The sequence below is a fragment of the Seriola dumerili genome, unplaced genomic scaffold (assembly GCF_002260705.1).
Source record: "Seriola dumerili isolate Sdu_G_001 unplaced genomic scaffold, Sdu_1.0 BDQW01000002.1, whole genome shotgun sequence".
In the NCBI taxonomy this organism is placed as follows: Eukaryota; Metazoa; Chordata; class Actinopteri; order Carangiformes; family Carangidae; genus Seriola; species Seriola dumerili.
Window position 1 is genome coordinate 11,510,350 of NW_019174257.1, and position 72,089 is coordinate 11,582,438.

The following is a 72,089-nucleotide window of genomic DNA, read 5'->3' on the forward strand; positions in this document are numbered from 1 at the left end:
CTTTCATTGTCAGTTACGCCTGTGTGAACAGATGATATAACATGCCCAGGTATGCATCAAACAATGTGTACCATATAGAAAATAAACACCACGGATATTCAATGAATTGACGAGAATATGACTCACGTATTCAAACCGTAACCACAGCGCAACAGAGACATCCTATGACTCTGTGTGTCCCTGTGTGAGCTGAGACATGTACTGGTCACTGTTGTGTGGTTCTTGATGTCAAGTTTAAAACGGTTGTCTTGTCATTAGACTTCTATCAGCTCTCACTCCACTTCTGGATTCAAACAAATAAGAACTGACCCAATTTTCCTAATTTGACCTGTTTTCACTTTTTTTTTTCTTTTGAAGAGAGCACACAAAGAGAAACATTTGACCTTTAACCTGGTGGCAGCATGTGGTCACTGACATCATACAAGAGCTTACAACAAAGCTAAGTACCGTACCTCCTTCAAACAACATGGCTGCCATACAGAGGAACACACCAACACACACACTTCATCAACAGGTGGATAGAAACACAAATGGCAATAACAACGTAACAGCAAAAACATGATTCAGATGATTTCGATGGTGACAGACGAGCAATGATTCAAGAAACGGCCAAGAAACAAAAAAAAAAAAAAAAAACAAGAAAAAAAAGTGATTTTTGATATGTGACTTGTGCAAACGCTCTGCTTTTCTTTTTACCTCTGTTGAAGCTGAATCATATTTATCTGATAAATCTATCTCTGTGAAGATAGAGACATTCTGCTGTCAGGGTCAACATGCATTAGCCATGATTTGGAAAAGCATCTCAGCATTAAAGTCATGTTTGTCTTCCTGAAATCAAAGTTGTACCATTATCTGATCAAATACCTCAAATTCTTACCGATTCTTAATTAGGTCGATTTTTGCAGCTTTGGATTCTTTCGTTACCTCAAAATCTTCCCTGACATCATGGTCTTTGATGCTGAGATGCCTTTGCTAACCAGGCTGAATGAGAGAAGGCATTCAAGGGGAACATGTACAAAGTAACAACAGGCTCAAACAGCTTCCGTCTGCAGTACCTTCAATAATCTACCAATAATATAACCTCTTGAAAAATGTATGGCTTTTTAAGCAGACCCATCTGGCCTCCTTTAGAGCGACGCACCAGGAAGACAGGGGCCTGAAGAGTCACAACGAGAAAGCAGCACGAACAATAATAAGTCTTCTTAACAACAATATAAGCTTCTGTACAATCAGGCACAAAAATAAACACTTTTTCTGTTAAACTCCGGTCTGCATCCTTTGGTCTTTGGTACCACAGTAGAGATGAAGCTCCGTGTTCAGTATTGAGGGATTAGCATACGTATGAAGGAGACAAGATGGCAGAACTGCTGGATCAACAAGGGCTCTGGATGCTACAGGATTAAGGGTGGTGACACTTTTTCCTCTTTTCAATCTGAATGACAAAATGAATGTGAATTCCTAATGTAGTCTGACTCTGCTGAGCTTTTGTCCGGGTGCTACATGGATGATCCTGGTTCGTGGTGTCGTAGTCAGCCCGACCAAACCAGCTGGGTTAAGTTGAAGTCCTCAGGCTGCAATGCTTTCAAGCAGGGGTGAAGCCTGACATTAGCTAACGTTTGTAGCAACAAGTCCGGACGATCAGGAATCTCCATTCTGTGTCTCTGAATATGTAAGACTTAAAAGGTGGTTTTAATGCCAGTTGCAAGAAAAAAAAAATTTGGCAACTGTATTGAAAATGAAAAATAAATAGTTGCATGTTCATGAAACTGGTCTGATCTCCAAGGCAGCACCTGTGAGCTGATTAATTAAATGTAAGACTCGAAATGTTTTCTTAACTGTTTTTAAAGGTAGTGGATTTAAATATGTCGCCCCGTTGGAAGCAGGAATCTGATAATTGTTGCTGCTGACTTAGGTCCACAGATGTCCGCTTCATGCCATGCTGACTCGCTCCACACTTCATGTTTCATTTCCTTGCATCTTGCACCTTTCTGTCAAGAGTTGATTCACACTGGGGCGCAAACTGGTGGAGGATAAAGCAGCCTGCTGCAATGAGCCGAGTCCTTTGGTTTCAAAGCTCCCGTTTTGAGTCCGCTTTGCATCCAGCTGCATCGAGTTTAAACTCAAGTAGGTTTATAAAATGGTGGCAGGAGTGTGGGGGTGTGATTATGACTCATAGCGGAGTGGTAGCCCCCTCCCCCCCTCCCCAGCTCCCCAGCTCCCCAGCTCTGTGTGTTACAGTCAGTGGCCCCCGGGAGTCAGCAGTGGGTGGCCTCGATGGGTGACAGCGTCAGGATGCTGCGATCGTTGGAGTAGAAGTTGTCCACGTCACTCCAAGACCTGAAAACAGGCAGCAGTGACCGAGGGTTAGGAGACTGACGCAGTGAGCATGTGAGTGTGTGTGTGTGTGTGTGTGAAGGCTCGGCTGTCACTAGCTAACGCACTGTTGTCCAAAGGTTTGAGATAACAATCTACACAACCAGGCTGGAAGAAGCAGAGAAGAGTGAGGGACAGAAGAGTGAGAGTTAGTAATGGGTGTGATGGTGTTAGTGATGAATATCAAGTCTCTCCTCATTGCATCACACCAATCCAGGTCTATCAGGGCAGAGAATAAAATCTTAAGACTGGAAACTTATTTTTTCAATTTCGGTCTTTCCTGTCATTGCTTTGAAAAAGACAGAGCTCGGTGGGAAAAAACAGTGATGTCACATATTTACATGCACCAGTTTGGTCCTATTTGAATTAAAATGTAATGGTAGTTGTGGGCTTGAATACACTCTTATAGTCCTGAGTTTTTGAGTGCTATAATACTATAGAAAAGAAAATTATCTTTTTTTTTGCTTCCTGGAGGTGAATTAGAGGCAAATTTAACATCTAAAACACCTACAGATGACAGTGGATATCTGACATCTGTGTTTAATAAATCAGGTACTGGATATTGATCAACCAATCTGGTTCTGTATTAAATTAAAAGAACAAAGAAAGTATGTCAGTGCACTATAAAAAATAAGGCCACTAATTATTGCGTGTAAAATGTATGATCTTGAATTTTGCAGTTTTAGGACCTGTTGATACCCCTGATCCAGATCAAACAAAAACCAGGCTGGGTTTCTGGTTTGTTCTTAGAGATGGGAGGAGATGAGGGGAGACTTGAGCTATTCAACCCATGAATAGAAGTCAACACAATCACCATAAAGAGAAATAAATGAAAGATAAACAAGCATCAACAACATTCTTGCCTCATATCCACTCTCAAGATAACCAGGATTAGACTTTCTGCAGGTAAAATATCAATCCTGAAGTTCAGCTATTTAAATATCTTCACAAGAAAAATAGGTATCATACTCTATCAGCTCATTCCACAACACTAAATATATCTATATAGTATAAAATCTATGATATACTTTATATTTCTATTTAAACACAACAGAGGCCTTGTAAAAAAAAAAACACACTGTTAGCTTAGCAAGCTGGATCTCCTTTGGAAATGTCTGACAAAGACACATCTAGTTCACAATCTCAACCTTTCGTAAAACGCTCAAAACATTTTCAAGCTAGGTGGCTAGAGCATAATAAATACAACATGGCTTCATCATGAAAGTCACAGCTTGCCACTGTTAAAGGTCACAATAACCAACTCTCCACGGCACTGACTCACATCAAAGTTTGAACCAGAGTCAATGATCAGAGCTTCTCCCTCAAAGCACCAGCAGGGAGGAGCAGAGAGACTGTAGTTCAACATCCGCTGAGTTCAAACAGCACTTCCATTCTGGCTGCTACCCCTGATCTTCACAAGACTGCACGAGTAAAGCCTGATGTACATGCAGCTTCAACACAATCAGCTGTTTCTGGCTGAAAATATGACGAGAACACGAACGTCAGACTTGGAGATTTTCTCATTTCTGCAACTTTCCATCCACATGTGTAGATATTTTTTTTTGATTTTTCTAAATGTCAGTTGCTCTACTCTTAATAATTCTCATGACCTTTACTTTCACACTGCTCTCTGAGATGAAGACAACCGTTTTAAGACCTGGTAAACAGGAAAACCCAGGGACTTTAAACAGGCTGATGACTCAAATGGTGGTTTGACTGGAGGCACTCTCACGTACTACATCACTAGCTCGGCTGTCTACCAGGGCTGAGGTCAAACTGAAACATCTCAGTGCTAAAACCATCTTTGCTCCCCGGGTTACGATAGAACAAAGAGGACGTTAGCACCAAAACACTTTTGGGATAAGCCAGTGGGAACATGAACCTAAGAAGAGAACAAAACAGGCAGATTTCTGACAAGACGGAGCTCACAGGGGACATCAAGAGCACAGGAATAATTAATCTGGAAGGTCGAACAACATTATGCAGATTTCAGACACAGAGGGACAAGGACACAGAAAGACAGAGAGGACAGAAAAAGAGAAAAGTGCAGTAGGAGGAGTGTGGGGGGCACTAATACATACAGGTTTACATTGTGTACAAAATACCAAAGGCAACAGCAGCCCCCATGCAACAAGACAGAGTCTGGGCATTCCTGTAGTGGACGAGGCAGGTGGAGAAGATAAACTCCACCTGCCAGGAGCACCCCAGGTTGTAAAACAAGCATGCCCTAAAAGTTGGCCTCTTCTCAGAAGCACATATAAGGCTTCAGGATCCAGTAGAAAAAGACAAATAGATACAGGAAGTAGGATAAGAAACTCTCTGAGACTACACTTCCCAGCAGCCTCTGTGATTCAGGGTGTGGTCCCCATGCTCTAGGAGAAGAGGAGCAGGAGCAAGGGATGTCAAGCAGGACAGTGGCTGAATCTCCATCCAAGGGTATTTTTATTTTATTTTTTATTTTTTTTTAATTCTAATGTATTAAGTTAGAGAGGATGAACAGCTGTTTGTTGCAACTTTTATTAAAATGTTGAAGGTACAATAAACAGGTTTTGAAGCAGGCCTGAAGAATTAACTTTGTTTATCAAATAATCATGAAGGATGGTCCCGTCCAGCTCACAAGCGGCTTTGTGTGTTTAGATTTTCTATGGGTGTGTGCCTGCTAATTGGTGAATCTACAGACAAGTGAACTTTAACATAAAGTTAAGATTTTTGCTGTCTTTTTTTTTGGAAATGCCAATGCAAACGCCTCCTTAATCTGCATCTTCTTGATCCCAACATTAAAAAGGTCTGTGTAAAATTTCCTTGACATTTGGATGGAGACTCAGCTGCCAGGATGTGACAAGTACACACAGGTATCTATCTTGTTTTTTATGAAAAACATCTTTGACTCCTGACATCCATGTCTGTTCCTGCTTTGTCGCCCCAAGACATCATTCAGCTGTGGCCAGCATTCAATGCCAAGTCATCAGGCCAAGTCAAGCAGCCAGCTACAGTTGGGCTTCCAATAAATATCAGATAAATACATGAAGTATTATATAAGTTGTAAATATGCTTGCTATATGTCCCTTCCAGTCAGTAAGCATATAGGACCAGGTGGTCATATCCCCTTACCCCTATGGCAGTATCCTAGCATTAAGGCCAAATGTGGGCTGAGTCTCACTAATCACTCAATAGCTCTCTGTGGTTTTCTGCTTCATTTCATTAAATCCAGAAGATGAAGACGAGGGAGAGGGGGGATGGACAAAGGTTTGTGGTTAACAGAAGGTGGGCAAGGAGGTGAGGAGGGGTGAGGAGAGGATAGACAAGGAAAGGAGTGTAGGGTTAAAACTTAAACCTGCAGATTTTGCCCAAATCCTATTAGTAGAAAACATTCTTTTATATTTACAGTATAAAGCGCACCTAAGCAAAGCATTTTCCTTATGTTCATTGTTTATGTTTATCCTTCGAGGAGCACTGTTTGGCTGCTCTGTTTGCTCAGCTTGAAGAATTTAATTGGCTGCTTCATGCCAAGGTCAGAAAACAAATCAATCATTCCCACAGGAAGAAGTTCATCTAAGCTGAATCATGCATTTAGTGGTAATTTGACCCTGAAGTGATGGGAACAGTTTCCTTTCTTTCAATGAAATGACCCTGACAACAATTGAAATTGATTATTTTGTGCTGCATATATATAAATATCAAATTGTAGGGCTGAATTTATGCTCTCGACTTCACGAACTAGAGTTTAAATCATCAGATGATACGGCCTAGTAATAAAATTACAGCCAGTCAGAATTTTATGTCTCTAGAATAAGATTACTCATAAGACTGCTGCATCCCTCAGACCTGACTGACTGTGATTACACAGCCGTCTACTCTACCACAGAGAGTTTGCAAGTTGCTGTCCAGTGGGGCTGAAGAGAGTGGGGGAGGAGCAGTGCATCCCTTATTCTACCTGCATGCTGTTATTACCTTTGCAAACACATACACACAAAGTCATGAATGAAAAAACATGCGTGTCCACACCACCTGACTGTGCAACGTCTACTGCAAAAGACTCGCACACAAAGAACCAGAATGCTACATCTTCATTACTGATCTGATCAATACTGAGAGTCCCAAGCTGTTTTGGGGAATATTGATTGCTCAGCAGAAAGGGCTGATCAGGTCAATTAATCAATGACCCCACATTGTCACTGGGATTCAGGTAAAGAGACACAATAACACTGAAACTGCAGACTGAGCAGACCAGGAAACTGTGAACTCAGCTTACTCATCTTTAAAGCTGCACTAGGCAAAATATTTTATGACCAAAAAAATATCTAGTTGTTGATGTTTTATCATACTTTATCACGAAGTTGAGCTACAGCGGAGAGGAAATTTTTATCTGCACTTACTAAGAGCTCACTTTGTGCAGTAAATGGACATCGTGTTTCATTTATTTTTACCTCTCACTGCCATTTAAGAGCTACCGAAATGCAAAATTGCCGAGTGCAGCTTGAAAGCTAAGTTGCAACAACCTCCCACTTATGAAGCACTTCCACATCTCTTCAATCATCGGTTCATACTGGAGATGTGCACCCCCACATTTGGTGTTTGGATCATATATGATTCAACTAGTTAGTCAATGTCTGGTTTCATCTCAAGTGAAGAAGCCCTCCAATGAACAAGAGGAACTACCACAACATACAGAAGTCAACCTAAAGCTAGTAAGTCAACTTAGTAATTGACATATAGACATTGGTGTCATCTGTTAAAGTGCATTACAGATTACACAGTTTTCCTTGAAAACTGGATAATCAGGCTATTGGACACCAACCTTTAAGGTAGTACTGAACAGAAACAGAGGAGCCAGACAGGACAGACAGAACAACAGATCATAGCACAGATGATTAGGACAAAGACACATGGGCTAATAGACAGACCCACCCTAATGTAGGGGCTACGCAGACAAGACAGGATACATACTGCAGTGTAATACTGAGACCTGCTGGGTGCCTGTATATCGCAGCAGATCTCCATTCTACGGGCCTTAGTACCTTTACTGGGACCCAAATTCTTTCTGGCTAGGCTGCCAAACATCCACATCAGCATGCTATGTAGAAAGCATGGTCATCACAATCTATTCAGTCATAGGTCTCTATGGTTTTGGTTACAAGGTGTACTAATATACTGATAGTACACTACTGTGGTTATGAGGTTAAGCGCATCTTTCGGTCGGGTTAATCAAAGCGTCCAGACTCTCCCAACACAGACTTTGACGGAAATAAGAAACTCATAGTGCAGTCCATGATGGCTTGATCCACACATCTTCAGCCTCTAACTCGTCTTTCAGCTGCTTTCCCAAAGTCCTGCTAAGCCACACCCTTAAACCAGTCTCTATCACCGTCTGAAACCCGCTTCCCCCACGGCCTATTATGAATCGGAATAAGAAAGACTTACAGTAGAGTTGTAGCCACATTATGGGCTATAGCAGTCAGGACTGCAGCCCAAATTTTTGAAACCGAGATGCGGGGACGTTTCATCAGGTTTCATAATCATTGTTTGTTGTCGTTGTCGTCCTCCCCACCTGTTGCTGCAGCTGGACGTGTGGCAATGGTTGGCACTGGCCTGGCACTGCCCGGTCATTTGCTCCAGGAAGCGGGCCAGGCGGGAACAGCCGCTCTGCCCATGTTGGTAGCAGCACAGGGACTCCACACAGCTGAGGGTCTGCGCCTGGGGGGCTGATAGAGACTGGAGGAAGGTGAAGAGGGTGGAAGGGCAGAAAAAGAGCAAGAAAGGGTGATGTGAAAAGTTGGGAGAGTGGCATAGTTTGGGAACGTAGAAAGAGGACAGAGAAGAGGACAAATTGACAAAAAGCAAAGTAGAAGTGAGTGGACAAAGAGAAGAAAAAAGAAGAAATTAATACCAAGACAACATAGCTTGACTGTCACACTGACAGGATGATAAGGGCGACTGGAGGATGACATATTGCATGCTGTCACAAGAACAATGGTGTACAGGGAAAATATTTCAAACATGCTACACAAGGGGCTGAAATGTTGCAAATAAATACATAAATCATAAAACCAGTAAACAAAATAAATAACAAAAAAATCTTCCTGTAATGCCAAAGGAAAGTTGGAGTTTTTTTATTTAAGACATCTCAGTGACAGAGAGCTGCTGACAAGAATATACAATTCCCACTGCACTCATATATTGCTATAAACCTTTGGCTTGAGCACTTATTTCTCCGCCATGGGTCAGGACGAACCTGCACAGTATTATAATGTCAGTGCTCTTTCAAAGCAAGATGACCTGTCTCTCTGTTGCAATTCCTCTACACCTCTGACTGCATCTATGATGGATCACTCAGAGTCCATTCCACATCCCATAGCATAAACTAACAGTGATCCAAAGCCAGTCCATCAGATTCATAGGCAGTAATACAAGCCAAGCTCTTTTTCCTTTACTTCCTTGTCCTGAAAATGATACTGTATTAGGTTGTATGTTGTGCTTAATAATCTACTCTTTGCACAAACTGTATAACTCTATGTCATTATAATGAATAAACTTTGTAATATTCTCAAAGGTCTGGGACATCCAGCCTACTGGACTCCCCAGAGTGATCATATGAATATGTATTAAAGAAAAAGTCACTGCTGTCATCATCGATCCAGATCTTTTCATATATGTGAAAACCAATACGAAATATTGTCTGTACTTATGCAAAAGTTAAAAAGAATTATTATTAATTATTATTGCTTCAATAATAAGATCGGTATTGTTAGTCAAAGCTGAATGAAGTCGCTGCCTAGAAACCTGTGGGATCAGGTGGCTCTGTTGATCTGAGTCAGCAGAGAGCGAGAGTGTGAGAGGGAAAGGAGAAAGTGCAGAAAGAGCAGAAAGACAAAGAGGAAAGAGAGAGAGAGTGAGAGTGAGGTTACACTTGTAGTTTGCATCCTGTACCCTGCATTTCTGCAGCATAACAGGACAGCATAATTATAGATTAACCTCAGAGTTAATATAGTGACCCACCTGTTTTTTTTAAGTCCATAAATCAGCCCCAAAATGTTACATACTTTGCAATTCTCCCTATATTTCTGTGCCACTGACAGCAAAGTTTGGACTTGAGTTTTAGAAGGTCCAGACAATGTGCTTTTGTAAGAAATGATTTCTAAACATTCATATTTTATAGTTTGATGATTGATCTAGCCCCTGGTCCTGTTTTGTGACTGAATGTGTGTCCCATGTATCTCACACATGGTTTTGGCTTGTGATGTTGCCGTTTCTCTGCAGCAGAAATTGGAGAAACTGTTGGCATCAAACCAAACTTCTGCTTCTTGGCCAGCAACAGGAAAACACAGACAGGACAAAACTGAATATGGATTATGCTGGCAGTGTCATGTGTCCCTGGATAATAAATGCATGGTGTTGCTCTCCCTCTATCAGAACATATTGTCTTATTCTATTTGGAAAAAAAAAAGGGCAAACAAATTTATCCTTGTTACTGCAACACATGAATCACCTCTTAAACTGTGCCATAACAAAGAGAAAATATGAGGTTGTACAGTGTGATTATTCCACACGCATTCAGTCCAAACCACAGAGAAAAAAAGCAGCAACAACAGACAAGACACAGCTGCAGCCACAGATGGTAATGTATCCTAGACTACTGTTTATTTGTTGGTGAAGTGTCCTTGGTGTTTTTATTTCGGTATGACCACATGGGTGATAAACACTGTTGCTTTTTCATTAACTCTTGAGATGACTGATTTGCCTTGGTCTAACCAACAAACCATTTTATCAACCACTGAAGCAGCAATAAGTCACCACAGAGGCAGTGGTAGGAAGAGTTCAGATAGTCGTGTTAGAATAAAAGTTGTTCATCAGTCGTGTTTATGACAGAGATGAACAAGAGAGAAGTATCGACTTAACCACTGCAGTTTCTGAGGAAGTCTTTGGTGCCATCACTTTGTTCAGTTGTATAGAAGTGTCAACAACATGATGCCCAGAGCAAAACCAGGCCAAACCATGTGATTAACAGTTCTCTAGCAAACCAAGGTTTTCTGAGAAATGATGACATCACCCCCTGGCTGACATACTATGGTAGCTACAGAGTTCAGCTACAATTTGTGTTAATTGTCATTAAATTTTAAAACATGATGTGAGTTCACACAACTAAGAGTGCAGAGTATCCTTGGCAATATCACTTCAGTGACAGCATAACAAAATGTAATACTCTTGGGTTTACAGTATGATATATGGCACTGACAAAGCACACTCTGTACATAGAGAAACTAAAACGCTGAATCTTAACTCATAGAGAAACTTACAAAAGAAGTTACAAATCTTACTTAAAATTATACTTGAAATGCGAAAAGGATTTTATGAGATATCAAATACTTACAAGCTAACAATGCAACATCATTCAGCCATCAATATGGAGTAACATTACTAAATATGGTGGGAATAGATGGCTGAACAAAAACACAGTGAAGACAATGAGATCAGCATGCCAACAGCATTCTCTCTCTCTCTCTCTCTCTCTCTCTCTCTCTCTCTCTCTCTCTCTCTCCCTCTCTCTCTCTCTAAGCTCTGAACCCAGATCTGACCAATAACAGTTAAGGCTGAATTTAGATAGGGAATGGGTGGGGGCGATCATGGTTGCGTAGGAAGGATGGGGTCAATCATTTCTAGGGAGAGAAGGACGAGGTCATTCATGCAAGGGTAGGGGTGAATGGAGCTGATCATGATGGCGTGGGAAACGGTTGTGAAACTCACACAGGAAGTGCGACCGACAGAGAGACATAGACGAGAAGTATTTTTATGTATGAAATAAAAGGTAGGGGTAGTTGTGACATACAGCCATGGGAGAATGACCAAGGTGCAGGTTGTTTTAACCAAGCATAAGGGTTGGTTGACTGCAGCTGTTAGGGGGTGCAAAGGGTTGGTTGGTCCTCAGGCGAGGCCATAATGCCGGGACAGCGACAGTACAAGGGGGACGATGGGAGTGAAGTACATGTATGTTACTACCTAGGGGAGCAGGGGTCTTGGCCGGGGGTAGCAGGGGGAGGATAAGCAGCTAGCAGGTGCCAATTGTCCTCCCCTGGGCTCCGCTGGGCTTTAACAGGGTCATATTCTGGGCCGACTGAACCCTCACCCTCTTCCATCTGAAGGACACAAGATGCTTACAGTGAGCCCTGCTGGCCAGTCAAAGAGCTCAACCATCAGTCAGCCCGGTAGACTGTTGGTAAGTCAGACATCGATGAAGCAACATAGCCAGTAAAGCCAGCCTGTTAATTAACCACCACACTGCAAAAAATATCCACTTTAGTCTCATATTCAACCTTTAAACCTTTGTTGAAACAAGTCAACAATTTGGATTAAGGGATCAGATAATTCCTTGTTCTTACTTGTTTTAGGAATATTCTAAAAGCTATTGCATATGCTAAAACTGATTTTACTTGATTTTCCTTATTTTAAGTTAATTTTCATTTGATAGAGAAGACTTGAAATTGTCTCTACTGGCATTATCTTATATTTTCTTGGTGAAACATGATTTTAAGACTCAACACAAGACTAAACAACCAAAATTAAAGGTGGATATGTTTTTTCAGTGCTGCTTATTTACCAACCAGCAGATTAGTCAGTTAGTAAGGAAGTGGTCAGTTTGTCAATGTCAGTCCAGGCTGCACTGTAGGGAGGCAGTTAATTGAGGAAATTTCTGACCCTAACTCTACAGTGAGCTCCACTCTAATGCCGTTCACAAGTGACCTCACCTACAATCTTCATCGTAGCAACAGAGCTGAAAGCAAGCAGCTGATTCCTGCTTTTTGTAACGAGACACCAATGTGCAGCCGGGTTCTTATTCCCCTGCTGCAGATCTGAACCTCATTTTAATTGGGACTATGACATAATCATAAATCACTGCTTGAGAACAGGGTCTTTTAGAAAATTTGAGTGGTTTGATGAGGTCACTGGGGGAGGGCTGTAATTTCTCACAAAAGCAGACAATTGAACTTTGGCAAGAATGCCGATAAGCTCAGAGATAGCTGTAAAACTGAGCAACAAATGAGCAGAAAGAAGCTGCAGGCATACCAAATGTCTCAAGGGAAAAAGATCCTTCTAGCGCAGATAAGAGCAAATCTATTAGCATCCACACTAATAAACCTGCTGCTGAATCTATCAGAGCTACTGGGTAGGCAAACAACAGGAAAGCCAGAAGAGCCCCTTGGGTTCTTTTGTGATTAACTCCGTCTAATGTAATTATTAAAAAAAAAAGATTGACAGATACTGGAATTCCTGAATAAAGGAGCTGGAGCTGAATAAATTGCATTATACAGCACATTAACATGAACGCAACCTGGTAAGAGAGTCTTGTGTATTTCTACTGATTCAACAAACAAATTACTAGCGCTGGTGATTTAGGATCTCTTTTGCATACTGTGCTTTGTGCCTTCTTTTAACATAAGGCACAGGACCTTTATCATCTACAAGTCTACAGTTTGTTTCTGCTCATAGAATTTGTGGGATGGGACCTGCGTCTGTATCATTAGTAGCTTGAAATATACACTGAGTTTCCAGTTTATTAGGTACACCTTGTTAAAACCAAGTAAAATAACAGCCCTGCAATAAATCCAACCTTCACAAATGTTATAATGTTAAGTTTTTGTTGAAACTGTTTCAGAAACTTTTTGATTCAACTTTACAATCATTTTGAGGCTGGTTTTGATACAATAAGGAGTTTCTATAATTTTCAGTGAAAAACACCAACACATAAACAACAGCCAACATGACCATAAAGTTGCATCAGGTTGAAGGTAAGATATACTAGCTATATTAGACTGCATTGGTTTTTGCTAGGTGTGTAAACTGGCAACTAAGTGTAATATACTATAATAATAATAAACCATTACAAACAATAAACATGGCCTTATTTCTATAAATGGTGGTAACATTTCCCAGCGACTGCTTCAGAACCATACAAACGAGTTTGATATATAGCTGTGAGGATAAAGATATGCATGCAGCAACATTCACTATTAAATTAACCTACATTACAAGAATGCTAACCCTGTGTATTGCACAAGGTTTATTCACATGATCTTGGACAGTTCAATATAATAAGCAAAATTACAAATGTTAAAAACATATAATTTGCTTATATTCACTTGTCAAGACAGAGGCTGTCCAAGACCAAGGATTTGTTTCTGGCTTTTGGTCTTTTCCCTTCAGCATAGAGAGCTCACACTATTGTTTGCATTTCCCTTACGGGTTATTTATAGTGATATCTGCCATAACAGCTCAAGATCTTCAAGTCATCAGTCTAAAATAGCTGTGATAATAACACAGCTGTCTGTCATGCTTCTAACGGGACAGCATCATGCTGCTGTGCAAGGCAGCCCAGACCGGTCCAAGAGTCTGTCATGCAGCTGTAGTGGGTTATCAGTCTTGTTCTGTGGGTCTGCTGAAACCATGCAGGTGGACAGCTCTGAGCTGAGCAGTGTGTTCTCAAGTGGTGAAACCAGTCTGACAGTGTACGTCAAGAGGATGGACCATGCTATAGCTAAAAGAGGTGGTTTGATGGGCTGCACCATGCGACTGATTGATACGTTACTTTAACACTAGCTTGGTATGCCAGTCCGTGGTTGTACGACAAGACCACTGGCTGATGGTCAGGAGGCGGGTCTGACCACGTACTCCGATTTGGGACTAATGCAGATGCAGGACTCAAGACACCAAATAGGGTCCCTGCATGACAACATTGCTATCACAGCATAATGAGTGAGAGGGGAACAGTCAAAATTAAGTCAATGAGGATTCCCAGGCGTTCTGACATTCATTCACTCACTCGTTCATTCATTCGTTTGTTCATGCAATGGGCTGGAGTAATGACAGTACCATGCTGTAGCAGGCAGGAGTGGTGGAGGTATGAGGACACTATGTCAGCCTTTCAATAAATGCAACACATGCAGCAGCTGAAATGCTTTATCTCACATTCTTTGGCATTGTCTCCAACCCCAAAAGGCCCATATATACGTTTAACCCCCAATCACAGAGAATGCTGATTGGCTTGTCCGGGGCATGCAGTCACAGACATGAAACAAAAGGCCGTGATCCAACACTAGCAGCACATATCATGGCAGTAAGTGCACTGCCAGTGTTAGAAACAGGCCTAAGCAGAACTAAATCAAGTCCAGACCTGGGAGAAAGAACATCTTAGTGTTGTATGAATGATCATAAACAGGAGTGCTTATTCCATAAAGCAATATTTCTAGTTTTTAGGCGTTGTCCATGTTATGCTGTAACTAAGACTTCAGCCCTAAATTTTGACAAGCATCTTAACCTCTACATCAATTTTCTATTTTTAAGAATACTATCTGTATACAATCTGACAAAGGCAAGTAAATGTTTGACCAAACACAGTTAGTGTCACATCTGAAATTAGCAGAGGAAGCATATGGGAAAGAATACCAATTAAGCGTTGATGGATATTACATATGGTTGTGTTTGGTTTTAGTACTGTTAATGTGACAATTGTAGAATCTATCATATATCATTGCTGTATGTGTAAACATACAGTGCCAAAAAACAAAAAAAAAACAAAAAAAAAAACACATCACTGCAGAGTAAAAATTAAAACCGAAAGATTTTATAAACTTTAAAGCCTTAGTTTAACATAACGACTTGGATTCCTGTTTCGTGAATAGGTGAAAAATCATACTATATGTTTTCTTACATGTTATAAACACAATTAATTGATTAATTGACAATTGTTAGTTGCAGGTCAAAAATACATATTTTCAAACTAATGGAAGAGAAACTGAATTTAGAGATGGCATCATCAGTGCAGGGCAAAGGACAGGCCAGTATTGATGGCTGACGATTCACAAAAATATACCATTTCCTGCCAAAATCTGATAATATAGACAAATTGCTCTTGAAGAAAGCACTCCTGGGATACTTGTTTCATTTGAATTGATTTTTAGATGAATTTTAAGCCCAGGGCTGAATCAGTCTCATCTCCTCTACCTAATTTTGCCCAGCTGGCTCTTGGCTCTGGACAGAGGCTGCAGAGCGATGAAGTCATCACCTATTGCCACACGGTTGGAATACATCTACACCAGGAGCGTACACAGAGAGGACAGGAGGAAGAACACACACAGACACAAAGAGGTTAGAAATAAAGCTCTCACACACACATGCAATCAAACACACCATTCATACTGAACCCACTCTCAGAATCACACACACACACAGACACACACAGACACACACAGACACACACAGACACACAGAAAGACAAAACTGGACAAAGGTTAGAGCAGAAATAACAAACACCACATAGGAATAGAAAAGACGGCAATTTTTTTTCTGAGAAACAAGAGGAGAGAAGCTAAAACATAAACAGTCTCCAGCTGGACAAATCAGTACAATAACAGTGTGGGTGTGCGGAAAGGTGAGCATGCACACTGTGTGTTTCGTCTATGTGCGCATGTGGCTGTGAATACTGGATCAGAGGGGAGTCATGCGGTGTGTGTGTGTGAACAACTTAACACCATGCTGTTTGTGAAAAGAAGTGAGTTACTCATGACCACAGATGCTGAGAAAATAATGAACTATTTAAACAATGTGGCACACGGGACATTTTCTCTCCCTGTCCAGAATCTGAGTTAGGTTGACATTTTAGTTTATTTTCTCCCTCCAGGCTCTTGTCATTGCACAGGAAATATAATTTCCATTTTTGTAATACAAGTAAGAATAAGTATTAAATCTAACACAGCACACAGAAGACAGTTTAACTACTGCAATGTGTTTTTGCCTTCCCTGTGTCATTTCATCACTTTTAATGAGTTTTACTTTTGAGCCTCGGTTTGCAGCAGGCCTGTAACCCAAACCCATAGAAATGGCTACTTACACTAGCTAGTGTCCAGCTGGTCCTATTAATTTGAATGTAAAAAGTGAACATAAGCTTAAGGTTTCTAAAGATGCTGCAGACAAGCTTTCTGATTCCACTGCAACATTTGCCCCATGATTAATTTCTTTATGACCTTTTGTAGAAAATTTGTTCTCCATACCTGTTATTATACTGTTTGACTTCTTTCTCTAATCCTGTCTTTCTTTGCCTTTCAGCTTTCTTTAAATCATGATTTCACCTTGACAAAAAGGTTGCGATCTTGGCTAGAATCCCTGATACAACTTTGGAGAAAAAAGAGTAGCTACAGTAGAGTGAATAACCAGAAAAATGCAGGATAGTACAGAAAACTAAAACAGTGATCTGAGAACTGCTGTGACCACGAGTGACTACAATGCGCCTTGGAGTCAGGCCAGCATGGTGCAGGGCGTATGAAAAGCATGGAAACCTCTTGCAAGTAGACAGGTTAATGCTGGACAAATCTCTTGCAGCCAATTTGAATTTCAACCTGTACTTTTTTTTAACCAAAGAAAGAATAATCCACTTTAGAAGAATGGCTGGACTTCATTACAAGTTGCTGACTTTTACTTTCTCCCACTCATCCCTATGTTACCTGACTCTTCTGTGTGCTGGTGGGCAGCAGATGTCTGTAGAAGACCTTCTTCACCACATCAGGAAAGAGGCAAGTTATGACAATGATGATGATGGCAAACCATGCTGAGCCGCTGGACAGCAGCTGCACGAATACAAAGTACATGTCCTGGGTGTGGAGGAATGGCCTAGAGGGAAATAGATGTAGGCAGGAGTTACATATTGCAGCAAAAGGGGAAAAATACATTTCTTTTATTCTTATTATAAGTGTTGGTGGGGGGGGGGCACCGAAAAGTTGGTTTGTGTGAAAGTGACTGGCCATGCTATTATCAGAACTGACTGTCTTTGGGCTGAGGACACAGTTAAAAGTTTTCAAAACAACAATAGAGGTGGGCAGTCAGTCATCACAGTAAATTCAAGTCACAGTGGCAGTTGGAGCTTGAATTATTTTATTATTCCCAGAAAGCACAGAGTCAAAGGAACTGTGGTGATGTATGATCACAAATATCAGTTATGGTCTAATTCTGTCAGGGTGGCTCCTACCAGTCTGTGAGGTGACTGGACTGTGTAAAGTGGTTAAGATTGAACTGATCAGTCCAACACACTCTCAGATAATCAGTTTTCTAAGAAAGCCTCTGTGATATATAAAACAAGTGAAAGGACTGATAAATCTGGTGTTTATCAGCCTTTTTCATCCAGAGCCTCATCTTGGGACAAAAAGCAAAGTATGTGCACATTGTGCAGACCTATCTTACTGGAGATCAATCAAATCAATCACTTTCAAAAGCAATTTTGCATATTGTACAAAATATTGATGATTATACTAAAGTATAACAGTGTGTGTAACAGTCGTGAGAACGCTTTACACAGTGCTGAATATGTCTCTCTTTTGATGCGTACTGGTTTTGGGAGACTGTTATGTAGCCGCCGAGCCGGTCGGTGTGGACTTTGTCGGGCGGACTCTTTAGTAAATATGAGCTTCACTAAATTTGCATGAACAACTTGCGGTTGAGGATTTTGAGGAGGAAGCAACTACTCTTGAGTTGCCATAACTGTGATGTAGATAATCAATGATCAACACCTTAGAAAATGTTTTATTGCTCTTTTTTTTCCCAGCATCTCCAGAGAAGTGACTTAAACATGCTGCTTGACCTAAGTGAGGAGCAATGTCTTTATCAAAGACTGTTGAAAAAACATGGCATTCACTCAGAGGGAGAGTCCCATGGTGCCTGTAGGTGCAGAGACAATTTGCCTGTTGTCTCACTATATAGGCATTTAAAGTCATATGATACTGCAGGCAACACTTTTACTGTTGTTTTATTCAGTACAACCAGAGTTTATGCAGTTTAGTTTCCCCGTCATTCTGCTGGATGGCCAGTGCAGATTATGTTCTACCAAATGTAGGGATCTCACTTTATAGGTGTTATAGAAGCTCCATGTAATTTCCTTTGAGTTTTAAAGCAGTGATTTGTACAGCAGCAAAATATGTGAACTTTGTTAGAAGCTGTTCTTACCAGATGATGCCTCCATAGAAGAGAGAGAAGATGAAGTAGAAGGCAATCGAACCCCATGTCACAAAATGGTTCATCCATGTCCAGAAATGAGTCTCTAAAGCCAAGGCTGCCATTACACACACACACACACCAACACACACACACACACACACACACACACACACACCACAACACAACACACACACACACACACCACACACAACACACACACAACCACACAACCACAACACACACACACACACACACACACACACACACACACACAACCACACAGACGCACATGGGGGGTAGGGAAAAAAAAATATGTGTAAAACACAGACAGGGGCAAGTGAGCCATCAATAAACTACAGCCATCTTCCTCAGTGCTGTAAAACAGACCTTGAAACAAACTGTGATAAATAATGTTCTATTAATGACCACTGACATCATCCTAATACCTCACAATGTACTGTATTTCATATTGGGACTATAGGAAAAGTGTGTCCCTAAGGACTTCAACATGTTACCCAGCTTACAGCTACTGCACACAGTAACCATCGTCATCTTAGAGCTTAAGTATTTTTGACCACTTGGGCCAGAATGACTTCAAACATAGAAGAATAAGAATCTCTCTGATGTTCTGTGCTACACTACAGTATAGAAACCAAACATTCCCAGCACTTATAGTAAGTATTAAATGATGTTGGTAAAAATGGTAATCTTGTCAGTAAATGCCAATAAAAAAAGGTTGAAACAGTAGATAACACAATTCGTAAAAGAACAGATTACCTTGTGGTGAAAGCGTAAGATTAGCTGTAACTTACCTTTAATGTGACAGTGATGACCATGACAGTAAAGACCAGCGTTCCAAATGTCCAGTTTCCAAACATCTATAGAACAAACATACAGCACCAGTGTATTATTAATATTAAGATACAAGTAATTCAAACAGAAAAATCTGTGACATTTTGCTGGAATTTCAAAACAATGAATAATGGAAACAGAAAACATGATACTTGATATTTAGAACTGTTCAAAATCAAACCACAAATCTGGATAAAAGTTGGGAGTCAGGGCAGGCGATGCATTAGTTTAGTGGTGTGGAGTGAAGAGACCAGTGAAGTTCCACAAGACAACAGCTTGAGTTAACAAGTTGTACGATGCCTATAATGAGGCCTTGCCCTCCGACTGTGTGACTACAGTTGGCAGCTCCCCCGCTTGTTATGAGAATCACTCTACTTAGAGTTTGAGAGCTGTGGGGGGCATTGTTTTGTTGCCAGCCAATTCTAGACCCCGCTGGAGTATGAGCACTGAAAACTAATGGTGAGTGGCCTATGATGCATCCACAGAGACACTCAGGGGAGCAGACAACAATTCTGGGCCCTTAAAAGATATTTTTGTTCAAGTTCTAGTTTAATCATATCACAATGAAAAAACAAAAAGTTTTTACCAGTCCTTTACAAACACTGCTTTGTGTGCTGTTTTCTCTATCTATTTAAGTGTGCTATCTTCAGATGCGGTCTCCTTGAACCATCACCACCTTTTAACCCACAAAAACATGACGAGGAATCGTCCTGATAGTCCTCTCATTAACCCCCAAAGGAGACATGCATTCATCTGTGGAGCAGACTCTTACCAGCTGCCTGTTAGCTCGCAAGATCTGAAGACATGCACAGCGTGAAGGCAGAAGGAAAAAAGAGTAATCAACAAAAGATAGAAGAAAAACACGAGCAAGAGAGAGCAATAGGAAAGAGTGCTTTCTGAAATACCAAACTTGCGACAGGCTGAAAGACAGCAAGATATGCAGCGGGGTTAGAAAAGAGAAGGAAAATGAATTTGTTAAGAGCCAGAGACACAGAAGACATGATATGAAGAAAAAGTTAGGTTACTAGAACTTACTTATTAACAAGTGAATGACAAACATGCTCAGAATGTAAAAGAGACAAGGCTATATAAAAGGCTTTTAAACAAAGAGACAGAATGAGGGGGAGAGAAGAGCCAGATCAAGGGAAGAAGTGACTGCAGAAATACCAGCAGGCAACCAGTCCAATCAATAACAATAATTGATCATAACATGCACACACATATATACACACACACACAAACAGTTGTCCTGCATTTGTTTACTGCCAAACATTATGCCCTGAAGCAACACTTTCCTAAGATGGTTTCAGAAAATCCTCTCAGCAGGGATTCTGCTATAGAGTAAAAACATATAATACAATCCCACACACACACACACACACAGACAAACACAAACCTGTCCATTGCCCATAAGTGTGGTGTCTTCTCCCATCAGTATGTACGATCCAAAGAAGAAGACAAAGGCGTGACAGAAGCCCAACAGAGTCCAGTACAGGAATGTCCGAAAAGACAGCAGAGCATTCTTGCTGATGTCCCTGTGGGATACAAACATTTTTCTTCCCTTAGAGGATAAACTGTATCAAGACTCAGTGTCATGCCATCTTTGCTAAAAATCAGCAGGAAAATTGTGCAGGTAGAGGGTGCATGTATCATTATACAAAATAAAATTACTTCTCAATTTTTATTTTCCAGCAGTTAGACACTGATTTCTTTTAAATATATGAAAACCGACCAAAGCCAGTTCCCACAAATAAGCAAACAACAGCCTCACCTGTACAGGCCAGGTTTATTCTGCAGTACGTGTGGATGGACCAGCTGTTCAAACAGACTGTACACCAGGATGGGCAGCGAGGTGAAGCAGATGTTGTATAGTGTCAGATAAACACTGTCGTACAGAGTCTGGGATGGACAGAGACAGTATTTCACTCAACACAAATTTATTAGCTAAAACTGATATCCACAGCTCATCCTACCTAACTAGAACATAACAGGCAGGGAAGTTGAAAAGAGTCAGATATACAAGAAAGAAGCTGAATGGTGGAAACATATTGCTGTGTGCATTAGACATTATTGACATATTACAGGTTATTATGTGGCATAGCTTCCGTCTGTATGTCTACACTGTATACAGTGTAGGATCTTCAAATTATTTCTCAGGACTGATATCTTCCTTGTCTAGGACGATAGTAATAACCTTAATAACAGACTAAAGCTTTAGTAACACATTCACTGCCAATCAGAGTTTCATAAAATATTTAACAAACATTAATTCCCAAGTTTCAAAGGCATATCATAAAAATTTGAAGAAGTTAAACGCAAATTGAGAGATTCTCTGTTTAAATATCATAGCAATTCAAAATGACTGAACCTCATGAAGCTTTTCTCGTTGAACCTTTTCATCCTCATACATGATATCAAATTAAAAATGGAAATTAATCTGGATATCAAACAGACTTATCCCAAGAATGCTCTCAATGAAGTAATGCTGTAAAATGGCCAACATGTTGGACTGTGCAACATCAAAACTGGGACAAAACAACAATGACAAGAAAAAGAGAGAGAAATGGAGAGATAAAGAGACTTACTTGTTGTGAAAACAAACAGAAGAACTGGTATAAAAACTGGGGCGTGATAAAACACACATTCTAGAAAAGACAGTGAGGGAGAGAATGGTTAAAAACACTGCAGTGTAAGGAGACTTGACTGAAGCTGAGGTAAAAGCCCACTTCTGTAAATTACAATGGGCTCCTTTAGTGATCAGTACCTGCATCTCCTGCTATAAAGCAGTTGGTATGAAAAGGAGATTTGAATAACCAAAAGCTGAAAATGAGCATTGAGAATCTTATCTCACTAGGAGTGCATTCAAATCAAGAATTCAAAGCTTTGTCACCATGGCCATTTCTTACCTTGTAGAAAAAGTACTGTACAAGGGTAGCTATTCGAATGTAGTAGAAGTGACCGTGGACCAGCAGTAGTTTAGCCAGGAACTTAAACCTGGCAATTGCATAGTCACTGTTTCTCACGGCCTGACGACCCTCCTTCCCCATGATACCTGGAGACACATGCAAACACACGTTAGAGATGAAACTGCAGAATGCAGAAACAGTGGAGTTTGCAACCATGTCCTGTGCATGTGTGTGTGTGTATGTATGTGTTGAATGTTTACCTATGCCCACATGGGCTTCCTGTATCATACTGACATCATTGGCTCCATCCCCAATAGCTAAGGTAATGGGTTTCTCTGGAGATGTTTTTAAAAGACGTACCACCTAGACAGAACACAGTAATATTGATATCTGGGTTGAGTTTAAGTAAGTTAGAGTAAACACAGGGAAGGAATAAGGGCTTTGATAATATCAGCACAATGACAGTCTGTGTGTTAGCTCATCTCAGAAATTGATATCATTTTTTGAAACATTAAAAGTGATTTATTGGGGTGAGTGGTCTGTGTGTATGGCAAAGCACTGGTACCTTAGCCTTCTGCAGTGGGGCCATGCGGCAGCACAGCACAGCTGAACAGTTTTTACACACTTCCATAAAGAGCTTCTCGTGTTCCCTCAACGCTAAAGACAGACTGGCCCCATCCACGACTAACCCATGCTGTATGACATGGTCCTCCTTTATCCTGGGAACAAATGGAGAGAAAGAGTCAGAAAAGAACAGGATAGAAGAGAAGGACAGAGTGGAAACAGCTACACTGCTACCAACTACTACCTAATGCCCAGTTAGATTCTACTGTTAGTCCATTCACCAGCACATTACCTTGTTACATAGATGTTTTGTTTACTTCGCATGTGTAATATATATAGATTGTTAAATATATATATATAGATGTTAAAGTCCAGACTGCTGAAAACACTAACAAAAAGAGATCAATTAAATAAATGGTATCCAAATAAAACCAAACTCTACATCTCTACATCTAATATTTAAAAAGCCCCAATCTTATCAGAATACAAGGCTATATATACACTTTGTCTATTCTATATATGTCAAAAGGAGAATGAGACACTCACCTCCTGGCCAGTCTGCGGAGCTGCTCCGCACACTCATTGTCAGAGCGCTGCTGCAGGAGCTCCAGGATGTTCATGGTTCTGTGGAAGTGGCCGCAGGACAGGCTGACACTGACTGCTGTTTCATGTTTGTCCCCTGTCAGCACCCATACCTTGATTCCTGCCAGCCGTAAAGCCTCAATGGTCTCCTGGACTTTGTCTTGGAGTCTGAGAGGAGACAAGGAGGAGAGGGAATAAACACCATGTGCATGTTCCATGTACTGTAAAGCTTCCAGTGATTCCTAAATATAGTTTCCTTAGGTCAAGCCCCAGGTGACATGAAAATTTTGTTTTAGACTTGTTGTGGGTGAGGTGATGTCGCTGGGCTGGCACTTACACCTGGTGTTTTATTGCTGTGGAGTTAATGTGATCATGCCCTGGAGGCTTGTTAGCTAACTACAGTGTCCATAGGTCAATAAGACTAGATGAATGTAGGGAGCATCTCTACATTTCCTAAAGCTCCTTTTATTGAATTGGTAAAGTCTTAGTATGGATAAATATGTTTCAAGGAGATCAAGACACATAAAAAATATTATAGTTAGATCAATAGGTTGCCGCAGTTTGAACAGATTTCTTCAACAGAAACAGTTGAAATTAAAGGCCAATGGCATCTGTGGCTGCTTTCATGTCATCTATATTTGATGAGGGGAAGAGGGTGAAAACTGCCTCTGAAATTCGGCAGCACCTTTTTGTTTTTTTTGTTTGTTTTTTTTTAAAGAATATTTATCCTATTTCTGGCCTTGGTTAATTGACAATGAATATTACCATGGCTCTCAGATTTACTTTACTCATACTGGATTGAAAAAAGAAGTAATCGTGTCTTCAATAATAGAGGAGATCCTCTGATTGTGCCTAAGGAGGAAATCATTCCAGATACAGAAACAAAGCGAGGACAAAGAGAGAGAGAGAATGCAGAGAAATAAACAGTGGGAGTGGGAGAAGCGAGAGGCTTATGTGAGGAGCAGATGGTGAGCGGATGCAAACACATATCAACATTCATTTCCAGAGAGGCTCAGTGAGGTGACGTCTCCATCTCCCGGCTGACTATACATTGTTTGGTGAAGATTCTCCCTCCCACTGTGTTTATCCGTCTGTTTGGTGTTTTCTACTGTTTTATAATGACCCTCTTTGCTTTTGGACAGAATCCGGTTAGCTGATTCCACTCTTTATGCTAAGCTAAGCTGATCACATGCTGGCTCTAGCTTCATAGTTAGGATACAGATATACAGTAAGTAACTATCAAAAAGAAGGTGTTTTAGCATATTACATACAAAATGTGGAACTATTACTTTAACGCCTGTAACCATTTCTAAGAAATGGCTTTTTAGAGTCTCAAGCTCATGAATCTGAATCAGCCTTCATCAATTTAAATAAATCGTACATCTGTATTACAGGCCAGCATGAAACGTAAGCATAGCCGATACTCCATGGTTTTGTCCAATTTGTCCCACACTACTGATACCTGTTTGGAAAGCACTGACAAGTTCATTCATTGTATTTGAATGTGATGTTATGAAGTATTTAGCAAGGGCATTACTAATATATTCCAATTTATTCTTTAAACGTCCATACTTGTCCTCCACCCCCGTTGCTCCCAGGAGCTGCAGGTCTCTCTCAATGTAGCTGAAGGCTTCCTGCAGTCTCTCCTCCCTCTGCTGCAGCGCGGTGCGGGCACTATTCAGACACCTGTCCACATCGATGTACTCCTCTGGGCTGAAGTGGCGACATGCTACCACCAGGGTCCGCAAACCTTTCTACAGTGGGAAGAGGAGAGTGGGTGATGGGTAGACAAAAACCGGAAAAAGGAGAGAGCATATAAGAAAAAGATAATGACATTAAATAATAAAAGGTAAAAATAAACATAAAAGTTAAAGAAACAAGTTTGTGTGGAGAGGAACAGTAAGTATGAGAAAGTCAAGATGATATGGGGAGGAGAAGAAGAAAAGGAAAGGGAGATGAATGGATGCAGAAAGAGAAAAAAACAGAAAAACAAATTATCAAAGCTTGGCTTTAAATCAGGGAACCAGCCTGAGGGGCAGACGACCACAAATCAACCCAGTACAGAGCACAGACTCCTGGGTACTGATGTCCGATGACATGATGTGGGGGCCAGATATGCGTGTCTGTGTTTGTTTGTGTGTGTGTGTGTGTGTGTGTGTGTGTGTGTGTGTGTGTGTGTGTGTGTGTGTGCGTGTGTGTGTGTGTGTGTATGTGGCTGTTGTGGTGAAGAATTTATAGTCAAAGGGGAAGAGAGAGAAAGAGGGCCAAAAGTCATCACTACAATGCATGGAAACGTCAGGCCTCCAAACACACAGAGAGACACCATCATGAATATGTGGTTAAAGAAGCTTTTGAGAGTCAGATATTTCAATTTTTCATTATAAAGTTCAGGTGTTGGATGGGGTATATGGAGTTTATTCAATCTATCTGAACAGACCTTTTTTTTTTTTGACTCAACATGGCGTACAGGATGTTTCATGTAAAAGAATAAGACTTGTATAGTAGATCATCCTGTAGGGAACATGTCAGCATAACTCCTGTGACTCCAGTTCATCTGCACATTCACAGACAGTCATATCTTCTGCCACAAAGTTAAAAAACAAGCAGTTGCTGGATGATGGAGTTTGGTTATGGATGCCATAATGTTGTTCAATCTAATGAACTGATGTGATACCAGAACTTGATTATTATTTGCTGACCACTACTCACTGAATGGACATGTACAACAGCAAAGACAGTATAAGTTGCATTTCAAAGATTTTTGTAAAAGAAATGTTTCCTCACCAGTGCAAACTCATCAACGTGCAATCTTGTCTTTTCTATCTCACCACTGGTGGTGAAAGGCAAGATGGCTGACTCTGCGCCTTTGGTGAACAGCACTTTGCCTCCTTGAAAGTCAAGATAGCAAGAAGAACACACTGAGAAAGTAGCAGTTATACATAAATAGCAAATAAGGCTTGTGAACACACTTTATATACACTGTATATTTGTATATCTGTATATTTCTTTACAGAATTCACTAATGCAAAACATTAAGATATTTATATCCATTCTTTCTAAGCATATTATTAAACTTCATTTGCTATATACCTTGCATTGTAGCCATCAGTTGTTAGTGTGTGTGTGTCTGTGTGTGATTCTGAGAGTGGGTTCAGTATGAATGGTGTGTTTGAATGCGTGTGTGTGTGAGAGCTTTATTTCTAACCTGTCTGTGTCTGTGTGTGTTCTTCCTCCTGTCCTGTGTGTGTGTGTGTGTGTGTGTGTGTGTGTGTGTGTGTGTGTAACGAGTGACAAATTGCAAAGTGCTTTGGATAGGAGTGTCATGGAAATGCACTCCATTAACCATTTACCAAAAACACAGAGCAGTAGAACATTGTGTTACCTGAGGGAGTCTGTAGTATGACGCTCATCCTCCTACGGTCAGCATCAAACTCTAACACATGGAGCAGTTTATACCTGAGTGAGCAAAGAGAGGATTAGCTTCACTTTCGACTGTTGCTATAGTACAGGCCCAATATTAAATGCGTGCATTAAATGAGAACATTGGCCACTTGCTCCACAGTCTTGTAAATTATAACTTTAGGACATTTGAACTGAGGTTAGCCATAGACGTTAAGCCTCACTTAATGAGGCGATCAAATAATACAGTTTTGAGTATTTGTGACGTAAGAAGTGCACAGGGTGAGACGTACTTCTCTGACTTGCCAAATGTTTGGATTTCCATGGTATCTCCGCTGCTGCCAGTGAAGGCCACTCCAATTCTGAGGAAATAAAGACAGAAGTTAATAGCTAGAATTCTGTGGAGAATAAGGATTTTAACCTTTAAATATGAGGTGAAAATCCAATTTGGAGTTTAGAAGTTTTGAAGGAAGTTTAAAGAGACAAAAAAAGTAACTTTTAGCTATAGCACTCCACTCAGGCCATTCAATCAATCATTCATACAGTTATTAATCTTTCTCAGGGTCAGGAGGGCTGGTGCCTTCAGTTTATGGCATGTGTTTATACTGTGGGAAAAAATGCGGGAAATCCTAATGAAACCCAGGTGAACAAATATAAAACCAAAACACCACAAAAGGTGATAAAATAAAGGACCTTCTTGCTGTCAAGTAACTGAGCCATTGAGCTGCTTTACCAAACCAGATCAAGGTTACATTTATAATGGTAATGAAACATTGCGTGTCGTGTTATATCTACCAGTGATTATTGAGGTCAGGGTTCCAACTGTGTTGCCTTTTGGTTTAAATCAACAGATACTCTGTCTGTGGTTCAATGGAGCACGGAGGCACTGGGTCATGGGTGCAGCCCCTCACTGCTCAACATAATTCAACTTGATGGTTTGAAAACTACAGTGGCCATTATCACTGACTTCATGCACCATGAATCCTGAAAGATTCTGTAAAACAACACAGTCTGACAAATTAGACGGGTGCTACGCAGCCGCATTTCTTAATCGTCAACTCTCCCTTGTTTTCATGTAGAACTGGAGGATGTTTTTTAGCTTCCCTTTTTCAAACTGGTATAGTAGAATCTGGTCACCTTCTTAATGTGCCTTTTGAGCCAGTTTCCACACAGACCAGTTAACCACCCTCCAGACATTAAATTCTTGCCTGTGCTATATTTCTCTGGCAGTAAAATGAACAAGAGTAAGAAAAAGTGCCACTTTCTATTTGGCCAGCAGTCCAACTTCCAGAAGTATTTTTATGTCCTCTAGCAGCTGACAGTAGTACAGCTGGTAGAATTTAACCTCATGTCAACAGCCACAATTTATATTCGTACAAAGATCAAGAAAAGGTGTGTATATTATGACCGGTGGTTTTTGGCTTCACTAAAGCCCAAGCTCTTCTCCGATATCACCAATGTAATGGTTTTCTTCCGGTATTGGCACCCCAACACAGACAATAAATTAAAGGCTGAAATTTACACATTTCCTGTATTGTAACAATCACACACCCATGCAATCTGGTGAAACTACAAGCTTTTATGGAAATGTCACACCACAGTAAACATATGGATAGAGGTCATTTTTCTTTCTTTTATCTCTAAGTCTCTAATGAAAAGCTCTGATGTAACCTCACCTCTTTGCTGCCTCTACTAAAGCTTTCTCATCTGGTGAAGAGGCATAGTATTCCATGTGATTGGAAGAGAAACCGTTTGCATGGGAGAATGGGTCTCCTCCCCCAACCAGGCAGTCTGGCTGGTCGTAGCTGATCTGAACTGTGTGACACAATGACACCGCCTTGAGAAATAATAACTCCTCGCCAATCTGGAGGGAGAGAAAACAGGGAAGGATGAGAGAGGAAGAGACCTTATAAATTTTTAAAATTAATTCTATATGGTGACTGTATGTGACTGTATACATAAGTGATAATTTAGAGTTACCTCACTTGCAAATACAGCTTCTAAAGGTAACATTTTAACAGTTCTACTTCTTAGATGCAGAAGTGCATTAGTCAAATTATATATTGTTGAGTGTATGAATGGCCTGCAGCAAAAAGCCATGGCAGTGATTTTTTCCTGGCAGCAGTGAGAACAGTGTAGATCTACACTGTGTGTATGTCTGCCAAAAGAAAATGAATGCAATGCGTATATATGTGAATTACCAGGTGGGGCGTAGAACCATCTGGTGAATCGTCTGTCATTCCCTCCGGTACCAGTTTGCCGTTAACTTCCCGGTACTTGGTTCCATTAATTGAACACTCACGGAACTGCATCTCGTTTTCCGTTAGCGTACCCGTCTTATCAGTAAAAACATACTCCACCTAGAAAATAGAAACACACAAATGTGCACATATAAGATAAAGATTACTAAAGGTGAGGAAGAGAAGTTTCCTCTCAGTTTCAATGATCTGTTTTTAGACTTTTGCCATATGTAAATAAGCTTACATTTATTTAAATACTATGATAAAATATACTAGTATATTATACACAAATATATCTGAATGAAAAACTCATTACTCATTTTCTAATGCAATAATAATTTCTACTTTCTTATACTTAATTTATAAAAAATAAATAAATCATACAAACAGATATTTATGTAAGCATTTAGTATAAATGTTGTGTGAGCTTGTATGTATGTGTATTCTTTTGCCATGTGTGTGTGTGCATCTATTCCTTTTCCATACCTGCCCCAGCTCCTCATTGAGGTCAGAGGTGTTGACCTGAGCTTTCTGGTCACTTTCCTCATGGTAAAGGTCCAAATCCCAGCCAATGAAAAAGGAGCCCAGGAACTTCTGCATCTCCACAGTAACGTAGAGTGAGATGGGGATAATAAAGTTGTAGAGGACCAAAAATGCCAAGAAGTCTGAGATGAACTTCAAGATCTAAAGGAAGCAGGACAGAGTACATTATTATTAGGATGAAACACAAGAAAAGTGTTGTAAAGAGTAATGATAAGCCTGCAAAACAAATGTGTTTAATGCAGATCTAAGTCACGCACAGGAGGATGGTGCTTCAGCACTGATCCTACTAAATCAAAGCAGGCAGTGTAATCCATTCCCATAAAGGAGTTAATTACTTTACGTGACAGGAAAGGAGAGAGAGAGGATGACAGACTGAGAGACAGAGTAACAGCAGCTATGCAAAAGCAATGTTTGTGACATGTTAGACCTGGAATTGAGCTCTGGCCAACTTGCTAAATAAAATGAATAATAAAATGAATTAGAAAAAGTTAAATAAACACATTAAAAATAAAATCAGGCTATTTCTGATGTCTAGGATCAGACAGGATATGCAAGGAAAATACTGTACCTGTCACAGTATAGTGTTAATTCTATTTGTCCTGATAGTTATCCTTTTTAGACGTGGATATTGTAATATTTAGGCCTTAAATTTAGACAATTTTCAGGCTTTTAAAAGACTGAACGATTCCTCAGAAAGAGAGGAAGGAGCTATGATGTAGAGATGTGAGAGATGTTGTCACTGGTAAAGGGTATAGACTGTAACAGGAGCACCTGTTAGACTACATCTAACACAGCCATTATTTTGTTGCTGGTATTCCTCTCTGTCTCCAGGGAGCAGGATGGCCAGTTTAATACTGACTGATTAGTGTTGACAGGTAGGCTGATAGGCTGGCAGAGTGGCCCAGTGACAGGCACTTCCTCTGTTATGCCTTGTCACAAAATCTAGATACATTAACCTCCCCTCCCAGCACCATTCTAGGATTCTGTGTGTTTAAGTATGTACATGTGGATTCAAGTCTTTGCTCATCTTAATATCTTTACTAACTCTATTAATTTATATCTGCAGTAGAGAGAAAAGGCCCAGATTTTTTTGGCGAGGAGATGAAAGTGGTAGAAGGTGCAGGTGGCAGAGGTAACAAGAGTGAGACAGAACTGGAACGTCAACTAAAATCTCACTGCATCTAATCTCTGGGGCTGATAGCCTGCACTACTTACAAAAAACAAATCAATAAGAATGTATTCCTCCAACGCTTAATACAAAGCAGACTAACCGGACTGCTGTTTCTCTCTTGTTCTGTCTTTTGGTTGTAGAAAGGCTCGTCCCATTTGTCCTCAGCCTGCCAGGCATACTTCAGGATGGTGCTGAGGATGGCCTCGAACAGGAGGATGCCCAGGTAGATGATTAGGAAGGTATTCATGGACCTGACATGGGAAAATATTTTTTAAAATAAATGTTTAATAAGCATATCTGGGAACAGCAATATCTTGCTCATGCTGAGGCTAAAGAAAGTACTTACTTCTCCACTGCAGAGCGTTTCTGGGACTTGCACTTATAGTTGAGGGCCATCTTGGACTCCATCCCTGTGTAAACTGCCACACCTGCAACATCACAATTTGTTAAGGTATAACACCAGGCTTGTGAAGCATTAGTCCAACAGACCATTGATCAAGTTGTGAATGAAGTCTTGAGAGCATAAAACAGCAAAATTATCCATGTGTTCATGGTAGAACACTGGCTCTAGTTCTCCATGCCAAACAATTACAACATCATACACAGTACACTCTAGTGAAGCTTCGGGATATTGCTCTAAAAGCTGCAGATAAAAATGAGATTTGAAGATTTAGTCTATGAGAACGGTCTTCAGTTAACATAATCAGACCTCAGCCATATGATGAGGAGTGGCCTAATGTTCATGGAGCTTGGCTTTCTTTGTGTCACATCATTCTTCCAATATCCACTAGAAGCAATTCAGAAGCAACTTGCTCTTGAACAGCTGTATTTTGTCCTTCCTTCTCTCTCAATTCAACTGGAAACTTCCCATTGCAAGAATTAATTTACCCCTCTAGCCTCTAAGGTGAAGGTTTGGGTTTTCACAACCATGTCTTTTGTTTCTCATTGTATTGACTCACCGAAAATCTCTTTGGTATTTTTCAACCTGGCCCCTCGCAGCAGCAAATTCTCCGGACCCAGCGGTCTGACAAACAAACAGAAACAACATAAATACAGAGAAAGATGGATGTGGTTATTGGATTGTGGTACCAACATGACACATTGGACCTTGATGAAAATAAAATAATAAAAATAATCAAAACCGTCTTTGAAGTTCATACATCTTTTGTGTATGTAATTAATCATTTTCATTTGGCTACACATTGTCTTCTCTTTTGGTCACATAGCTGCACACTGCTGATTAAATACCTTAAATAACTTTAAGTCTTTTTTCGAATGAGTGTTGTATATGAATATGAAAAACAAATTTCACACACACATACTATCATGTTTCACCCTCCACTACCATCCCAGTATATTTGGTTATTGGTGGTCCCTGATGCCTCCCCTTACACTACACCGGGGGCTCTCTATCCAACCCATCTTATTCGGGAAGTCTGTTTAGCAATATTTTGGCCCTTTTGTATAAACCTATTTCAGTGTCTTTAGTTCATCTTGCACAAATTATTAGCCAAACCAGCTGGATGAATCTGATCTCACCTGACTATCTCCTCCCCATGCTGAGTCACCGTGATCCGACCAACAAACCTGGAAAACAACAAAAGCACTTCAGCTGAGTGGACAGATAGAGACAGTAACAACATTCATTCTCTCTCTCTCACACACACACACACACACACACACACACACACACACACACACACACACACACACACACACACACACACACACACACAACACCACGAAAACAGGCTACTTGAAGAAATCATGTAAATGCATGAAAAAATTGGAAAGGCTTTTACGTGCATTTCAATAACCAGTTTACTCTAATGCATTAGATTGATGTCTCTGCAGCCTGTACAGGTTTCCTTTGGAGCACTTTCACTGATAGGGCACAGAGCACAGAGAATAAGATCTGTTGTGCAGCTTTGAGCTTTTCTTTAACTGTGAGAAAGTGTCTCAACGTTAACAAAAACGAAAATGACAGATTTAGACCAATTAACTTCATTTTCTGATGGATTTTGGATTAAATCATTTTGAAAACAAGGATGCATTATGATGAGTACAGATCTTTCCTTTCATCCTGCTGCAATGCTGCCACAGTGATACTCTCCCTTTATGGAGTATTTGTCATGCACATGCTGACACGTTATAACCTCATAAGAAACCTGTTGAAGTGTATACAATCAGGCTCATCCAGCAGAATTTGAACAAAGTTTATCTTAATGCCTTAACCTGATTGAGGAAACTAGGTTTTTTGTTAACACGATTATGAAGAAATCAGATTACTGCAGAAAGCTGACAATAGCTGGATTAGTTAAGTGCATCTTAAACGCAGGGAGCGTTAAGACACACACAGCAACCCAGAGAGGGGGAAGGGAGAGAACTGCCGTCGAAACAAGCTGCCTGATCTAAAAATACACTAATCGATCCTAAAGTAGCCAGCTGAGACCGACAAGAGGAAGACGGGTTGTCGAAGAGGTGATGAAGCCATCTCACACCATGATCCATTTAATAACACATCTCTGGCAGGATATTTCTATCATGTATTAATCAGGGTGGTTTTTAAAATGGGGTCCAGAGAATTGAAGGTGTTCTTAAGGGGATTCCAGAAAATGAAATGAGTGAAATGATCTGTACTTACAGTGAAACAGATATAATAAATAAAAACCAAGAATACAAACGTAACATACAAAAATCTATTCTATCCTGTATAAGATTTCCAAATCCAGAATCTTTATGTCTAATGTTCTAATATGGGTTTAGCTGGGAGTATCCTTTGTCTGTTGTAAGTGACTTCCCCCTGGACTTTTCATGTTCTCGCCCTGAAGGTGTGTTAACACACTGGTGCTGATTACCTGTACAGGTCAGCTTCTGGTTGTTGACACTCCACCACAGCCTGCAGAGCCTCCAGCTGGGACACTGACTGACACACTGATGTCTCTGCCACAGAGAAGTGGGTCTACAGACACACACACACACACAACACACAAATACAGTTAAATGCTGATGAAAGAGAGTCATTGTTTCACAGTGAACAAAGATACTTTTTTTCAGTTTATATGGGAGAAGTTTTCCTACAAAAGACAGTGAGAACTCATGTAAAAAGTCATGATCACACAGATGTACTGTTAGAACACACAGCTTTCTATTTATAAAACAACCGGTTCAGTCAGTTGGCGCTGCTCTGCAAGAGAGCAACCACCTCAACTGTCAACATGGCCAACAGGAAGGAGGGAGAATGTCAGGTTAGGGTGAATGTGAGAGTAAGACAGATCAATGGGTTTGAGGAATCATGATTTTATTTGCATAATATTTGAACCAAAGTAGATTGTTGCTATTCTCATCTATTCAAAAAAATCAGAAAGTGGTTAATCACTGAAAATTTCCAAAAGTCAGATAATGTATAAGACCAACAATATCCCTGTGTTTAAACACAGCAGGGGGCTGTGCTGGTGGGAGGGTGTTGCTTAAGGTAGGGTGACAGAATGAGGTACAATCCCCAAAATTCAGCTGGAGTGACAGATTAATGTATTTAAAGGCTTATCAGATGTCGAAACACATCATAATGGTTTATAATACTCAAAGCCAGGACTTTACAACTCTAGAAATTCATGACAATGCCAAGTTAAATAGTAGAAATATGGCGTTCACACTACAAAGTAATCTACCAGGAATATGCACTTGCATGTATGTGATTAGTCCGTGTTGTCAGGCGTACACAACAAAACTCCAACACCAAGAAGATGGTGCAATAGTGTAGTATCACTGTACTATACAGCATGCAAACAGCTGCAGTTGACCCCAATTTATAACTATATCAAAAGGTGCATAGTTTGTACAAACACATTTCTAGGCCAACACAAAAACCCATCATGCTGTATAAATAAACTGTAACAGAAACAGCAAAATGTTGTTAGAAAGACAATTTAGCAACATAGCCTCTGGCAAGACTGGGAGGTAAGGCAGGGAAGGGAGAGGGAAGAGAGGAGGGAATTTTCTAAATATAAAATTAAGAGATAGGAGGCGTTTTATAGTGAAATTATATAATCATATCCAAGTCATTTTAATTTTTTTTAATGATGCAGACACCTGGCAGGCACACACACAAGCTGCAATCAGTCATGTGACAGATACACAGAGGACTGCCAATTAAACTCTAAACTCCAACTAATCAAAGACGAACTCCCATTATATGCAAACAATTCCCATTAAATAGCTTATGGGTGAGTCTCTCTCCATGCATAGGGCTTTAATATGAGTTCCATCAGCCTTATGCTACAGGAGTATCAGCATGTCATCAATCCTCTTTTCCTATGCATCACCTCTATCATCACTGGTGAGTCCATTCATAAAACCCCACTAGCTGCAGTTCTTCAGAGCACAAAGCTACACAACCTAAAAAGGTAACCCGTGGAGTTTTTGACCACTAGTAGTGCTAGTAGTCCACTCAGAATGTTTTTTATGTGTGGGTCCCCACTTTGTTTGAATTGTGTACAAGGATGCACATCTAAGTGTTTGATGAAAAACACTGGATGAATGCATTTTTGACAGAAGTTTAGCTTGTTTGTTTACATTCCACGGGGCATTTTTAAGGGGGAGCAGTTGACTTGTGGCGTTTGCAGGTTTGAATCCCAGGAGTGGTTGTGGCTATCTTGTTTATTCAATCAACTGGTTGACTGCACCACAAACAACACTTTTTGCAGAAAGAAACAAAACCTCACAGAGTACCTTTAGTAATAGTCTGTTAAATGTTTTCACACCACAACTTAGACACGACACAGATGATATTCTCAAATACACTCCCAAAGCTCACACACACAGACACAAACAGACACAAACAGACACAAACAGACACACACAGACACACACAGACACACACATACACACACATACACACACATACACACACATACACACACATACATACACACACACACACACACACACACACCTTAAGGTTGGTCTCTCCGTCGAGGCTGGCTGTGGTGATGTGACAGGTGCCATCTGCACGATCTGATGACAGCAACACCAGGTCAGCAGGGAACGTTTCATCTTTAGCCACACGAACAATGTCCCCTACCTAGATGGAGGGAAGAAAATCACACACAAACCAAGATCAATGCACACCACACACAAATTCAGACAAACACACAGGCAGATTGTTAAATCTTGACTTATTTCTAACTGTTCTTTTTGTGTTAATTAAATTTCCTTTTGTATAGAACCACGATGAAAAAAACATTCTGGACTGTCATCCTAAAATGTTTGTCTTACAATCAGGTTAGTTTCAGTATGCACGAAATGATCTCTTTTTGCCGATTATGACTTCAAACTATGCAACGTGCCGCAGTAACCTAAAATTATAGGTTTAGTTAGACAATGTACCTGCCTACAACAAAATCTTCTTGAAATTTGAATTTTGGGTTTTCCATGTATTCAAATTCATTATTTTTGAGTAATAATACAGCACTGCTGCACCTTTGTTTGTTACTAACACTTCCAAAGAAGCTGCATAATTAGATGATTGCCTGAGTAACAAGTAAGCAATTTCAACATTGTAACTCTGAGCTGCCAATATTCAACTCTCAGGCTTCTAAACACCCTGCAACTCTGCACACCCCTCTGTCTTTGTATTAAATAAACTCTTTCACTCCAGGTGACAGCAGGTATCCTGGCTGTGACTAGGTAAACTGTACCAAGAGCTTCAAGCTTAAAAGGTTAATTTACTGTTTGACTAGGGCGCACATGCCATTCAGGTAGCATTGCTTTGGCTCTGGACACACTAGTCCAGTGTCTCTGAGAAGCCCAACTTCTTAGGAGGATTTATGTACACTACAGTGTTCTGAGTTACACGTATAACCAGGTAAGAAAGACACCTCATCAGTGAGAGGACAGGAAAGAGAAAGACTTGCTATTGCTAATGGGATGCTGCAAGTGTGCAAATAGCTCAAAAATGAGTCACCATGGTTCACCAACAGTCTTCAGGAAAATGACAGGCTGAAATACAGTATGATTCAATACAATATGATTCAATACAGTCAAATAATAATATTTACATGACACTGGCATTTGCCGAGACAAATGCATCAGTCATAGAAGATTCCTGACACATTTGTGTTGATGCCTCAGTATTTGCAATCCTGACACCTGAAAAACAGTTCTGTTTTTGATGTCAACATATCTTATTTTATCTTTCTATACAGTCTACTTCTACAGAAACACCACTAGCACCAGGAATTTAACAGCTAGGCTAAAGTTAGTTATGGCAATTGGCTATGAAGTGTGAAAAGTTATTTTTAGGTCCTGTAAGGTGCAGGTTTCAGACATCTTACCCTGATGTTCTTAGATCTTGTTTGGACCAGACTTCCACTACGAACCACAAACACTGGAGCCCCATTCACCTCATTGTCTGCCTTGTGTCTCAGCCAGTCCTCATAGCCCTATGAAAACACTCATTCAGTAACCAACAAAATACAGTTGACAGCTGCCAGCTTCACAGTGGAATAAAGCATTATTGCTAAACAGTGGTGACAGGCACGAGTCACAGGTCAACTGAGCTGACTAGTAGCTGTGTATGTTAATCTGACCACACTGTTTTGTGTCAGTGCCAAGTTCATTACTTTTTAGAGAATATGTCATTATGAACAACTTCAAACAAGTTTTGTTAATAAATTTAAATTCAACTGAATACTAAACTTAGTTGAAACAAGTTGGATATCAGAAGTTGTTGGCTACAATGAATCTAACTTTAATCATGCAGCATGTACAGTGTATGTTACTTCCCCATTTTCAGCACAACAAAGAGGAAGTTATCATGTGTTGGTGTTCTCACCTGTTTTATGGCAGTTACTGTAATCACAAAGAAAAGAGGCAGACCGCTGGTGACTGGGGAAGTTGGGGTATCTATCATTAACTGCAAAGACAAATAAAAAGGAGGTGATGCATAGATGCCAACAAAGTTGATGTGCAGTGCTAAAAAAAACAAACAATAATACCACAGAATCAGTCAGAGTGGGTGTTCCCTGTTAGAGACAAAACTAAAAAGACAACAGAGAGAAGTGGTGGCTGATGTGTCAAACAGGAAACATCTTTAACTTCCTTCAAAGGTTAACTGTCAGTACAGAACTACTCACACAGAAGCACACACACAAAAGCAACACTTGAACCAGTGATGAAGCATTTAAGGTTTTACACTCAGGTACACTTAAGGTTCACACACATTTTCCACAAAACTGTAGTTTTACAAAAAAAAAGGCACCCTTCTCTGCAAGTGTTTAATAAAAACCTCTACTTTTAAATACTATTTTACTTTTGATTCATTCATGCATTTACAAATATTTTTTCAAATGTATATGTATATTTATGCATTTTTGTTTTTATTTAACAGTTGATAGTATAGAGGGACAGGAAATGAGGGGAGCAACAAGGGATAAGAAATGCAGTCCTGACTGGACTTGAAACAGGTGTGTTGCAGTGGCAGTATATTGTTATATGGAGCCACTCAGCCACCTGAGTGACCAATATAAAACATGTTTTTGCAGATGAGCAAAAACTACAATAGTTTAGAGAAGTGCAGAGCATGGAGGCAGTCACCTCTTGGTGCATCAATCATTACCTCCTGGATATATTGGATCCTGGATATTTTCAAATTTGGTTGATTATACACCAAGAGTATAGCTATTGGCTAGAACGTAATCTGCCTCCTAGTAGTTGACTTTGAACTACAAAACAAAATTGAGTCTGCTTCAAACTATGAAGGCAGAGGTGCAAGTTAACCCTGTGGAGCAGGTGTAGAAGTAGGTGATGTAATACACATTCATGCCAATAGTTTCACACTACTCCACTTCTAGACAGGTGGCGGAGAAGTGCCGAAAAAGCAGCAATGCTCCAGCGAAGGCAGAAAAGAAGAAGACTGCTGAAAGGTAAACATGGACGTAAACAATGCAAGTTTCAAATAACCAAAAAATAGTTTGTTGCAAATGCAAATATTTCAGAAAGAAGAAAGAAAGAAAAAACAATCTACATGTCTGTTAGCCCTCGAGGATACAAACAATGGATTTAGGCGAGTCACACTGATTGTAAACTGAAACTTTGTTTACAAGAAAACTCCTCAGGATACATTTAAAGAAGACACGCCAAAGACATATTTGAAGAGGTAAACAAACAGTAAAAACAAACATCAAGCTCTAATAAGAATTTACATAAACTACAATGAAGACTTTTCTTTACATGGTTTGTTAAGGGAAACAGCGGTTAACAGTGGTTATCTAGGAATTCATCTCAGGCCACCTAGAAATTATCAAATGGGCCATCCAAGAAAACATCATGTTCATAATGTCAAGATAAAAAGAAGCCCTCCTTTCAGTAATTCAGACTAAGTTGACGTCAGCTTCACTGAAAAGTTGAGTGGGTGAAAAGAGAGCCCTTTTTAGACAGAGTCAAGTCGATTGCTTGGGCTTCACTACACAGGCCCAAATAAATCAGGAGAAGTCTGAAAATTTGAAAGCCAAATCTTACTTCAGCACAGGCTGAGTGATGCAAAGTGAAGGCCTAATGCTTAGGGCTGGCTTTAAAGTCACACATTTCACTTAATGTGTGGGTGGAACGTGTTAAAACAGAGGCAGACCTGTCTCTCTGCTGGGCCCTAGAAGTAAATGAGTCACTCACTCATGACTAAACAGACACACATACATTTGTATTTAGGTCATACTTGAACTGTCACCATCTAACTGAGGAGAACATGCACCTGCCATAAGGAATAGTGAGCGTTTGTGCAATCGGGAGTGTCATTACCTGTACAAGGAAGATAATGAGAAAATAGAAGTTGGCTATCCTTCTGAACTGCTCAAACAGATTCTTGGGGACAAAATTCCAAATTGTGTACTGAAAGAGAAAGAGAAAGAAAAAATTACATTGAGGATTTACAGATAAACAAATGCATGAGGCAGTAAAACCAGCCCATTTCTGACTGGTGGTATGCAACTAAAAATTGGCACATTAAGAAAACGAATTCCATCAATTCATCTTTAAAGGATACCAAATTTAATAGTGTAGTGTAAGACAAAACCCATGCTTGGCATACATACATATCCTGTCACTATATGGCTGACAAAAACAAAATGTCCTTTCAAAGAATTTGTCTTCAAATCTTTTCATACAATTTCATACAAAAAAAGTCAACACTGCACACTGGAACTCCAAATAATACAGGAGATATAACTGCTTCAATTAACAGGAATTTAAGATCCTGAATTTATGCAGCAGGACCTCAAAGTCTTTTGCTACTTGGTGAAGGAGTTCAGCCAGTTGTGCTGAGTACACTGTTCTTCAGAAGAGCTGCTCACTCGCTGCTGTGACTGCTTTTGTTAATCTTAAATTTCAGTTCATCACTTCCTGTGCAGCATGGGCTCGAAAGAATAACAGATGGAAGAAAAAAAACTGTGGTTGCACTTACTCTACAGTAAATTTGGAGTTTTAACAACTTGCTTTCATGTTATCAAGGTGAAAGTCATCACATTAGTACACAGGTCCATCAAGGTCTGTGTGCTGAGATGTTTCTTTCTCTCAACAAGCATGACTTAAAATCAATTTAATCCTATCTGAGGTAACTTAAAGCTACTGTCAATCATGTAATCAACTGCCTAATCAATGAAAGTCATCAATGCTGGAGGCAGGCAGCAGCCTCTTTGGATTATTATCCTTTTGTTCTGTCTTCTTCAAACTGACCCACTAATCCACTCACCAACACAAAACTTTTTTGTCTGAGTTGATCCTGTTATCAACAAATCATGTTTCATCCTATCTCTCTGCCTCTGCACCGGTCAAGCTGGTGCCAGAAATCAGTTAAAGTTTCCTTTCTTCAGGCATGGGTGTTGTCATTGGTCAGGCTCATGCAAAATGTCATGATTCATATCTTTCAACAAACAAAACAACAAGTGCTTCAAACCAGCTAATTCGTTAATAAATAAATAAACAGTGCTTCTATCACTCATCTGTTTTGCATCTGTGGCTAAAGATGCTAAAGTTACAACATTGTGCTTTTGTGGTGATGACACAGAATCTGAGAATGGGATTCTGGCAGTTATGTGAAAAAATAAAGCAAAAGATCTGAAGATTCATGATACACGTTTTATCATCAACCTTTTCTAGAACATATCCTTGTATTTAAAAGACAATAAAATGATGTATGTGTAGTAAAAGAAAATATGTATTGCCTCATTCTGACTGACCACCATGAAATCCTGTAGTGATTACACCATGGGGAAAATTGCAACACTGAATTAAGCAACGTTTGGTACCTTGGATGAGATGATTCTGTTGTCTGCAAAGCGTTGTGGTATGTAGTGGCCATGCTGGGGGAAACGGTTTGCTACGTAAACCGTCCTGGTCTCACTCTGATGAGGGGGGTCAAAGCCCTGAGGGAAGGGAGGATACATGGAAAGAGAGAGGGTGTGGGGAGAAGGGGGAAGGAAAAAGGGACAAATGGAAAAGGTGCAAAGGGAGGGAAAAGGAGACAGCAGGTTACTTACAATAGACATCTCACTTTTTCTTATTTGTAATTATTCCTTTTCAAGTTAAACACAACTCTAGATTATACCAGTTCTTTCAATAAGCAGGGCAGTGCTACTGTACTTTAAGACAAAATGTTGACGTGTGCCTTTGACCCCTTTTCATGTGCACTTGAGTTTAGCTGAAATACTTAGATGATTAACAGAAAATGTATAAGCAAAAATTTTTGAAGCAATAACACCCAAGATTGTAATTTTTTTCCAAAACACAAACAACTACCTGGGAAATACTGTGTCATTTCCACTGGAGGATCACTTACATTTAAAATATCCTTAGATCAAGACATTAGTTTTATAGAAAACTGACTGAAATGCAGATTAGGCTAGTGGTTCATAGGCAATGCAACATTGGCCCTATTCACACCTGGCATTAACATGCGTCTCCACATGAGTCTCGAGTGACCACTTGTAATCGGATCTCACTTCCCCCACTCTTTATGCAAATAAACACATGACAGACGGGTCTGTTTTCAATGTGTTTGTTTTGTGTGTGTGTGTGTGTGTGTGTGTGTCTGAGCTGGATGTTAATGCCAGGTCTGACCAGGCCATCATGACCTTATTTTAAAGTAAGTCATTTTATATTGTCGGCATTGAAGAAAAGTACGATTAATCCCTGTAAGTCTACACCACACTAAAATCCCCTTTGGGCAACATTTTATGCTTCTATTCAATGGGGTTTCCGTTACTGTGGTGAAGACATTTCTCTATGGGTCATTATTTTGCCTAGCGCAGCAGAAGTTCTGTTGGGAATTGAGGCATCCTAGAGAAACAATACCAGAAACTACAGTACTGTTACTGTGTATCATACAAGTACAGATGGTGGCATATACTTGCTCAACTAATACTACTGAATACTGTAGTTAGTTTCTGAGCACTGAGTACTATAGCTGGTTAAAGCATGTTTGCAGCATTTGGCATTTAGAGGAACCATGAAGACTGTGAATTTAATATTGATACTCTGCACATCCTTTAAACTGATATGGACACTTCTTAAGCATGGGTTAATATTAGATTTGTCAATATCTAACATTATCCGCTAATGTTGGTCATTTCTCATCCACAGACCAAAACAAACAGATGCAAATTTTAATACACATTTCCATCACCATTAATGTCACAATTTCTTGCATAATTCTAACATAATTTCCTGGTACTGTCCTTTCTATCACACTCAAGTCAACTAAATTAAGAAGGTTAAAGCAAGTGCTTGCAAATATTTGCAAATGACGTAGGTCTAACACACAGTCACACTCACTCACACACACACCCATTAGCATACACAGAGGAATGTATCCGGGCCACGTCACTCACTCCCACACTGATTCACCTCTGTCCAGGGACACATGTAATCTATTAGTGCCTTTCACTCTCTTATGCTATCCATCTGCTGCTGCTTTCTTACTGTTTTCAAAGTAAATGCACCACATCCAACACTAAGATTGAAAAACAGCACATTATTACCCAGTGTAAAATAGCTATAGCTAGAAGGTCTCATTATTTCCTCTTGCTGATATCGTAGGTCTCATTTACAAAATTTACGTGAATAAATCACTTCATTTCTTTCAATAACTTTCAGCGTGCCATAAGCACTCTATTTAAAACTTTGCACACAGTGCCCTTTCTTTCATCACCTGGCATGAAAATCAGTGATCCACTTTTAAGAATAAAAACAATATGTGCAGGATTTTCCATTTCTACTCATCCATTCTTTTCCGCTTTGTTCAAAGCTTTTAAAAAGACATTTCTCTGTTGTTCCTCTGCCTTTACGTTCATTTTAGTCAGATGGTCAGAGTTGTCTCTTGCTCAGCCCAAAGCTAATGGATGGAAGAGGGGTCAAACAGTGGCCACAGTAGAACAGTAGAAGCAAAAAATAGCTAAATGTACATTTATACCAACTTCTAGCCTCTAAACTTCTGTATCTATAATGTATAATTAATGTAGCCTCAAATAGCATAATTCATTTTCTTTTGATTAAAGACTCTCACACCTGAGAGCACTTATTCCATGTATTCACTGCAAAAAGATATTTGTCTTGCACTCATATGATAAAACATACAGAGCAAATTCAGCTCCATGTATCGGTCCTGTTTAACCACTGAATTGCACGGTTCTTTTTAAGCATGCACAGATACTCTGCACAAAAGTCAGCGACAGAATTCACACAGTCAAACATACAGTTTACAGTATATACTGGAACCACACTACTCTCACCACTGCACTGATGCAGACTCAAGTCAGAGCAAACAGCAGCATTTCTCAACTGCATTTGAATTCCTGACCAGGGAAATGCATCCAACAAAGGAACTTCTTACAAATTTCAAGTGCATGAATGAACCTTAGTTAAAACTTCTCAGTGTATCCTGCTGTATTGAATTGTGATAAACCGTGCCTTATTAAATGTTCTGGAGAGTGATAGGTATTTCTGGAAAAAGCTTCTACCAGCTCACAGAATAAAGTTTACTTTTGTTTTTATCAGTCTTTAGAACATTTTAAGAAGAAAGGTGAAGTGAGCATGTAAAGTCAAACCATAAAAAATCTTTAAAAGCAACATCCTGCCTCAGACTCAATCAAGGTTGACATACAATACTGTATCAGTAGCTTAGAGTTGCCCTTTATAACCAGAGCTTCTCAGAGCAACAGGAACATGCACAATGCTATCACTGTTTGTTAACACTAGCAGCTGAGCAGCTCCCATGAGGCAGTTACATTTAAACAGACATTAAGTAATACAGGATTTCAAATCAACCTATATGTACCAGCAATTGCAGACACTTCCCGACACTGCCAGGGACGGGTTTTGGTAAGCCAGAAATCCTCACATCTAACAAAGTAATTGTTGAGTCACTGGCATTAGTCAATGAGCTGCAGATAGATTATGGCAATATGTTACACTTTAGCACTGTTAACATATTACTTAATGCCCTTTTACATGATTACTGTAAGGGACACTAATGGTGGTTGCTAGAGGAGAACATTTCTTATTACCTTTCTCCACCAAGTTTCTCAGACAGTCTGAGGTGTCTGAGTTTCTGAATCACCACCATATCAATCAGCTGTCATTCGTTCAACCATCAGTATCTTTCCACACTGTAACTTAAGTTATCTTAATTGCTAGCTTAGTACATGCTTAACTGTCCTGTGCAACTGTAACAAAGACGTGGTCTTGAGAAATGAAGGGAAACACGTTACCCAATGTTTCTGTAAGCACCACAATGTAGCTTTAATGCAGTCATTGCTGCAGCATCAGTCACAACAAGAAGAACTAGTAATTTCTACCTTTAACAGTAAATAAAACAATATTCTCACACCAGGATTATCTGTTCGATGAGACTGAAGTGTTAAAACCATTTATTGTCCCTGTGCTATGGCCTATCCTAAATCAAGTGCCTGCATTTAATGCTCCTCTTGAGGCAGCAGATATTAAATGACAATAATGGTCCACACTATCTCAGTTATGTCAAGCAAATGACTCTCATGTAAAGAGTGCCACACTGCATTTCACTTTAATAGGTAAACAATTTACTTTTTAATTCATTCCTTGAATGTTTGAGGAATTTGAAATAACCAAAATAAAGAACTAAAAATTCAAACAAATTTAAACTTGATCCAGATCTCTTACCGTATATATAACTCTGCAGCACTACAGCTACCAGCAAGTTTGGTTAATATAGACTTAAGTTACTCCAATGCAGGCTGACTACAAGATTTGCTTGTGTAGATAATACACATACATGCAGGTTGTGACTTAAACATTCATTGTGCTGATGTCATACTTGGCTGACGATTAAATATGACTGGCGCGGATTAGAGGCACTTGACCTTTTCATTAAGTACACCAATAAGGTGAGCCCTGCTAGAAGCCATTTTTCATTTTTATTTCCCCTATTAGAAAAGATTTAAAGAGGCTGACATTGAATATTAGAAAGAAAATAACAGGCCTCATTCACATTTTTTACTGGCAGCACTGTAATGAAAATAAACATAAGTCCGACTCTCAGTATAGCAACAATTGCAATGTGTCTTTCTTGTAAACACTCAGAAATCATACTTTTTTTTTTTTTTAACATTTTGCCCCCAGTCTCTCACGCCTCCATCAATTTGTAGACCGACAGGTAATTACTTCCTGCGTAAAGCCTACAAGTCCCAAACTGCCTTGGAGGAATCATTGCCCTGAACAATTGCTGGCAGACAGCTGAAGGGATCAGAACCAAGGCAATGAACTGAGTCGTATTGCAGGCTAAGAGCATTTAATCAAATGGGATGAGCTAGTCAAGGATGGAAAGAGGGAGAGATGGAGTCACATAAAGACTAACGGTAAAGACAGAAAGACTGCAACACCAAGAGAAAGACAGAGAGCAATAGCCTGTGGTCAGATGCGGTGGGAGGTGCTTTTGATGCTATTGCTGATGACAAGAGCAATACTAACATGACCAAAGGCATGCCAAACATATATCTAATAACATGTGGCATGAAATGAATAGCCTGAAGCACAGCTGCAGATGTTAAGGAACTGGCACAGACTGGTTAATTATCTGATGTTTTACTGCTTTATCATAGTAGACTATTAGGATTGCTGCAGCAATGTCCTAGAATGATCATGAATGAGACTATAAAAGCGTAGGACATCCTGTTAGCTCAGCAGGATAACAACATTTGTGATGTCATACATACCAAATAACAATTATCAACATAATCTAATCCATTTTTCACTTCTTGCAGTGGGTTTCTTTTCATTTCACTCTGACATAAAAATTAGCCTGCAGGGACTGAAATTTGTTTGAGATAAGGAAAGTGTATCAAAGTAAGTAATGCATAACCTCTAGTTTAGTTTTGGGTTTTTTTCTCAGAAAATAACATCAGTTGGAGGCAACAACAGTTCTGAAATTTCTTCTGGCTTAATGCATTAAGCAATATCAAAGCTTTACATCTGTGAAGTATGCCTTTGGGAAATAAAACAACACACAAACAATACAACACAAGCAGTAATAATATATCATTAAAGTTATGAAAAGGACAATGTGAAGGTGGTGGTCTCTTTAATTAAAACAGCTGCTGTTCCACAGCCAGATCACACTTCTCAGACATCCTGACTGTGTGAGTTGACTTTAATACCATGTGGGCATGGAACAATATATATATCAATATAAAAACTTATGATGTGCTTTGGAAAAGGTCAGAAATAATATATACAATGCAATTTGCAATTACACTTTTACGTTTCCAGAACAAGACGTCAAAGGGTTTTCCCAGTTGTAACTGTTACTTGTACTGTAATCATAGTAAGTCTTTTATGATGTAAATGCAGTATTACAAGCATGATGTCAGTATTACTGATGGAAAAAGACGGACATTAAAAGCCTTTCAGACTGCCTGTTAGGACTCCCCCACCTTCCCCTCCCCCTTTCTCCTTCCTCATGTGGACCAATGTCACCAGAAAGAAACTGATAAGCAATATGTGAGTGAATAAACATCTGTGCATTACCTTCCACCTGATATGAAGGTCAGACAAATGCCCTCAACAAACCTTTTCATTAGGCCGCTTGTATCAAGATGCATTTTAATTACATTTTTAATTAACTAGGTGGGTCAGTTATATGGGATGGGTCAAATGAACTGAGCTATCTCAAATTAGGAGGAGGCTACAATTTCTATGGACACAAACTCCCTATGGTGCTCCTTAAAAAGTGAAGGCCAACATTAATCTCTAAATGGAAAAAAGAAAACTTTTTTGAACGCACTGAGAAACTGAGCAAGAGTTGTAGAATTCAGTAAGTTAACATTGATTAAACTCACTGGCTATGGTGACATCAACAGTTTGGGCTCATCTCATAATATGCAATCATTCATTCATTCATGCATTCCCATGGGCATGCCCCCCTCACATGCTCACACAGCCTCTCTACTAGTCACACCACTCTCATTTATACTCTATGTCAATGCAGGTTCTTATTCAAACTTGAACTGTACTTTGACATACAGAAAATTCTATCATAAAACCATCATATGACCATTGTGTCATTGCAGCATGACTGAAGCACAAATCATACATCCCTCAAGCATAGTTCATAACTCAATTCATCTACTCCATATTACTCCATGTACTGGCAATAGTAGTTATAATCAGAGTCAGGTATAACTAATTTATTTGACATGGTCCATTATTATTGGTAAACTGCTCTACTGATGCCTTTGCCTGTCGAGGTGTCACCATACAGTCATATTTGTGGGCAAACAACAGGTGATTACAGCAAAAACAGGATGCTCTCGAAACAAATGTAATCAATCAAAGACCGTTGATGTTTAATATAAGACAATAAATACAGATCTGGCTATATAATAAATATAAAACAACACTAGACCGATACAAAGGTCTCATTAAAGTTAACATAAGAGAGGTCACCGTTTATAATTATATTAGAGATTTGAGGCTAATATCTAACCAGCTGGAAAGTTGGTTTATTGACTCTTTTGACACAAATAAACAAGTAAAAACTCCGTCCAAGTTAGAGTAGTGTGAGGTAGCAAACGTTAAGAGTTAACGCTAGCTAGATGTAGTGGAGTTAGAAACGCTGTTTAACTTTTTACATTGTTAGCCTGCTAGCTAGCGTTAACTTAGTTGACTCTCCAAGTATTTTTCAATGGGACACGAGTCAGTTGTTGTTAAAATGCTAGCAAACTTCATATCAACTCAAATTTAAACTCAAAACTCCGGTCTCAACTAGTTAACAGAGTTATCCATTGTCGGCTCATCAACAGTAGCTAGCTGGGAAGGTGGCTAACATGTTAACCTACACCTGGCTGTCACAGCTGCGAGACAAACAACAATGTTTTAGACATATTGGCAACAGCTAATTGGCTAGGTTAGCTTGCTAAATTTTACCCAAATAAAAGTTAATACAGCTTTCCGTAGGCTGAGTTCTGTAGAACATGACTGCTGTTGTGGGCTAATGAAGGCTAACGTAATGAGAAAGGTAAGGAAGCAGTTTTACCAGCTGCTGTCGTATCCACCGTAGCATCCTTGCAAAATACGTTCGAAGTAGAGAGCACAGTCGCTAGCCCAGCGCTAGCAACTAGCTACTCCAACAAAATCGTCCCAAATCATAAATATTTCCCCCAAAAGGCATCTATTGTCGGTCGCATTACGCGACACATTCATGCAGTGCAAATGTACAAAAAAATCAATCCAGTATTTCCCATTCCGCGGTAATGTCAGAAAACTGAGCCCCGGTAAAAGTGACAGACGGCTGGTCACAGAGTCCCAGCGAGCTGCGCACCATCTCTGCTCTGCCACGATCAGCTTCCCCCTGCCAGCACACAGCTCTGTGCAGACACTGACTGTTCTCTGGCGGCCTCGCAACGCCCCCTGCCTGTTCATCATAGATAGATAGATAGATAGATAGATAGATAGATAGATAGATAGATAGATAGATAGATAGATAGATAGATAGATAGATAGATAGAGTCTGTGATTTATCTACAATAAAGTGTGAAAAGTAAGAGTAAGACTGGGCAGCCTTTAGAGGATAAGTTATATTTGTGGAGCACATCAGGCATGAGTACAGGTGTTGTTGCACTTTTCTTTTTTAATGAAGTTTATTTAGTGTTGAATGGCCCTGAACTTATGCCTTATATAGATGTGGTGAGATATGGTGCCTGTATATTTTTGTAGTGGTGCTATTAAATTGCAGTGTTCAGTGCATCGCAAACTGCTAATACTGAATACACCAAATAGCGATAATACAGGGCCCTGAGACATATCTGGATTGCTTACTGGGCACTTTTTATACTGGAGAATGCTATTTGAAATAGAGCCAACAGAGTGGAGACTTAAAGAGGATTTGCTTACTCCAAGTGTCTTTTGGTTTTAGATATCTTAAGCCAGAGATAATTTGTCTCTCCTCTCCTGGAGCAGCCCCTAACTGAACATGAGCTGGAACTAGTCCCTTTCACATTCATTCATGGGCCTTTCTCATTCAATTTTCTTAGATTTATTAAGTGGCCCCCTTTTTTTGAATGGAAGATTACAAACATAATAATTTAGAGCTAGACATAAAATGGTAATCCTAGAAAGAGAATCTGTTAGGTGGATACAGCATGCATTTGCCTTTTATTCCTTTCTTCAGGAATGCTCTCCAGTCCTCCATTTGTTCCAGGATTTCTCTTGTGAGGCATCTCACATAAAGTGAGGTCATCCTTGTATATGTAGCTCTCTCCCAGTAATGAATCCACTCCTGTTCCCTCCCTCCTTCAAGACTTGGCTGCTGCACATAATCAGTTGATAGACAATAAATGATACCACACAGGGAGAATGAGAAACGTTCATACTTTTGAAAATATCTGAAGGGTTTGGCTGCACTGTCCGTTTTCCAAATTGATTCAATATGGTGTATATTATTGAAGACACTGAAGTGATGTTCTCATCAATGGCCAGAGAAGCAAATGGCAAATGATAATCATCCTGTGTAATCAATGTGTTCCAGCAGCTATATTTGGACAGAATGGCTGCAGCTGCCCAGCAGTTTTTTCCCTCTTTTTCTGGCCTCTTTTTCTGGCCTCCTGAATGAAAAAGTAAAACATACAAATGTTTTTGCATGTTTTTGCATCGTTCTCAATACCCTCATGTTTGCGCCTCAAGGTGCTAGTGACTCAATCCGCTACCACACAAAGCCCCCTCCTACTGGCCTCTCAATCGTGAAGGCCTTTTTAAAGATCAGAAAAAAACAGTGAAGCTAAGCCAAACGCCACCAACATGCATTTATCTCTAGGATTAAGACAGCTTTAGGCCACTCTGTGAGTCAGCAGAGTAAGGCACTGACTGTGCCACAGTGCTTGCAACATCTTGGGATCAAGGCCCACTCATCTATCATTTACAATTGCCAGCGTCACGTGCCTTATTGTGATTTTTTTCTGCTGTGCATCCAGTAAAAGCAGAAAATGTCAAAAATGTCTAAAGAAAGACAGCTTTACTCTGCAAATCCTGTCGCTAATCCGCTATCTGTCTGTGTTTGTGTGTGAGCCCAGAGCCCAGCGGTTCCACCCATGTGACTGTCAGGGTATAATCTCTAGGTTGCGCTGACTTACATAATGCCACTGCAGCAGCAACATCTGGGAGCTCCCACCTCACAGCTGGATTGGACACAGTTTTTTAGTAGTTAATGTGAGAGGTCAGCAGGGATATGCATGGTTTTGGTGTTAAGGTACAAACCTTACATCTCTAAATGTCAACTTTTTCAGGGACTGAGAAAATCCAACCCCCGAGTCCCTGAAGGAATCTTCCAGTTACAAGGTTACAACTAAAAGTAGTGATGTTTTGTTTGAACCAGACCAAGCTTCTCCTATACATACTTACTTTATCCTTCGGTTTGGACTTTAATATAAAATACTTAGATATAGTTTCTCTTGTGCCATACTCTTGTTTGTACGCCACAGAACCTCTCCCATATTCTTTATGTCTCTAAACCATGTAACACACATTATATTAGCTGAAGTAATTTCATGTAAGGCTCCATGAAGCATAAGTCAGATCAGATTGTGTGGCCATGCACAGTATGCTTAATAAAAGCCTTCATGCCTCAGACAGAAGAGCACTGGCCAGTGATCCATGATGCCCTTGATGTCTGTCATGGAAGTGAATGGTATTATACAGGATAATGTCTGGCTGTCTTCCCAGCTTGGTATTGACTTTACCTTCAGCTATACTGCAATCTTACAGGTGCTTGTCATGTTGTCATGCTGTAGGCTATCAGGATGAAATTACTTACCATACTGAACGGTTAAGGGTAGAAGTCATCCTGCATGTGTGGCTGATGGACTACACATTATTTCTATGTTTCATGTCACATATAACCTTTTTTTTGCCTAATTTCAACTGTGGCTGCAACACTTAGGTGTTCTAACTACTTAGCTATACATAGAAATACTTTATTAATTCAAAATTTTACTAAAGTAAAAGTAAAAGTACTCATTATGGAGGATGCATGGCCCCTTTCAATCTAGTTTATCATGTAATTGGATTATCATTATTGGTTGATTAGCATTCAAGTGGCTCTTTAAAAATGAGATTTCTCTTTGAAACACTGTACTTTAATTCCACTATGGAATTAAAAATGAAATTGTTCAGGTAAAGTACAAGTACCTAGTATTTAAGCAGAGGCATTCAATTTGAATTTAATTAATCTATAACAATCAAATAAGTTCAGAAATATGTATCTTTTAACTGTAATGCAGTCTTTAAGGAAACCAGTAAGTTATGCTTCATATATCAATGTAGTACAAAATACCTAAGCCGCATTCAACTGGACTTACTTTCTATTACTGAAACAGTTTAGCATCAGCATACTGACCTCTAACCTTTGGCAATCAGAATCTTTACCATTCAGCATCCAAACATTCAAACCTGCATATACTGTATAAATCCTACTGCTGGAGGAGCGGTGACTGATGACTGACAAGATATTATTATTGACAGATTATTAGATATAGGTCAGCCATCTTACACAGCTGTATAAGAAGAGGAAACTATAGGCATCTGATTTGATTTTGAAAAATATGACTGTCAATTTTCTTTTTCAAAAAAAATCAACATCAGTCCTGCTTTCAAAATGATCGAATCCGCAAACTTAGCTCACATAGGTTTATGCATGAGGCAAGTGTTGCTTCTTGGCATACTTAAATGATGCATGATCATAGTTTGTCTCCTTTGTATAGATTTTGGCTTTCAATTAGGGGTGCACATGATCTCCTGTATCTCCTCTCCTCTCCTCTCCTCTGCTGGTCAGTGTGCATGTCTCAGTATTGGACAGAGTTAATCCATCAGGCCTGTTTAACCATACTGTGGCTGATCCTCTTGGTAAATACACCAGCGCTAAGTGGCTTTCAATCATTACCACCAAGTATCCCTAATAGTACTAATAGGCTTAGGACAAGTTTTCCCCCTCTCTGCATAGATCCCCCCCACCCCACCCCCCATCCCCCACCCCCTCTGTGTAACGGGTGCTTGCTCAGACTTCGGCTTCCCCTATGTGTGTATATTAGTGTCTGTCTTGTTGCATTAGCATGAATATCTGTCTTATAGTGGGGACCAGGACTCCCGGGAGCCTGGCTGAAATGGTCTTCCTACCTCTTAGGGAAATAGAAAATAAATGGATTGGCTTTTAAAGTGATTGGCTGAATCAATATCATCTGACAATTAGTCTTGAAAAAATTAATAAATAACACGCCACTTTTCAAGCAAGCATTAAAGGCATACAGAAGGAAGTGGTTTAGTACAGTTTTCAAAAAATTGAACTATAAACTTCCAGAAAGGCAGCGATGGTTATTAACTGTAATCAAGTAAAAGTCAATTTTTGATGTTGTATTGATGATAATTGTAAATTCATACTTTGTAATGATTTGCCAAAGTAAAAACTGTGTTTGAGATTCGATATATGGTTTGAGTCTCCCTCATGTGGACATACTGAGGTGTTACAACTATAAGTCAATTTACTGTGATGCAATTTGTAAAATGCAACAAACAAGACAAACAGAAATGCTTGTTACACATGTGTGCCAGTGTGTTTGTATGTGTGTGTGAGCTTCTAGTAGGCTACTTAAGATTCCTGAGGGCAGTTGTTTACAACTGGGTGAATCACTGCAGCTCTACTACATTGTGTGTGAGTGTGTGTGTGTGTGTGTGTGCGTGTGCGTGTGTGTGCGTGTGTGTGTGTGTGCATTAGGCCAGGTGGGTGGTATTGGGTTTCCTAAGGAGCTACTAATTCTTCACCTAACACCCTGACCTCCTTACTCTGTGACCCAGAGAGACAGAGGGAAGGCAGCTCTTCATCCACTTCACTGGACCTGGTCATGGATGACAAATTTTATGTGTGTGTGTGTGTGTGTGTGTGTGTTTGAGTCCAATGGATCACTGTTGAATGAACCTGGATCTTTATAAATAATCCACATACAGCGCTGCAGGTTTTTCCTTTCACTGAGAAGAGGCAGAAGAAAAGCACTGCAGTGTTTTTCTCTCTAAATTTAATTCTAATATAAGAAAGTGTTTTTCTTGCTGCAAGTGATAAAGGTGATTAATTAGAGACAGTTTTCTTTCCAACTCTACTACATTTTTAAAAGGAATAGCATTGGCAGGACATGGCCTTACAAAGCTAAGGGAAGTTTCATCTCAACTGCCCTAAAAAGCATCTAGAAAACAACTGGTCTGCAAACACACAGTGACATTTTTAAGGGGAAAGTCTGTTCTTCCAAATCCAGTGAGCCTTTTGGTCTGCTACTCTGCTTTTTAATGTTAAAGAAAAATAAAATTAAAGCTTCACTGTGAAACTTTGCATTTATTGCAGCTCCAGCAAGATGTTACCATGGTTATTTTTTGTGCCCTCTACTTCCTTCCAGTTTTGCAATACCATCAAGAAATGTGAGATAAACAAACTGCATGCACCTCCCTCTCTTTTCTTCATTTGTGTTTTGGTGGAGGTTGTAACAAGTTTCAGCCATCATTAATGAGTCCAGCTGTCTCTGGATGCAGTTCAGACTTCATCACCCCCTGTGGATGGAACATCCTGTCAGTGATAATCAGGACGTAACTTTTTTGTCACAAGCACTGGTCACTGGTTTAAATCTGATAAAATTAGTGTAATTTTACAGCAGCTTTTACTCTAGTTTACTCCATTGCAACACATTCCTCAGTGACTGTTCACCAAATGGAAACTGAATCTCAGAGATGAGTCATGACTTTTGGTGATGCAGTTGTCAGATACTGTGCCATGAGGCAGCTGCTGCAGCACAGCCACCCACTGAGCACCACCTCTGAAGCTCTTGTCAAAAGCATCCCTCTTGAGTAAGATGCTGATGCTATGTGTGTATGTGTGTGTGTGTGTGTGTGTGTGCGTGAGTGTGTGTGGGAAGGGGAAATCCATGCTTTGCTGCTTTTCCGATCTGCTTCATTTCTACCAGGACAAGCAGCTGCTTGAAAATGCAAACCCTCGCCCCTCCATCATTCTGACATGCACAAACATACATTTTTTTGGTGGAGTGGTTAAAGAGGTCATAGATTAAAATCCTGCCTGTGATGTAAGTTCACTTGTCTCACAGATACAGATGGAAGAACTGCAATGACAGAAATGTATCAACACAAGGAAATCATATTTATGTAAATTCAAAACTTCAGAGCTTGATGTGATTTTTTTGCTACAAAATTACTTTAATAAAATTCTTTGTAACACAGGAAAACACTGATTTCAGGGCTTGAGGCAAATATTTTAACTTGGGGGTGGTTTTCAGAGAAACCTTTAAACAGCTTTCCAGTAAAATTACTTTTGCTCCAGTTATTGTCATATGATGTGGGAGGGTGTGGAAACTGTACTCTGTATATTCTGTCCTCTGGTGTTTTTGTCACTGAAGATGTGCATAGTCAGACCTCTCTCTTTCCTATTCAAAAAAATAAACCATAAAAAAACAAAATAAAACACACACACGGTATAAAAAGGACTTACATACAAACAGTCTGAGGAGAGAAAGAACCTGCATGTGTAAAGGTGTCTATAATTAGCTGTGATAAAGCCTCCAAAGTCAACCACACATTTATCCCCTTCTTGATGAGGTGTGTGTGTGTGTGTGTTTCTGTAGTAAGTTGCTGTGGTAACTCTAGCTCACAACATGCATCTGCCTGTGTAAATGCATTTGTGTGTGTTTGATGTTGCCGTGGTAACCTTGGCCCCTGCTGACCTTGGCCTTTAGGGCCCCTATCCCCTCTCTCTCTTCCCTGCTCCTGGCTCCCCAGCTTGTGACTGACTGAGCGGCAGCTGGTTTGGACTGGTGTGTCTATATGAGTTCAGACACGCTCAGTTTGTTTTAGCAGGCAGCTAGCTTAGCGATAAGTTGTCTCTGCTTATCCAGCGGCGGTAAAAGTTCTCCTTCCTTCCCAAGAGCTAGAAGCAGCAGAGATACTCCATTACAAGCAAAGGTTATGCATTAAAATTTTAAGTAAGAAAAATGGCATCAAATCAATGCAAAATGTTATCTATACCATATCATGATATATGACATATTATTACTTAGTTTTATCTAAAATAATAATAAAGACATCAAAATTGTTCTCAAGTACAGTGCTTTAGTAAAAGTATTTGGTTACTTCCACCTGTACTAAGCATACTGGTACCATAATGATGCAAAACAGTGATGATCACACCTATAAGCCTGCAGTGTGTAAATGCTACATAGTATGTATGTAAAGTGAGACAGAAAGCCTTTTTTCTTTTAGCACTGTGTTGATCTTTACAGACATGTTTAATGTATGTTTGTATGTAGTCCTGGAACAGTTTTGGAACATTTTGAACCTTGTTACCAACTTTGAGTAAAACCCGTGTGTGTGATACAGTGGGCAGCCAGGTCACAGGTGTGAATGTGCAACTGTATGTATGGGTGTGAATGTTATCAGGAAAACCTCTGGTTGAACTTTCGTTGGATTGCTTGCACAGTCCCAGACCAAGACAGCGGGTGAGTGTATGAGTGCATGTGTGTGTGTGTGCGGATAAAGGACTAAACCAACATCAGATTTATCAATCATACCTGTTGTGCGGGACTGGCACGGGAGTATTTTCTGTCTTCATCATGTGTAGCTTTTATGGTAGGATAATGATGAAAAAAAAAACATGCTATAGTATAAAACCCATGACACAGTATTACTGTAACCTGCGTAGACTCATACATATATATTCAACATCCTCTCTACCGTACAGGCCTTTGCAGCCTCCATGCCTGAGGCAGTAAACCTGTCTGTCCATCAGCGATTTTAAGCCTTGTAATAGTTCACTCTGTTTAAATGACAGGCCTTTCATCTGTCTGTCTGCCCTCTCCAGCTACATGACTTTAATGGCCCTGACATCATGTAAGCCGTAGCAGCTGGCTGTTTGGGTGTGTGTGTGTGTGTGTGTGTGTGTGCGCGTAGATGAACAGGGAGTTGTTGATACCTGCATGGTGGTGTGGCTCTAATCCATGTTTGTTCTGCTTCAGCACCAAAAGAGAATGTCCCACACACACACTTACGGCACACCTGCAGACACACACACACACACACACACACACACACACACACACACACACACACACACACACACACACACACACACACACACACTGAACCCAAAAGGGTTGGTGCATGAAAAGTAGAAGTAGTTAATACATCCTGTTTGTGCAGAAGTAGTTATTTTATCATCAGAGGATGATTGTGATCTTGAATGTGGGTCAGCAGCAACATAAAGTGATTTACAGTGATTTATTTTTATTACCATAATAAAATAGTCAGTATTTTCTAAATGTTTATTCAATATACTTTCATATACTTTTTAATGTCAATAGTTTGCTAATTTGTGTGAGTATTTTGTATCAAACGTTGTTCTTAAGAAAATCTGTTTTGCCAAAATTAGTACATACAGTACATGCAATACATATAAATCATTACATCAAGCTTGTTGATAAAAAATTAAAAATTCAAATTGATTTACTAAATAAATTCCAATTCATGTGTCTTATTCAATCGACATCTAAGGTGTTTATGAGCATAATACCGTAGATGATAACTGAGGAAACAAAACAAAACAAAAATAATCAGATTTGTCCAAAAATTGTTGCATCTGTTATTTTTCACTTAACCTACAACTACTCAGCGCCATTAAAGTCTGACTTTAATGTCTGGGAATTAAGTTGTACATACCAGTCAGTCAGTAGGCTAATCTAAGAGAGAGGCAGACGAGAGTGGGGGAAAGACCACCAACATAGTTACCAAGTCCATCTAAAACTGTGTGTGTGAGAGGGAGAGCCGTTATCGCTCCACAGCTTTGATATGAGACTGAGTTTGAGCTGAAGTGGAAAAGATTTGCCTAGTTCATTTCACAACTTCTCTTATCTGCGCTGACTGAAGTAATGTCTGATACTACCATTACTGCTACTGTGTACGTGTGTGTGAATATGTGTGCACAAAATGGGAGAATATCAGTGTTTGTGTACATTAAATCCATTGAAGGATTGAGTGAGGGAGCACATACTGTTACTACTGCTACAGTATATTGTATGGATGTTTATTAATGATAAAAAAAAAAAAACTATTTAACAAGCGCAAAACAAGGTTTCCCAGATTTGTAAGTGCAGAGGGTTTGCTCACAAAATCATGGTTTTGTGTGTCTGCAGAGTATGAACACATGATGCATCAGGGTGTGATGAACAAAACTTTTTTTTTTGGCTGATATGGCTGAAAAAGACACACTCATATCCAGGTGCTGGGGTCAGATTTATTTCACAGTGAGGTCTGGACAGATTACCACAGTTGGAAGTGACCTGAACATATCTGGAGGGCGGGGTCAAACTTCCAGGTCAAATCCATTTGCAAAGTTTGCATGCAGATGCTATAAAAATGCAATATAAGATCTCTTCTCATGACTCTGTTAGGCAGTTAGGTTAGCATAAGCAGGTATTTTGCTATGCTCCTTCAGCTTGTGTACACTGACAGACTGTTTATGTAGTTGCTTTTGATTGAATGATGCTACGGACTTTTCCTAACAACCAGTTTAAGTCTTCATATCTAAGATATTACTTCAGTTTTAATGCAAGTGCAACTCGATTTAGGAAATCACCAGTTTAAAATGAGCTAGTATAGTTACTACAAACTTAGCAAGTGGTTACCAAGAACTTAGAAGGACTTAACACACCAACTTAGTTATGGATGTTTGAATTGCTAGTTCAACCGAGTCCACATCATCTAGATAGAAAGAGAGCAGGTAAATGGAGAAATGGAGTTGCCAGTTGGCTGCCCTTCTCTCTCTGCTACATACGGAGTCAGGTGCGTGTTTGGAAGCAGGCGGACCAGCATGTTTATCTGAAGCCACCATCAGCCACAGACCAAACATTGGCCCGGCCTCCTTCATCCTCTTCCCCCTCCTTTTCTCTCCATCTCTCTTTTTTTTTACCCCCATATCTTTTCTTCTGAAGAGGCAGCATGCCGCTAAACACCCACAGATATCAGAGACAAAGCAGGAAAGCGAGGGGAACAGGGGCTTTTGAAACGTGTCTGTATATACTGACGTGTGTGTGCGTGTATATGTGTGAGGCCTGCTTCAGAGGCTGTAGGTTTTCAGTGGTCTTACTTCTTTATGTAAATAATACCAATGATTACTTGAATGTGTGTGTGTGTGAGTGTGTGTGTGTGTGTGTGTGTGTGGTGTGGGTGAATGAGTGTGTCCGGTTGAGAGGATATGCTGGCTGGTATGTTTCTACATGTTACAATTCACGTCTTGTCCTCTTATGTTACTTTAATCAAACGCTTTAATTAAGTGTGACCTTTTTCACTATTATGAATATAAATTCTTCCATGGGACCACATTATTATTCTGCGGCTTTACTGTTTCTCCTTACAACCACTAGATGGTGATACATACACACCAATAAGCTCCTAGCAGGTCAGCTTCATGACCGGGACTGCATTGGTATTTACGTTACGATTTGATTTATCGTGGTTTCTTAACACTCTCACTGTTACATGTAGGATAATTCTTTAACATGTAAAAAACCAATTGAAGTTTTAGGCTCTAAGAAGCTGAACATGAAAACAAATGGGGTAAAAGTACTGACTTTGAGGCAAAAGATGTGCATAAAGTTATGCTTAAGAAACAGTGTCTTCAGGGAATCTATTTTATTGCCTAAAACACATGTTATTGGTTTTATTGGCACAGATCAAAAACAGTCAGGTGCTTCCAGACATGAATGTTTATCTTGTATGAGTGTCCAAGAGTTTGCATTTGTGTACATAGACCTATATGCATGTCAGTTAGTATGCATGAAACTGTGTCTGTGAGTGTGTGTGTGTGTAAGTCTGCGTGCGTTTCCCCAGTTTTTACATCACTCCTTAATCTGCCAATTGTTACTGTACACCTGTAGGTAGCTGCTTTCTTTACACTGGCCTGACATATATGCATGCACACAAATACACTGGAAGTTCTCTCTCTGTGTTTACCTGCTGTTTGTCTCTTGGTAATGACAGTAATCCCAACCAAAAAATGGAAACACACACACGCACACGCACACAATACCAAACCCTTCTGTCTCGCCTTTTTCATACTGAGTAAATATTTGCCTCTAAAAGCTTCAAAGATGTTTTCTACATTTTTGTTTCATCTATTGTCACATTAAATCGCTTGTACAGAAAAACAGGTTTACTCTCATGGCTTGTTTTTCAGGGACAAAGAGAGGGAGGAAAAGAGAGCAGGAGCTACCTAAAGGATGGTCATTGTCCTGATTTAGACATATTGATGAATGTGCAGGCTTGACTTTCACACTCTTTCTGCCATTAAATCCCACCCAGGTGTGTCACTGTGTGTGTTTACACTCCAAGCCGACCGAAGAGATAAAGGTATTCAGAGATTCTCTTTTTTGGGAGTGGGTGGAGCAGACACCAAAATAATCCCCTTGTAGATAATTGACTGCGGCTCTCCATGCAACTATTCATCACACCGTGCCGCTCATATCTTTCTTACTCAATAAGTCAGCACATAAAAAAAGTCCAGATATCGGGGCAGATTATGTAATTGAGCTCTTCCAAAGCTCAATCAACTTGAGTAGTGGTGTTTTCCCTTGTTTTGTGGCAATTTCATGGAGATGGCAAAAACAGGTAGAACTGCCATGGAAACAAGTGCAATTAATGCAAAACAAGTCTTGAGTGACATTTTTCTGTTCTCATAAACCCTGTTGCTTCTTTGCAAAAAGAGGATATTGTCACTGTGCTCTATGTGTCCCTTCTACTTCACAAGAGGAATCAATAAAAACCCTTTAATATCAGTCAGTATTCAGACTAAGTAAGTTCACTTGAAGCTAAAACTACAGTGGTACAAGTAGAATACAATTGTGTGTATGTTTTTTATTGTTTGATTTAGTGTTTGCAGACAAATAAAGTCAACGATTCCTCACTTGTGTTGTAAAGCAAACGCCTTTTGTGCTGTAAAGCAATGCACACATTTCCTGCATATATTAAATGCAATATAGATAGCAATATTATATGTTTGTTTAAGTATATTCTCCCTGCATTGATTGAGTTTAGCCACTCTGGGTCAGTAGAAACATAATGTAAATGCAACATTGGCATATTATCACCTTGTAAAGTTGATGCGGCTAATGTGTTAGCAAACAGTTAGCTATTTACACAGAACAGCAGACACAGAGCAACACTTTTAAGTTATGTTTTTGTCTAATTGACAAGTGTAATTCCAGTGTTCTAAATATCTGGCCTACTACTGGAACCAAAACATTACAGCTGCAGGCTGTAAAACCAAAAATGATTAGCTGAAAGATACTAAAATCATCGGTAAAGTTGAAGGGAACTGCAAAACTGTCTGTGGGTTTGTCACAAAGAGAGATGCCTTTCATGTTTCAACAAATCATTGATCAATTGTTAATATAAAGAGATATTGACTATTGCAGCTTTAATGTGTCACTCAGTGTTGAATAACTGAGGCTAAATCCCAATTTTCTGCAGTGTGAGGATCACACATATAAACTGAACAATTTCCGCTAAAAGTGCTGTTCCTGAATCAGTCCACTGAGATGTTTACTTCCTCAGAACTTCATTTCACTCTCCAAAAATGCTAATAGTGTGGACGGGGGGTTAGAGCTGGAGCCTGTGACAGCCAACAGGAGGAGAAATTAGAAGTGGTGATTAAAGATGATGGTTGTTAAGGAGAGAGAAATGTCTCCCTCCCTCTCACTTCGCCTGTCTCTCTCTTCGCCTGTCTTACTACTGTCTCGCTCCGGCTGTACTATCAATGGGAGCTTTCACTTTGCTTTGCATGATAAATATGATGGTTGTGTGTGTGTGTGTGTGTGTGTGTGTGTGTGTGTGTGTGTGTGTATGTGTGTATGTGTGTGTGTGTGAGAAAGAGTGTATGTGTGTGTCTGACAGAGTCCAACAGTCCACTCCAATGCATGAGTGGCTTGGAGAGTTGCCAGCATGTAAAACCTAGCAACAAGATTTGACTTGGCCTGCTGAGAGAGAGAGGGAGAGAGAGAGAGAGGGAGAGAGAGAGAGAGAGAGAGAGAGAGAGAGAGCTAGCTGGCATATGCACAGCATGGGCATATGGATCTTTGTTTGTCCGTTTTGGACCATTTAGTCATTCTGTCACTCCAACTGGACTACTTAGCGAATTGGTGCTACTTCTGGTTCTGAATTACACACATACACACACACACTTGCGCGCAGACACACACGGGTGAGCCAAGACTTGACTCTGCTGCTTTACAGTCTGTTACTGTTCACATGGCCTGAATGAAATGAAGAACCTTTTCCAATTAATCCTTTTAACCAACATGTGTGATCCCTGGCTCACGCTGATGTGGCCTTCAAACTAACCGGGCCCACGCCAAGTCAAGTCAGTTCATAGCCTCTGGGGCTTTTCCTGACCATCAACACTGAATCAGCTATGAAGCCTGGCAGCACTGATTTCCATCCACTCCAAAATCCAATATATCAGGAAATCAATGTGGGGTTGATTTAAAGACCAGTCTGTTTTGTCTCCAGTGTCATTTTCTCACCTTGATAAAGAGTCATTTTGTTTTCTAGCTGCCTAGTTCAAGATGTTAATATTTTGTTCTTCAAACAGGATTAAAGGATACTGTCAACCTGTTTGAAGCTAAAGGTATCAGTACGCTTCATGCTTGTTGAAATGAACAGTGTCTCAAACCCTCTACCCCCGCCCCCTACATGATGTAGGAATTAGGAGGTCAGACAAGCATGTTCACTTCATGCAGCCATTGGCCCGGGGTGCAGAGGTCTCAGGATCTCTATTTTGGTTCTTCATGCAACTCCCTCAGTCTTTTTCCACATACAAATAAGTGCAACACCATGAATTAAGAGACTGCACTGTTTTACTGTTGCATTGTTTTGACCCTGTCATTGAAATTAGCCATTTGGACCATAAACACCTTTGCCTTTAGACATGATCACTTCTTGTGAACTAGTTTGTGTCAAACATACCCCGGCCTTATCCTTGATCTAAATGCCGATCTTGGTTGCACGATTCAGCTCAAACTCTGTGATCTGTTTTTTTTATTCTTTGGTATCATCCTTACAGACGGATCAGGATCAGAAGCAAATGTATGTTGCAAGAATTGTATTATGTGAGTGTTGGGTATGAGAGCTAAAACAGCTTTAAACATGTCTGAATAAGTTCCCAATCCATCACACCCTCCCAACCGTTTGAAAACACTTCCTGTCTCCATGCCTCCTTGCATAGCGGCTTGTACTATTGTCAGCATTTATGGTTCTCCTGCAGCAGACTTGCTCGCAGCAGGGCTGTTGGTTGGTTCACGTCTCCAGAAACAAACCTTTTAAAAGTGGACCCGTGTCTAAAACAACCTGCCCGGCCCTGCGGTCCCTATACTGGACTGAACTAGACTTAAAATAAGTTGAGAGAACTTCTTGGTGCATCATTTAGTCAACATAGCAACGTGTCAAACAATCCCCCTTGGTTCCTACCAGCTTCAAACCTCTGCAAGAATTAAACCATTTTTAAATTAGCCCTGCTCAGAAATACTCTAAATCTGTCATGCTCTAACGTGGTGTCACATTCCCTCAGATTACCATCATTACAGTAATTAATGCTTTAATTTCTGGGTATGTTTTGAAATGAAACCCAAAGTGCTGTGATTTTAATGTAATATGGGACTAATGTGGAGTGGAACATTTGGTAATCTGGCTCCCACATGCCTTGGATCTGCCAAATGGGTTTTATCTGCTGTTATACGGTTCAAACTCTGAGCTACAGCCGGTTAGGAGGAAAATAGACTGTAGAAAATGACTTTGTGTACAAGTATTGAAACATTTTTAAGGAATATTATTTCAGTGCTTCGGTTTTTCTTGAAGTGCAGATCGAGAGGAAAGTTCAAACTGCATGACACACAGTACGACTAACATGATGATTATGAGAAATGTATTTTGCAACAAATGGAAAGACACTCATTTGGAGCTTTATTTCAGTGCTTCTATTCTGTCCAGTTTATATGTTTATGACTAATTTAACACCACAAAGGGAAAATGGAAGAGAAATGGCGGAATAAGGGAATATGCAGATTTCATAACCTGTGATTTCTTTTTATTTCCCAAATGAACTGACCAGCCTTTGAGTGAATAAAATGAATAAGCTCTTTTCTTGTTGCCAACAGATGAATCGCTAACTAGGTTACAGTGTCACATAAATGACTTAATGGGCTGCACTTCCTGTGAGCTCCACCTGGCTTTTCTTTGTCCTCACACAAAGTGTCCAATACATCCAGTTCATTCAAACACTGTTTGCCATAATGAATATTGACAGTCGTGAGGCTAGTATTGAAACATACTATTAATAATCCGGGACAGATGAATAACGCTCTATCTTATTCTCTGGTGTGAATGTGATCTTTTGTCTGAGGTGGTTTCTATCTTGTTGTGCAGCTTTGTTTGGCACTGATCTGCTCTTCTCCCTCTTGTTTTCTACATTAACCACTTAGCACTTCTCCTATTGGCTCCATGTCTGTCTTAACTCTCCTCTGATTGGTTTATGAGACAGTGGGTCATCACTCTCCTGTCAACACAGGATGGACACCAAGATCATCTTTGGGACACTTTGATTTGTCACTGATTTCTCTCCTTTGACATTTCCATCATATACAGCTATAGCAAAGATTAAAGGGTTTCTGTTATCTTTCACATTTCTATTTGACTGGAGTATTTTACTTAAACCTACCCAAAGAGACAGAATGCTCTTGATGAATGCATTAGCAACATGTTAAGAGGTAATATTTATTTTGTTCTACATGCAAACTGCAAAATAAGTACATTTTACACAACAGACCTGCATGGGTTTACAGATTGACACGTTAAATTGGACAATTGAGAAATTCAGCACAAATAAATGTTTATAAATGTTTAAGCTGTAATGTCTAATCATAGTATAAGAATAGATTTCAACATACACACAAACACAAACTGAGAGACTGTGTGTGTTGATGTGTGGGGTCATGTTAGCTCCACATAGCAGAGGTGTGAAGTAATAACTGAGACTGATAACAAGGTGACAACACATACACACACACTGAGCAGTAACTACCTGTGAAGCATCCTTTAGAGTGTGTGTGTGTGGTGATGTTGGGTGTGCATGTTTCTGTGTTGTGCTGGTGTGGTGTGTGGGCTGGGTGTGTGTGTGTGTGTGTGTGTGTGTGTGTGTGTGTGTGTGTGTGTGTGTGTGTGTGTGTGTGTGCATGCGTGTGAATTAACAATGACCCTAATAAACAACTGTTTACACCCATTAGGAATTTCCTGTATTTAACAAGAGAGGGTTCGTCAGGGGTCATCAAACACAGTGTGTGTGTGTGTGTGTGTGTGTGTGTGTGTGTGTGTGTGTGTGTGTGTGTGTGTGTGTGTGTGTGGTATAAGGGGTGGTGATGGGGGTCCTGTCTATTCTACTCTGTAAACACAAACCTTTGTATTAACAGCATTTCACAAACAAATGGGGCCAGCAGGCTCTTTGTTCTGTACATATGTGGAAGAGTGTGTGTGTGTGTTTGTGTGTATGTAAGATATTTTCTTATTTTTGTGCAAACAAAAGCCAAAATATAGGGAAGCGGTGAAAGAGAGAGAGGTTAGGCAGAAGAAATATAGGCAACAGAATAAAGTATTCATATGTTCTCCTCCAAGGCCATTTGTTGGCGCAAATGTATTTGACCTTAATCTTCCCATATTATAACTGTTGTTGGCTCTGTGGCTGTTGTGTGTGTGCATGTGTGGGTCTGTGCTCTACAACATGTTTCTTTGTTCGTCAAGGCCGTTGCAGGAATTAGATGAGAATGTGTGTGACTATGTTTCATCATTAGTGAACATCAGTGGTAAAGATATCAATATAACACTAAAGATGATGCTAAGGATGCTGTAAGCTCCTTTTTATTCCAAAAACTATTGAAAACACATACATGAGTCACATGGCTGTACTGGATGACATGTTCCTCCATTAAAATGAACATTGGTACTGTTTGTTTTGACCCAATCCGACACACACTGTTCTGCTGCTGTAAACAGAATATAAACTTGTTCAGTGTTTTTCAAATTGAGCCCTATTTTTTCCAACTTGCTCAATGTAATTCCTCTCTAAAAACAATCTCTATGACCATCACAAGCATGCAGGAAAAAACACAAGCAGACCACATTAACCAGTACTGTCAGCTGTGGCCGACTCTTTAGCAAAACTATGGATCTTCTTTTCGAAGCTTCTGTGAGTTACATGTGGTACATCACATATTTTTTCAATGTTTTTCAAATACCAAACTATTTCATTTTCACTGTCACGATTACTTGGGGCAAACAATAGTTTTTTACCTGTGTAAATATCAAAATAAATGTTGAATTAACACATGAAAAAACTGTATTCTATTCTATTATGATTAGAGAACAGACTTAACTTCAGATAAAATAAGACAAATGGCAACAAACAAACATTTTTTTTCTGAGGATGTCTTGCTACTATTAAGGTTTATAAAGTAAAAGGGACACAATCATGACTGTTCGACCTTTTGCTTCTGAGTTCATTGGCACAGAGATAAATTATTCTCATCAGTTCTGGAGATGATTCCAGTAAATACTAATGTTTGATAATAATCATCGGCTTCATCAACTGTGTGTTACAGTAAATATGCAGCCAAAGATGTTCACAGTACAGTCATGTCTGAGCTGATTCTTACACTATTTATCTGCTTCAGTGAACTCCAGTTAGGTGATTCAGAACATGGCAAGCCTCACGTTGTTTTCCTCCGTTTTTTTTTTTTTTTTCTTTTTTTTTTTTATTGTTGTGGGATGAGTGAGCGGAGCTAGGGAAGGCTGCCTCTACTAACACTGGAGGAATGTGCTGGATACAGTGGGTGGTGTGTGTGTGTGTGTGTGTGTGTGTGTGCTGATTTTAAACCATCTCCCTGCTTAATGCCCTCGGATGACACAGCTCACTGATGCATCTCGCTCATTATCATCACACACATGCACACACACACACACACACACACACGGACACACACATGGAATAATGGCTACTGTGTGTCTATCTGTCTGTCATGAGAAATGCTCAGGGAAGCGACTCTTTGCGCAGCAATGTTACCTCCTCAACGCCTCTGACCAGCAGGTGGGTCGGTCTTTAGAAACTCATGTTGTGTGGGGGACAAAAATAAAAAAAAGGAAATTCTACATATTTTAGTTCCATAAAGGTAGAAAGTGTGTTGTCTGGAGAACCAGAACATGTACATCATTAATATCTTGAAAAATATATTGGTACAATCAGATCTGCATTTTGCATGATCCCCTATAAGTATAAGGGTAAGTGTAAGTATGAAAACATACTATATGATTTTTTTTTTTTCGAAATTCTAAATAAGTTTGTCCCTAAATAAATGCAAAAACAATATGGAAAAAAAGCAGTAGAGAAGAAAACAATACACAATAAAAAAAATGTCTACAGGCCGAAAAGGTGTAGGCTGAAGCTACAGCTTTATAAAAAATAATATTATAACACACTTTGCCAGGCTTGGCTGGATTACAACATTAAATTGAATTAAATAACTTGAATTGAATCAAATATAACATTAAATGATTGGATGATGAATGAATGGAAATGGAAGAAGAAGAGGAATAGTGTAACAACAAAGATGTGAAAATGTTTTTTGTTAAAGAACTCATTCCAATCTTTTAAAAAACTGCTTCTTTTTCCTGTTCTTTCTCGTTCTCACGCATGCCCACATGCATGAAAACACAGTTGCCACATACAACTTAAAACAGTAGTTGATGGTGCTCCGCACAAACACATGCACACACAACAAACACACACACACACACACACACACACACACACACACACACACACACACACACACACACACACACACACACACACACACACACACACACACACTCATACAGGCCTGATTAATGGTACCTAATTAGCAATGGTAATGACCAGGTGTCTGAGAACCAGCCAGCTTCTTCCAGCATGAGGGGGCCGAGGGGGGAAGGAGTATGTGTGTGTGTGTGTGTGTGTGTGTGTGTGTGTGCGTGTGTGTGTGTTAAATGTAGTGTGGTGTTCATGGGGGCTCCCAGTTCCCAGAAAATCTATTCCCACTGACTGTCACTCCCTCTCTCCCTGTCTCACTCTCCCTCTGTCCAGAAAGCACACACACACACACACACACACACACACACATACACACACACACACATGCACACATGCTGAACTAAAGGCCAAGATCAATTAAGGTTTTGGGCAACTAGGATGGGAACTGTGTTGGATGGAGGGAGCTGTTGTTGGTGACTGTGTGTGTATCTGTGTGTGTGTGTGTGTGTGTGTGTGTGTGTGTGTACTCGTGTGTGTGCGCGTGTGTGTGTGTTGGAGTAGCAAGGAACATAAAACATGGAAGGAAGTAATGGTCGTGTGGGAAAAACTTAACTATGGATTATTTCAGTGTGTATGACATGACAAATCCGAACAGATTCAAAGTCACACACTCACCCAGTCATTTAGTATTTTCTTTAGAGAATAGGTTAAAATACTTTCAGTTATGTCATAACAAGATATATACATGCTTATATTATATATATGTTAACACAGTCTTTAGTTGCCGCACTCAAAACAAGCAACAAAACATAAAGTGTGATCTAACCACATCTAAAAGCAAAGGTTAGATAGATCAGCATTGAACTGAAACAACACAGGGGGCTGTGTTGGTCGGGGTTGTTGGTTCATCTAACAATTTATCCTTTTTCACTGCATGGTACTGGCTCATCTCGACCGGACTCTACTTGCATTTTTTGGTTTTCCATCGGACAAAAGTTGAATAGTCCAAGTGCTTTTTTTGGTCTCACTTCTGCTGAGGTTCTAAGTGAGCTGAGGCGATAGCAAAGGGTGACATGTAAACACTGGACTACTGATTGGTCAGAGAGCATCGTCAATACTGCATCATTGTGTGAGACAGGATGTTGTGAACATACATGCCATTACATTTTATCTTAGTTACTGCACTATACTCCTAGTACAGCAACATGCAAAACCATGCTGTGGTCAACTGAGGAGATGCAGATGTATCTCTGTCTGGTTACCCTTCAACTAAGATGATCATGAAAGTAACAGATCATTTAGTTTGAAGGTTTACCAGATGTCAAAATGCTGCACAGCAGTTTATAATACAATACAACTGGATTTTACCAAAGTAAGAAGGTCATCAACCAGGAATGTGTGGTTTTTGGGACTTCCGGCTCAGCGGAACAAGGCAGACTGCGTTTGCTTATGCTTGATCTCAAGGCCTTCTTTGAGGGCCTGGAGGATGTTCATGCTAAAAAGAAAAAGAAGGGAAACACTTATAATCCTATATTTCTATATACGTTGTTGTACCTGGAATAAAAAAAAAAAAAAGAAAAAGAAAAAAGAAAAAGGAATGTGTGGTTTCATGTATTTAACTGCTCACATTGTGGTCCAGCAAGAGTTGAGCCAGGCTGAACTTTTTTTTTAGTCAGACAACCTTGCGATCTTTCAGTCAGAGCTCTGTGTGTGTTAGTGGATAGTGTCTGTTTGAAGACTTTCATACTGTTGCAATCGCATGTTCACATGAAATTCGGTGAAAATCGTTGTCTAAATAACAAGCTCTCGGCAGAAAGAAAAGTTCAAACTATGCTTGCTCCCTCGCCTCCTTACACCTAGCCAATAACTGCATGACATGTGTGCGTTTGTTGGATTGTTGGTTTTGGAAGGTTACACAGAATTTGCTGGATGCAGCCCCTCCAGTTTCACCAGTCTGGCGAAACAAGCACTTTGTTGGCCTTCATCATTCCTCCTGTCCACACCGACTGCACAGTGATTACATTCCAATGCAACAAAATCCACAGTCCTTGCTCCATGAGTCCGCAGTCAAATAGATTCGATCCTATCCCGTGATAAAACAACATGTACACAACACTCTAGTTCACAAGTGCATTACATAAAAAATGTGCCACGTGTAATACTGTTGCAGTTGGGGTAGACACGTCCTCTATCCTGCTACTGAAGCACAGTAGTAACGCATATGTATTTGGTTGATTTCTTCTTTGTTGAACTCTGATTCGTATTTCTTTTTCTTGGTTGTGAAACTCTCCCTCTCAATCTCGCACTTTCTGTTCACTCAGGTTATTCAAACACTCAGCTGGACCAATGAACACACACACACACACACACACACACACACACACACACAACACATAGACCTCCTGCTGTGTAGGATTTGGTGATAACCAGTGTTCGGTAGGCAGGTGAGAGGGTCATATGGCAGCAGTGGGAAAAGCTGTTATCAACCTACCCTGTTCCCACACACTCACTCAAACACACACACACACACACACACACACACACACACACACACACACACACACAGGTTTATCACCCTCTCCCGTTCCCACACACTCACCTTACATCATTACCTGGCTGCAAGAGCCAATCAGCCAATCACACCCCGAGGCGGCCGTCAGGTGACCCGATCAGGAAACTCTAGCAGGGGGATGATGTTACACACACCCCTGCTCTGATAACAGCTCTCTGTCTATCCCTCTCGCCCCTCTCTCTCTCTCTCTCTCTCTCTCTCTCCCTTTCCTTTTCCCTGCTCTGCAATTTACAGATTCAGTTTCACCTTTGCTTTCATGCGAAGCTGTTGGATCCCAAAGCCTGATGAATCTGTGTGTGTTTGTGTGTGTGTGTTTGCTGTTCTTGGGTTAAACACTCTGACGTGTTGGACCAACCGACAACAGAAGCATGTCCCATGTTTCTCGTGTGTGTGCGTTTGTTAATTTATCGCCACATCATTTATGTTGATCTCCAGAAGGTCAACATATGAGATCAACCAGATTCAAACGCAGTAACATCAAGCTTTCAAGGCGACAAGAGAGGTCGACCGGTGTGAAATAAATTCAAGTGTATAATATGCACCCCCAAACAGTGTAACATGAAACTAAAACTACTCACAAAACTGTCGTTGTCTTGTATGCATGGTCTGACTTGACTTGATGTGAGAGTATTTCAGAGTTTCCAGCAATCAGGGAGCACGTAGCACTAGAGGGAGACAGAGAATGAGATTAAGAGCAGGGAGGCTTTAAAGCTTGGGAACTATGTGGAGATGTAGATACTAATCTGAATTTTATATTAATGATATGACAAAAGTTGTAGGGATAGAGAATAGAAATGATCATCATAATTGATCAGAATTAGACTCACAGCGTATGAGGTTAACATAACATAACATAACATAACATAACATAACATAACACCACTGGATTGCATTAGATGTGTAGAGCTGTGTTAGCTACTGTCACAACAACAGTAGCGGCTCTTTCTGGGGTCCACATTAAATGTAAAGTATTTCCAAAACCTAAATGAGAATGACACACACAATATCAGACATTCACACATACAAAATGCTGCTTTATCGACTGTTTCGGTACAAGGTTCTCTCTGTTTTACTGGACACTTATTGTGTTGTTTTGTCTCAGTGTTTGTCATCAGTGCTGTTGTGTCATGATATCATCTAGTGCACCACACAAAAACAACATATGAGAATTCATGGCCCCCTGCAACATTAAACGACACATGACATGATGTCGTGCACCGTACGAACAAAACAACATAATCTGTAACAGCAACCCTTCTTTAAAACCAAGTGTCTGTAACCTTAGCTTTGTTTAGATAGTGACCAAGAAATTTAGATAAAACCCAAGTTTGATTTAAAATCTCCGTCATCAGCTCAAGGTCAGTAACTTAATATTGATCCACGTTCATGTTTCCTGGTCTGATTCTGGGCCGCGGAGGTGTGGGCTGCAGTGCTGAGAGATTTGTCAGAGAGGTGAAGGTTATGGTTCAGTGCTGTGATCTGCTGACAGTGAGTGACAAGACCCCTCTCCTGTCTCCTTAAGTGTAACAGGACCCCTTTACCTGAGCCTAGCCCTGACCCTGGGACCTCTGACCCCACCTGCCAGGTCATTCTCATGCCACCCTGACCTGCCATGAAACCAGAGAGCACTATGGGAGAGAGGAAGTACGCCGGCATCAAACGATTAACAACAAGGTATCATAAACATTTTTTTTTTTCCAATAGAAACTGGATTGCAAAAAAAAAAACCAAACTATATTTCATCACTGATGTTTTGTAGCATGAAAAGTAAAAAGAATAGTACAGATGAATTCTATCACAATATAATTTGCAATATTTTTATTTTTATCCTGAAGAATTACTTACAATCTTGCCATAGATGGATACCACATTCATCCATTCATTTTTATACACATTTATACTGTTCTGGGTCATGTTGGTGTGTTCCAACATGCATATGCCATATATAAATCAATAGTTAGATATAGTTAGTATAGATCTGGGCATATTTGTCTGAAATGAGATTGATAAAATAAATGGAAAATACCTAAAAGAAGCATGTCAAATGTGAGGTTATACCTGCCTTTAAAGCAGTTTTTATGAACGTGTAATTTTGTAGAAATATCCCATAAGGCCTCTTGTGTGTTGTACTTGAAATATAGCAGTACTTGAAAGTGCGGATGTGGAATTATTGTTATAAAAAATAGATGATGGAGGCAAAATATTTTCCTTTCATATATTTTCCAGTGCGTTTCCACTGTTTGGAAGTCATGCATTGTTAGGAAACCACATTCATACTTAGAATTAAATTCACCTGAGCTGCCTGTCATTGCACCGAGAGAGAAAGTAAATGCACCTGAAGGGAAAAACCACACGCACGGGAGACAACATGCAAACTCCACAGGACCAGGGTTAAAGGTTCACACTGAGGACCCTCCTTTTGCGTGGAGCCCGTGCTGACCACTGACCCTCTGTACAGTACACGACCACAACA

At 39.9% G+C, this 72,089-nt stretch overlaps 1 protein-coding gene across 1 annotated transcript; it reads right to left on the reverse strand.

The window, feature by feature from the left end:
• Window positions 1–2,248: 2,248 nt before the first annotated feature.
• atp11b (ATPase phospholipid transporting 11B (putative)) lies at window positions 2,249–48,439 on the reverse strand. Its single transcript, XM_022744479.1, has 30 exons — window positions 48,163–48,439; window positions 40,904–41,020; window positions 39,399–39,488; window positions 37,438–37,518; window positions 36,938–37,045; window positions 35,557–35,685; window positions 33,461–33,564; window positions 32,142–32,189; window positions 31,562–31,626; window positions 30,949–31,030; window positions 30,703–30,853; window positions 29,375–29,572; window positions 28,850–29,008; window positions 28,325–28,512; window positions 26,942–27,010; window positions 26,632–26,705; window positions 26,034–26,137; window positions 24,822–25,003; window positions 23,214–23,417; window positions 22,669–22,822; window positions 22,364–22,466; window positions 22,104–22,249; window positions 21,783–21,842; window positions 20,969–21,096; window positions 20,594–20,732; window positions 19,154–19,223; window positions 18,355–18,460; window positions 16,863–17,028; window positions 7,795–8,085; window positions 2,249–2,337 (listed from the first exon to the last, which is right to left on the reverse strand). The coding sequence occupies exons 1-29, from the start codon at window positions 48,187–48,189 to the stop codon at window positions 7,813–7,815; spliced, it is 3,525 nt and encodes a 1,174-aa protein (XP_022600200.1). The 5' UTR covers window positions 48,190–48,439; the 3' UTR covers window positions 2,249–2,337; window positions 7,795–7,812.
• Between the last annotated feature and the right edge of the window lie 23,650 nt (window positions 48,440–72,089).

Bases quoted from the DNA above. Each gene is read 5' to 3' on its own strand.
- atp11b (XM_022744479.1), bottom strand. From the start codon at position 48,189: ATGCTACGGTGGATACGACAGCAGCTG. The intron at 37,046-37,437 runs GTGAGAACACCA...GTGTTTTCATAG, and splicing joins CAGTAACTGCCATAAAACAG to GGCTATGAGGACTGGCTGAG. The intron at 8,086-16,862 runs GTAACATAGGGA...ACCTTCCTCCAG, and splicing joins CCAGCACACAGAAGAGTCAG to TCTCTATCAGCCCCCCAGGC.